Source organism: Lactuca serriola, chromosome 8 (genome assembly GCF_051521515.1).
Source record: "Lactuca serriola cultivar US96UC23 chromosome 8, Lser_US96UC23_V15, whole genome shotgun sequence".
NCBI lineage: Eukaryota > Viridiplantae > Streptophyta > Magnoliopsida > Asterales > Asteraceae > Lactuca > Lactuca serriola.
In genome coordinates this window covers 11,075,883-11,147,971 of record NC_136415.1, presented here as the reverse complement: position 1 = coordinate 11,147,971, position 72,089 = coordinate 11,075,883, and the positions used below count along the sequence as shown (strand labels likewise).

At 35.6% G+C, this 72,089-nt stretch overlaps 4 protein-coding genes and 1 pseudogene across 7 annotated transcripts; 3 read left to right on the top strand and 2 right to left on the bottom strand.

The window, feature by feature from the left end:
* Positions 1–24,144: 24,144 nt before the first annotated feature.
* LOC145065406 (putative (S)-N-methylcoclaurine 3'-hydroxylase isozyme 2) lies at positions 24,145–25,961 on the top strand. The gene is made up of 2 exons (XM_079012404.1): positions 24,145–25,147; positions 25,218–25,961. Exons 1-2 carry the CDS (start codon positions 24,251–24,253, stop codon positions 25,827–25,829), a joined length of 1,509 nt encoding a protein of 502 aa, XP_078868530.1. The 5' UTR covers positions 24,145–24,250; the 3' UTR covers positions 25,830–25,961.
* Positions 25,962–26,180: 219 nt separating this feature from the next.
* Positions 26,181–29,806, top strand: LOC145065407 (uncharacterized; annotated as a pseudogene). The gene is made up of 7 exons (XR_013688403.1): positions 26,181–26,676; positions 27,105–27,219; positions 27,345–27,404; positions 27,724–28,178; positions 28,406–28,702; positions 28,862–29,017; positions 29,170–29,806. The product of XR_013688403.1 is annotated as an uncharacterized LOC145065407 (transcript).
* A 12,014-nt stretch (positions 29,807–41,820) lies between these two features.
* Positions 41,821–42,407, bottom strand: LOC145066634 (uncharacterized). The gene is made up of 2 exons (XM_079013919.1): positions 42,015–42,407; positions 41,821–41,850 (listed from the first exon to the last, which is right to left on the bottom strand). Exons 1-2 carry the CDS (start codon positions 42,405–42,407, stop codon positions 41,821–41,823), a joined length of 423 nt encoding a protein of 140 aa, XP_078870045.1.
* Positions 42,408–59,293: 16,886 nt separating this feature from the next.
* LOC145068578 (Divalent ion symporter) lies at positions 59,294–62,751 on the top strand. 3 transcript variants are annotated; one of them, XM_079015563.1, is made up of 3 exons: positions 59,294–59,448; positions 60,651–62,066; positions 62,265–62,751. In XM_079015563.1, exons 2-3 carry the CDS (start codon positions 60,773–60,775, stop codon positions 62,528–62,530), a joined length of 1,560 nt encoding a protein of 519 aa, XP_078871689.1. In that variant the 5' UTR covers positions 59,294–59,448; positions 60,651–60,772; the 3' UTR covers positions 62,531–62,751. The 3 variants fall into 3 exon arrangements, with proteins under 3 accessions (XP_078871689.1, XP_078871688.1, XP_078871690.1); XM_079015562.1 differs by lacking the exon at positions 59,294–59,448 and adding an exon at positions 60,031–60,206; XM_079015564.1 differs by lacking the exon at positions 59,294–59,448 and adding an exon at positions 60,231–60,395.
* A 2,420-nt stretch (positions 62,752–65,171) lies between these two features.
* On the bottom strand, positions 65,172–69,865 carry YDA (Protein kinase superfamily protein). Its single transcript, XM_079012816.1, has 10 exons — positions 69,576–69,865; positions 68,417–69,113; positions 67,598–68,317; positions 67,430–67,517; positions 67,281–67,343; positions 66,952–67,188; positions 66,514–66,681; positions 66,206–66,430; positions 66,016–66,107; positions 65,172–65,939 (listed from the first exon to the last, which is right to left on the bottom strand). Exons 2-10 carry the CDS (start codon positions 68,947–68,949, stop codon positions 65,510–65,512), a joined length of 2,556 nt encoding a protein of 851 aa, XP_078868942.1. The 5' UTR covers positions 68,950–69,113; positions 69,576–69,865; the 3' UTR covers positions 65,172–65,509.
* Between the last annotated feature and the right edge of the window lie 2,224 nt (positions 69,866–72,089).

The window sequence follows — 72,089 nt, the reverse complement described above, 5'->3', positions numbered from 1 at the left end:
TATTTCCCTTCTTTTAGCCTTGGACTCGGCGAGTCATAGGTCCGACTCGCCGAGTGGATGCGGGACCCGGGACAAGTTTAATTTGGCGACTCGGCGAGTCCATATCCTGGACTCGGCGAGTCACAGCTGTTGGATGAAACCCTAAGTTTCAGGGGTTTGCACCCTATTTAAACGACTTAACTGCCCCAAGCCAGCCCCCACTCACCCTCAGAGCCCTGTATCTCTCTCTAGATTTGCTTTCTTGTGAGTTTGAAGTGTTTTGTGGTGTTATTGAAGTTTCTTTGAAGGAAAAGAAGAGGGAATCAAGAAGAGGAGAAGGAGGCCAAGCATCTCTGTGTCATTCCCATGTTTCCCCTAAGGTATAACTCGTTTCCCCTCTGTTTTTAAGCTTATAGCTCCATAAAAGTCCTTTTTGAGCCATTTCCAAGATTGTGTATGCTTGAGGGTTTGTAATAAGTTGATTGGCCTCTAGATCTAGGCAAGATTGAGCTCCAGGAGCTCAGATCTGTTAGCTTTATGGCCCCATGTTGCTTGTTCACCCTAGATCTACCCTTTTGAGGCATTTTGAGCCCTAAAATCCATATTGGTGAATATCCACACGTAAAGTTGGAAACTTTATGTGTGATTCGTGTCCTAGAAGTCCAGATCTGTGAATGGCATGGACTGGAGTCGATCAAAACTGTGTATTTAGTGGGTGCATGGCAACGACTCGGCAAGTCGTTCATGTGACTCGGCGAGTCTGTTCGCGAGTCTCCGAGTTTGTCCCCTTTTTGTAGTGTCGTGTGAGCAGTGAGTCACGGGGTGTGACTCAGTGAATCGGAAGCTGAACTCATCTTCAGAGGAACTCGGCGAGTCAATGCCCTAACTCGGCGGGTTCAAGGCAATCTCCTTAGATCAAGAACAGACTCGGCGAGTTGTTCATACAACTCGGAGAGTCGCAGCATAAGTGTTCTTCAGATGAAGATGAACTCGACGAGTTGTTCTTACAACTCGGCGAGTAGGATGAAGGACTTGAATATCATTTTAGAAGGAGAACTCGTCGAGTCGTCGCCTAACTCGACGAGTAGAAACGGGATCCAGGACAATCGTTTGGATGGTGACTCGGCGAGTCGGGTCAACTGAAAGTTGACTCTGACTTTGACTTAGGGCATGGTCAGGGGTAAAAGGGTCATCTTACCCAAAGGTCAGTGAGCAGTGTTTGATTGAGTATGTTGTGGGAATTGCAGCCGGAGGATTTTCGGAGCAGCAGCAGCAGCAGTAGGCAGTCAGTTCCTGATCAGATCAACAGCTACTTCGAGGTGAGTTACCTTCCAGTAGCGGTGGGTCTACAGCCACAATGCCGGCCCACCAGTAGGAGTTATATGTAGATGTTTGTCTCTGTGATATTCATCTAGGGATTACTACTACATGTGTTATGTTATGTGCTAGTATGATATGATGCTATGTGCTAGTGACAGTAGGGGGAGATAGTCCCCGAGGTACCCGGTCGGTAGGGCCGAAGGGGTAGTTATACCCAGTCATGATAGATAGATTCTGATCTTACGATACTTGTTATGTGGTAGTAGTAGAGGGAAGGAATAGTTTCCCAGTATCCGGTCGAGAGGACCGAAGGGGAAGCCAGCACCCAGATATGCTAGGCAGTATCCGGTCGAGAGGACCGAAGGGGAAGCCAACACCCAGATATGCTAGGCAGTATCCGGTCGAAAGGACCGAAGGGGAAGCCAGCACCCAGATATGCTAGGCAATGTCCGGTTGAGAGGACCGAAGGGGTAGGTCGGGCACCCAGATATGCCTGACAATATATGTATGTTATGAGATTATGGTATGTGGTGCGGAGGGGGAACTCACTAAGCTTTGTGCTTACGGTTTTCAGTTTTGGTTTCAGGTATCTCCTCAGCTAGGGGAAAGGAGCCGGCGCGGTAGCAGCATGTCACACACACACTCTCTGGTTTCCGCATTTACGAGCTTCACTGGGATTTGTACTCTGATATTTTGATTGGTTGTATGGTTTGGCTTTTAGACACGATTCACGTTGTGATATGGTTGATCAAACAATGTTTTTAGTTATTAATATTTTCTAAAGTAATGTTTTAAAACAAAATTTTTGGTCATGAAAATTGGGTCGTTACATAGGAACTTTAACTAAGAAGGAGTATTAAAACATGGAAGAAAACCTTTACTCTTGAGAAAATCACGACAAGGTATTTTGTTGTAAAATAAGTTTGAAAAACCTTTAGAAATCCTTTGGAAACTTTTCGTAAACTAGTTTACAATGAACTTTGATAAAACAACATAAGTAAGAGTTTTGAAACAAGTGAAAACCTTTTAGAAAACCATTTATAGTGTCCTACTTGGTAAAACAATTTACAATGTGGTAAATCCTTGTGCATGCGGGTTATCAATCATATGTGATTAATATGATAACTGGCATGTTTAACTTGTATTCCCCCTATAAAACATGTAAAAACATTTAAAAGGTTCATTCAGGGGTATGAACTCACCTGGTGTAAGTGGATCCGACGAAGGTGCCGGTTGGTGCTCGGTGTCAAGTAAAGACTTGGACACACTTAGTGATCTATTTAACATATGATAACATATGTTCACATACAATTAGTACATTTAATACTAATTAAACAAGTATACGCACTCTAAGGAGCGGAAAAACACTTTGGTTAAGTGTTTGGGGTGTCCCGTGTAACATTTAAGGGCATGAATGACTTAGGAATGGAGTTTACTCTCCAAGAGTAAACTCACCATAGGGTGTTTATGGCCGTAAACTCATGGTGAGGGTGTTCTAGGGTGTTTAAAAGCCTCATATCAATTGTGGAATTTTGCTAGACTCAAATATCAAATGTGTGAATGGGTTTAAAGCATCAAATGGCCCCTTTGAGGAGTTTACGGCCCTAAGCAAGGGAGCTTATGGCCGTAAGCTCCTATACACTCTTTCTTTTGGTGTTTTAAGGACTTAAGTGGTAGAGGGTAAATTCCTAAGCATTTTCCAAGTCAAATGGGGAGTTTAGGGCACCAATTAACCCCTTTGTAGGAGTTTACGGCCCAGGTACCCTTCCATGAGGGGTTTACGTCCGTGAACTCCTTATGGAGTTGTTTTAATTGAATTTAAGGTCCCTAGCTTGTTGTTGATCGTTTCTAGAATTTAATCCAAGCCATTGGTGTGTTTAAGGGCATTTTTAACACACAAAAATGAGTTTACTCCCCATGAAGAGGAGTTTACGGCCCAAGCATGTTCTTGGGCAGTAAACTCATGTTTACTCCCCAAAATGCTAGTTCAAGGTGTTTTATGTCCGATTCCATAAGTCTACAAGTCATATCTAAGCCTTAGGGACAATTTGGAGGGGTTTTGGGGCTTAAAAACCCCATTAAATGGTTTTCACACCCCAAGAGTGTTTTTGGGCCGTAAACTCATGATTTTGTCCCTATTTTATATTTTAAACTCGAATTTGTACACTAGATAAGTTATACAACGAGTTAGGATTGTTTACCTACTCGTTTGGGGCTCGAAACGGACGATTTTTGGCTCGGGAAAAAATTGTAGAGAGAGAGTTTAGAGAGAGAGTAAAAATATGGAAATGGAGTTTACTCTCCCTTATATAGGGGTTGGAGTTGAAGCTCAGTGGAAATCTACCCAATACTGCCGTTATACGGGGCTTTTGGTCGTATCCGATTTAGTGGTCGTAATAATAAAAACTAACTTTTTCCAATTAAATGAAAATGTATATTTATTTATTTGATGACCTCTTATTAATGGAACTTTTATACAGTGGAATATTCCGTTAACGGTAACGGGGCAATGTAATAGAATAAACTTTGGGTTGTCACATCATCCCCCCGTTAGAGGGAATTTCGTCCCAAAATTCAGGTCTAGGCAAGGTAATAGGTATGAATGACCGAGTAGAGGTAAGAGGGTACTTCCTATTCGGTTTGTCCTCGGACTCCCAAGTGAACTCTGGCATGTGTTTCTCGTTCCAACAAACCTTCACCTACGGGATGCGGATTTCGTCTCGTGTAGTTAGTGGGTTCCGACTGGTGTATCTACGAGGTTATGGTTCTTAACGGTTTCTATCAAGATGAGTGGGATACGAAGAGTGACGTCGGGTAAACACATATCGAGTCTAAGAAGTGGATTGATCGGGTGTGAAACTTGTGGAATATCCGAAAGTAGTAGTGGTCTGACGAGGGTTGGACCAAATCTCCGTGAGGATTCTCAGATGGTCCTAAGCTCTCGGAAGGGTAGAGCTTTTCAGTACTTAGAACATAGTGTACTTCTATGGCAAGATCATCACTGGCGTGATCGCCATTCCGAAGTTCCCAACGTTCTCTCGTACTGGGAGTGTAGTCCTTCAGGTTGGTTCTTAGGAAGCTCGGGTTGTCCTTGGGTTCGCGTTTCCTGTCAATTGGCTTTTAGAGGTTTTCTAGAACATCGGATGGGTTGCGTATCTACGGTTACCTGCTTGTTGTAGAGTGTCTATCTCAAGCTCGTGCAAAATGAACCTGCACTAACGAATCTTGAGATACGGAAACCCTCAGGGTCGGGGAGATAGGGTTTCACCAGACGAGTGTTGGACTATCTCGGGAGGTGGTTCTACTATTTCTGCGTGAGATAGTATTCGTGGAACACCTAATAGTCCAATGAATCTCTAAGTCTTTGGTTTATTCTAGTGCGGAAAGCGCATGCTCCTGTATAACCCCTCAACTAACACCAAGGCTGGTGTCAAGTCTATAATCTCTTCGGGATCTGGGTCATGAGGCTTAACGCAACTACTTTCGCACTTTGATCAAGTATTCATGGCTGCGGAGGTTATCCTGTGGTTCTCGGTATTCTAGTGTTTACTTCGGGGAATGAAGTCTATCGTCTACGGGGCGACGACGATTTCCTCCATAGGAGAGGGTGGAGGGTTATAGGCACTACTTGTCTGTAACAGGGTGGACGAAGTGCCTGAGTAGTGCGGGCATCTACAGCAACTACTCTTCCGAAGGTTCTGAGTTTTCTCAGTCTAGGTCAAATCTAGTGAGTATAGGTTCCCATCACTTGGAACTTTAATCTCTTTACTAACTGAGGGTGTTAGCTACTGTGCTGGCTTAACCGGAATGACAACAAATTTCGGATTTGTGGTCATTATAGTAGCTCAACGCGCAGTGGTTCTCTTGACTCCAGCTCCTATTTTATGGAATATGATGAAGGGCTTTACTAAGAGTTTCGTGGTAGAGCTCATACTTGGCTTAACCACTAATACTTGTTGTATGCAGGCCGTATATAATTGAGGTCGGCAGGATGTTCAGTTGTGCGACTCCACCCCAGACCCACAACCCAACGAGGAACAGGGAGTAGGGAGGAAGCACACATCTTAAATCTTTTTGATCTCAACTATATACCACCTTTATGCATATACTTGGTTATAGTGGTCAGTCCCATGAGTTCTATCCTCTGGGTTCACGAGCCTGATGTGCGAGGTGCGAAGGGTCTTTCTGGGGATCTACAAAGTATGCTTCGGATGGTCATTGTCTTCTGGAGTATCTTGCAGTGTCTTTCGCTTCGGTTTCCATCTGTCTAAGGATGGTTGGTTAACAGCGCGCGGTACCCCTCTCCTGGGTATTTCGGAAGGTTTGAAATAAAAGTGACGACTGACGCATCGCATTAGGTTTGGTTATTTGCATTATGTTTAGGTTCGGAAGAACCTTTTATTTGCCGACATGGCTACGGAGAAAGTTCTTTTTACACAGCACTAGGGATGAACACATGGTTGAACGAAGTCAAACCATGATCGATAGAGTCGTCGAAATTGGCATACTTCAACATGACATAAAGTGAAGATCGATAGAGTCATGCGCCGAACAGGCACACAAGTTCTAGGCGTCTCGGGTTTTGTCCTGTGTATCACTACCGCGGATACTTGGACCGATAGAGTCGACGTGGAACTATAGAGAGTCCTAAGTGTTTCTGAGTAGAGTACCTTTTTATGAATGGATTCTCACGAGGCATTTCTATAATCGCCTAACATATACTAGTCATGTATAATTAAGGTGGGGAGGACTGTTGACTGAGCGACTCCGCCCTAAATCCACAACCAAACGAGGAACAGGAAATGAGGCGGCATTCACTCACTCTAGGTCTATCCATCTTAACTATACATGGCCGTAACGTATATGTTTCGCCATTATAGTTTTACCTGATGAATTTTAAATTTTATAACAGTGCTGCGACTTTCGCCTTAACGGGGAAATAATTACATTTAGAATTAGTCTTTTTATGTTCTCGGTTAGTTATCTGGGATCGAGAGACGTACCAAAATCTACCAGGTTCCTTGATGCTTCTCCCTAAGCATTAGAGTTAGACTCCTCCTGTGTCTTTGTCTTTCCCTTCGGTTGGGCAGTCCTTCTTGAAGTGTCCTACTTCACCACATAGGTGGCAAACTGTACGGGTCGCCACATTGGTGGTTGATGTAATGAACTCAACCGGGGTTCTGCAGACGCGAGCAGTATGCCCCAACATGTGGCACCTAGCACAATAGAGCTCCCGGCAGACACCATGATGATGGTAGCTGCACTTGCTACAATGGGGAAGGTTTCCTAAGTATGGTTTCCTAGGTGTAGGGATGGGAGGGTTGGCAGGGGTGTTGACTGCCTCAGCTTGTTGCCCTACGGAAGGTCCTTGAGCCGAGGTACTTACCTCCTCGATCTTGATCTTTCTCTTCAGTGGATTTGAGTGAGGTTCTTGGGCGGCTGGGTATGCAGAGGTTGGTTGCTGTTGTCCGCTACTAGGATCGGAATTCCCGATAGGGCCCTTGCTAACATTGGCATTGTTAGCATTCAGGTGAGCCATGACAGCTGTTACGGCTGCCGAGACTATAGCTTGGAACGTAGCTTCGTCGAATAAGAGAGTAGGTTTCTTGCTTACGGGCTGGTTGCGCTTCTTCGGAGGCATGGTTTTTCCTACACGGAAAAGGAATACAAGATGATGAGAGACGATGGCTAGCCCTGGACATATCTGTCCTGACTGTATTAGGCACAAACTTTCCCGTGCCTCGGATGTTGGTTATCTGAGTGTCGACCTACATCCCTATGATGTAGTCCTAGTAATCAAGGTAGGAGTATGAGTATCGGAAAAGGCCATAAGATGGGAGTCGTTCCTACTAAGTTACCTTTATACTGGGAAAGGTTTCACTCTCCAGCATGGAAAGATTTGAGAACAGTTCGGAACGAACACCGCGGAAGGAGAGGCTCATGAAGGCTTATGGATAAATACTCTCAATAGAGGTGCGGGGATTCGCTCTAATCGTGTAATTGGCAACGGGAAACGACGATTTACCTAACACATAGCGTGAGTAATGTAACCACTAACTCACTAAATTTGTATTCTTTTAAGGGTGTATTAGCGTGACGAACACAAGGGTAAGACTCTTCTTGGGTTCCATGTACTGGCTCCCTCTGTCTGCCTCGTATCTTTGACTGGAATCGGCATTGGTTTCCTTCAGGTAGTTACCTAGGGTTCTCTCCTCGTATGGACATATTGAATCTCTACTCCGCCTTGCCTCCGAATCCGACTCTGGGTGTCATCGCTTCATGACGGATGATTGGAATCTCGGAAGCTTAGGCGAATCTCTCACCACTGTCCCTAAAAGATATAGGCACTTGGTGAATTCAATAGTCTCAACCCAGTTCATTTATTTCCGAACTGGAAATCTTCTCAATGAACCTCTTCTGGGTCTGCATCAACTCTTCTGTAAAGCACTGAAGTGGGTAGGGTTGTCTACAGGGTTCGTGCGAGAATGGAAATGTCTAAAGAATCCTAAGAGATTATTAACATTTCACTGGATGATCCATATCGAGTCCTGCTACGATTACACAGGGTATACAAATCATATATAGCTTAGATCCGATAGGCCTTCGAATATGTGATACTACTCTATATCCACATCCCAACGAGGAAAAGGAAGTAGAGCGAAACCACACATTCTTAGCCTATGGGATCCTTATTATATATAACCTTGGGAGTATACCCTCTGTAGTTGTAGGTATATCAATAAGGATCTTTTTAGTTCTTCACACAAGGTTAGTTATCGATCCTAAAATACCCCTATGGTATTTTAATTTCTTGTTTGATTCTTATCTTCTGAATATGATTCTGGGATTAGTGTGAATCTTTTAGTGTTCCAAAATACTCCTATAGTATTTTGACTTTATGTTTGGCTCTAGCATTCCTAGTTGGTAAGTTTCATACCTGTTGCAACACCACTATCACTCCCAAGCACACGTTCATCGCATCTCGAATAAATGTAGTTGATCAGGTTACATTTATTCCAACTTACGATTACATAACTGCCCAGGTTTGACGGTAATGTTCAACATCCGAAGAATTTTATTATTGTTCTTTTTGTGATACTTTTGTTCGGGCGTTTAGATTCTGGATGCTCTTATACTTTGGTAAAATATGGTTATATTTTAAAGTATAATTCTTGGTCAGAGTGTTTTGTCCCTTTGTATTTATAGGCTGTATATCTTTTATGAATTGATATACTTAGCTCACTATAAACAATGCTCTGATACCAATCTGTCACATCCCAAAACCGGAATGGCAGAAACGTTCTGGGGTGGATGACGTCATGTCAAGTATCACAACACATGCATTATAGTAATCAAAGTACAACAAGACATTGCATTAATAGTAATAGTTTTACATGGTTTACTTTACAATACATAAAGGTAATACAGTTAAATATAATAAGTACAGCATGGTACTAAGCTATCTTCATCAACAGCTCCAGAGATGTACCTGTCTAATGCTGACCTGAGAATACAAGTTATTTGAAAAGCGAGTATCAGCATTTTTACAAATGCTGGTGAGTTCATAAGCATTTAGTGACATTTTATACAAATAACTTTATATAAGTAGTAGTTTTCAAACGTACAATGAAATTGAGTCCTTTCCAGAAAATCCTATATTTTCTTTAATAAAAGCAGTCTTCTACCAAGACTGGGCGGTGTGATGTGGTAAAAAGTAGTCTTCCCTTAAACACTTTCATTTTCAAAATACGGGATTTGCTTTTTAAGAAAGTCGGAGAATATCAGGGAAAATAACATATGCCTCAGTAGTGAGGACTGCTGACTAAGGCAAAAGGAATCATAGACCCCAGGAGAGTATCGAATAAACGACACGCCTGGCTCAGTCTAACAGAAAGAGACACAGACCCCAGACGGTACCAAATGAAAGGTACAGCTAGTAAGGTCTAAAACAGTGAACACAGACCCCAAACAGTATCAACTGAATGATACGTCTAGCAAGGTCTAAAACAGTGAATATAGTGAATACATTGAATACAGTGAATACAGACCCCAGACAATATCAAATGAATGATGCGTCTAGCAAGGTCTAAAACGGTGTGACTCCGAGAGTGGGTTCCAGCATACAGTGTAAATTGTTGGTGAAAAACCATTACGTTAAGGCCATGAATTAGAAGGTAACCTGGGATACTCGTAACCATACTAACCGAACCTAGAGTACCTGACGCCCTACAAGCGTCTAGAGAATATGACATTTGTCACCCCTTGGCTTGGTAGGCCGTGGACTGTAGCTAGCAGTCAGGGTGCGAGGGTGTCAATCCCGTATAGATCTATACACACAATGTCCGCTCTCCCTACAGGAGACTCTGGTTACCAACTAGACGACGGAGAAGGCCGTGTCCCAAAGATGCATCCCAAATAGTGGGTAGTGTGTTTCCAATACAGTGTTGAATTAGAGGTAGAGACTCATAACTGAACTGACTAAAGTAAACCCATATGTCTATGCTTGTGTACATAATATATAACTAATGAATCAAACGACCTTCGGATGGACATCCGATCCCACCAGACCACATCTCAACGAAGAAAAGGAAATAGGGCGGACAAGCCTTCCTAAGTCCTTCAATCATTATTTATATGCATCTATACAAGCACAGACATACATCTAACTACGCTTGAGTGTGTAACAAGTGGAATCATATCATGAAGTATAATCCGAATCGTGATGTATAACCGAATCGTGTGGAATAACCGAATCGTGAAGTATAAGCGTACAACGTGGAATAATCGGATCGTGAAGTATAAACATACAGTGTGGAATAACCGAATCGTGAAGTATAAGCATACAACGTGGAATAACCGGATCGTGAAGTATAAACGTACAGTGTGGAATAACCGAATCGTGAAGTATAAGCATTAACTGGTATAAGTTATCACAAGTATAAGCGAAGTATAGGTAATAACAAGTATAAATGCATCACAAAGTGAAAGCGTTATCAAGTAGGAACTTTAACTAAGAAGGAGTATTAAAACATGGAAGAAAACCTTTACTCTTGAGAAAATCACGACAGGGTATTTTGTTGTAAAATAAGTTTGAAAAACCTTTAGAAATCCTTTAGAAACTTTTCATAAACCAGTTTACAATGAACTTTGATAAAACAACATAAGTAAGAGTTTTGAAACAAGTGAAAACCATTTATAGTGTCCTACTTGGTAAAATAGTTTACAGTGTGATAAATCCTTGTGGATGCGGGTTATCAATCACATGTGATTAATATGATAACTGGCATGTTTAACTTGTATTCCCCCTATAAAACATGTAAAAACATTTAAAAGGTTCATTAAGGGGTATCAACTCACCTGGTGTAAGTGGATCCGACGAACGTGCCGGTTGGTGGTCGGTGTCAGGTAAAGACTTGGAAACAATTATTGACCTATTTAACATATGATAACATATGTTCACATACAATTAGTACATTTAATACTACTTAAATAAGTATACGCACTCTAAGGAGCGGAAAAACACTTTGGTTAAGTGTTTGGGGTGTCCTGGGTAACACTTAAGGGCATGAATGACTTAGGAATGGAGTTTACTCTCCAAGAGTAAACTCACCATAGGGTGTTTACGGCCCTGGTACTATTCCCCATGATTTTACGGCCGTAAACTCATGGTGAGGGTGTTTAAAAGCCTCATATCAATTGTGGAATTTCGCTAGACTCAAATATCAAATGTGTGAATGGGTTTAAAGCATCAAATGGCCCCTTTGAGGATTTTACGGCCCTAAGCAAGGGAGCTTACGGCCGTAAGCTCCTATACACTCTTTCTTTTGGTGTTTTAAGGGCTTAAGTGGTAGAGGGTAAATTCCTAAGCATTTTCCAAGTCAAATGGGGAGTTTAGGGCACCAATTAACCCCTTTGTAGGAGTTTACGGCCCAGGTACCCTTCTATGAGGGGTTTATGGCCGTGAACTCCTTATGGAGTTGTTTTAATTGAATTTAAGGTCCCTAGCTTGTTGTTGGTCGTTTCTAGAATTTAATCCAAGGTCATTGGTGTGTTTAAGGGCATTTTTAACACACAAAAATGAGTTTACTCCCCATGAAGAGGAGTTTACGGCCCAAGCATGTTCTTGGGCAGTAAAATCATGTTTACTCCCCAAAATTCTAGTTCAAGGTGTTCTATGTCCGATTCCATAAGTCTACAAGTCATATCTAAGCCTTAGGGACAATTTGGAGGGGTTTTGGGGCTTAAAAACCCCATTAAATGGTGTTCACGGCCCAAGAGTGTTCTTGGGCCGTAAACTCATGATTTTGTCCCTATTTTATGTTTTAAAATCGAATTTGTACGCTAGATAAGTTATACAACGAGTTAGGATAGTTTACCAACTCGTTTGGGGCTTGAAACGGACGATTTTTGGCTCGGGAAAAATTTGTAGAGAGAGAGTTTAGAGAGAGAGTAAAAAGATGGAAATGGAGTTTAATCTCCCTTATATAGGGGTTGGATTTGAATCTCAGTGGAAATCTTTTTGGAATAATGTCTAAGGTTGCAACTATATTAGGCAAGTATTTGACCCGATTGTGCATGGTCCTTTTGGGTTGCCTTCACCATAGCAACTTGGCAGGATGATTTATTATGAGAGAATAAATATTATTAATATATTTTGAGAATAATATAAGGAATAATAATATTGTTATTTGATTAATATAAGTCATAAATTAATTAGAATTAATTTGGTGACCTAAAGAGATTAATTAAATAAGAGGGTATAAACTGTCAATTGTTTGATAGTTACACTTTAGGCTGTAAATCCTTATTGGATAGGGTTGGACGATTTCCAGGGCTTGGGATAAGCCATAAATCGTCCAAGGACTTATCTTGGAAAGGATTTGGATTGCTTTGAGTAAAGATTATCCAACTAGGGTTTAAGGGTGAAACCCTAGGAGCCTTACAAGTATAAATAGACCCTTAGGGCAAGTGAAATCGGCTCCTCTGCTAAAGCAAAGAAACCCTGGCCGATTTCTTCCCTCTCCTCTCTCTCAAATCATCCTCTTGCTAGTTGGTGTTTGTAAGCCATTAGAGGAGTGACATTTGTGACTCTAAAGCTCCAAGAACAAGAAGATCAAACAAGTGTTTCAAGGTAAGCTTCTAACTCTGATTTTGTATTGTTCTTATGCTCTATTAGCTATTAGAAGTCTTGGATTCAATGCATGTTTAATTAGAGAAACCTAGATCCAAGCATTAGGGTTTGCATGTGCACATAGGAATATTCATATGGCAAAAACCCATCAAATCTACCCAATACTGCCGTTATACGGGGCTTTTGGTCGCACCCGATTTAGTGGTCGTAATAATAAAAACTAACTTTTTCCAATTAAATGGAAATGTATATTATGTGTTTTTATTTACTTTATTACGACTATAACGACGTAAAACATAAATAAATAAAACATTTATTTATTTGACGACCTCTTATTAACGGAACTTTTATACAGTGGAATATTCCGTTAACGGTAACGGGGCAATGTAACGGAATAAACTTTGGGTTGTCACAATGAGCCTGAACCCTCGCCGGCACCAGAACTGTCAACAGATCTGTCTCGCAATACCACCATACTAAAAATAGACTATAAAACCATCAAAATATGCATTGAAATATATCGGGAAATCACAACCCTGCAAGCTTCCTGATCTTTTCACAACCCTCCTTGAATCGAGTATGGATCCTCTGCTTCCAATAGTACGGGCCCATACTACCTTCCACATCTATCTGTACTTTCCTCAAGAATTTCTTTGACTCAACCAGGTTACTCAAAAAAAGACATCTATCCTCCCTCGCATCTAAGGCTCTCAACACTAGATCTCATCTAGGTTTTCCTTGGGTAAACTCCATAGCACTCTCCGCCATCAGCTGTAGAAGGAACTCACACTAACTTCCTCTAACTAGCTCACGAATACAATTACATATTACAAAAACTAGATAATTCTTCGAATGAGAGGTCTAACACTACAATGGTTGGACTCAAATAAGAGCTGCACAATAGGGCTAAACCTAAACCTCTAAAATTATTTAGTTTCCATAATATGTAACTTAGCATATTCGCTTACCAATTAGCTGAAGCTAGCTAAAACTCCTAAAAGCACAAAGCATGCATCATTCGAGCATCAAGTAATCAGAACAAAGCATAATCAAATCATGCCATCCTCTTGCCGACTGATCAGTACTATCATGCAAATCTATAATCTCATAAAGCAGGCATACAAATGCATCTCTCCTAGATCCTTAGCCCTAATCTAACATGCAATTTACATATTCATAATTCAAAATATAACATAAACATGTATCGGTAATTTGGGATAACTTACTTGAGCTCGACTGATTGCATGCACCACACTCTTTTTCTCTTTTGAAAATTCTTTTGATAAAAATGTTTTTCTTTTGGAAATTTTCTACCAAGTCCTTAGTTTGAGTCCAGACACACTTGGGAGTGTGCCCGTATCCCTCAAAGCAAGGCTCTGATACCAACTTGTAACATCCCAAAAATTTGGTCCCAAATTTTCATTTTCTTATAATAGATAAAATAGTATTTTCAAATATCAATCATTCAACATAACAAAACCAATGTATGAAGTGTTATCAAAATTAGAGTGAATGTTAAATGAGGAACTCCACTGGTGTGTGCGATACAGTCAACTCGAGCTCTTCCCCTTGGAACTGGAAGTACTTGAAACATAAACTGAAAACCATAAGCACAAAGCTTAGTGAGTTCCTCCAAACTACCACATACCATACATAAAATAAACATATAGTGGGCCCCGCCCTGTCATCGAGCCCCGTTTGGCATCGAACCCTACTCGGTAATAGACCGGGCCCCGCCCAACATACATATAACATATATCAAATAAACACATGCACATGCAATAATCACATAGATACATAGCATACAAATAGTCATCGGGACCCACTCGACATTGGGCTTTAGCCCGGAAAGCATATAAACACATACACATGCAAGAGTCACAAAGATAGCTAGCATAACATAACATAAACATGGTCTGATATTGGTGCCTTCGACCTGCTAAACCCAGTGAGGAAACTCACCTCGAAAAGTTGAATCTCACAGAAGGAAATCTCTAGCTGCTGCCCGGACGACCCTCGAGCTATTAGTGCAAAATAACATCCAATCAAAATCCAATAATCCATCTTAGGGTAAAATGACCGTTTTACCCCAAGCCTAATTTGGTTGATGACTAAGGTCCAAAACCATAACATAAAATGTCCATCACTAGATAGTATTCCAAAGCCCACCACTAGCCCACTTATGGCCCAATAATCCATCGTAGGGTAAAATGACCATTTTACCCCTGACCTAAGTTGGTTCATGACTAAGTTCAAAAACCTTAACATAAAAGGTCCATCACTAGATAGTCTTCCAAAGCCCACCACTAGCCCACTTATGGCCTAATTTTCCAAATTGGGCCCAAACTCCTCTAATGGGCTTTACCCTAAAGCCCAAACATATACATAGTCCAAAAACCAGATTTCCGAAGGTTCACTAAATCCCAAAACAACAAGGTCCAAAGAAATGGCCCAAGAAAGCCCACAAATGGATCGAACGTTGGGCGTTCCCTTGTGGAGCGCTAGGCGTTCATCACAAGTCAACAGATCGCGAGCCTTAACCAGAACGTTGGGGGTTCCTCGACTAACCGCTGTGCGTTCGCACTCTGATTCCTAAAAGTGATCATTAAGCACTTAATGCTTAAATCCACACAACCAAAACATATATCCAAGTCCTATAAAACATCTATAACCATAAAGTCACTGACTTGGTGGCTTTACATGCCCCAAAAGGTCCCAACTTCAAGATATGACATTTAACTTCCATAAAAAGGGGTAATCTCATGCATGGGGCTTCTACAACTCTAAAGATGCAAACTTTATGAATCTAAATGTAACATCCAAAAACCCAAGTATACCTTGTGAACCCTAATCTTTGAGAAATTGTCCATATTGGTCCTTGATAAAGAGAAGGGCGGTGGACGGGTATGCGGGGCGTACTAGAGTGTACGCTCAGCGTACTCGTGTGCGTGTTTGATCATGGAGGGCCGCCTAGTACGCAGGGCATACCAAGGTGTACGTGGGGCCTACCAGGCCCAGATTGAAACCCTATCTTAAGCGAGTCCCCTATTTAAAGAACGTTATAACCTCCTTATGGCCACCATTTCCAGAGACTTATCCTCCCCAAAACCCTAAACCTCGTTCTTGTAGCAAGAGAGTTCCTTTGAGAGCTTATGGGTGTGTTCTTGAGCATTAGAAGTGGAAATGAAGCTTTGGAGAAGAAGGAGTTAGAGCCCAAGCTCTTGGATATAAGCTTAGCAGTGAGAGAAGCTTCATTTGGAGGTAAAAAGCTCCAAGCTTTCCTACTCTTTTGTTTGTGTTTATGTGTGGAGTGTTTTAGGGTTTTTGTCCCCAAAGTTGATGGCTTTATGAGTTTATAAGCCCCTAGAACCCGAGATCTGTCCCTTGTTAGCTTATTTTGTGTTATAGAGCCATAAAAATCTAATCTTGGTCATTAAGAGTTGACCATGCATGAGTTAAGAGTCTTTTAAGGAAGGAAGTGGAATGATTTGGGTGTTGGTGACCTTTACAGCCATGCAAAGGCTTAAAGTCACTGACTTTATGGATTAAGAGGCATTAGAGTAACCAGATCTGGGATTTGAGCTTATGTCTTAGCCGATTCAAACCAAAAACCACGAGGAGTGTGAAACTGGGACTTACGCTGGGCGTAATCCCAGTACGCGCAGCGTAGGGGTTGAGCTCCCCGTTTCTGGATAGCCAAGGGGTACGCCCCGCTTATAAAGCTGGTACACACCGCGTACTCCTTCCTGTTGACTTTTGTTGACCTTTAGGGTTTGGTCAAGATTGAGGACTATTAAGCTTTGGAGGGGTAAAATGGTCTTTTACCCTTCTGTGAGTTGTAGAAGGGTTAGTCTAGCTTCTTGAGGGCCAATACTAATTAAGGATAATTATTATGTGTTAGGCGGGAGCTAGACCCGGGGGTAGAGATCAAGATCCCGATTGCGAGATTTTCATTCATTAGCTTATGAGGTGAGTCTTCTCACTATATTTACCTTGAGTGGTAAAACTTATGTGTGACCAGAGAGGGTCTTATGTGCACGAACTATGTAATGACATATCCTGCTATTTACTTGTGTTTTGCTTTATGAGTATTATATTGTGATGCTGAGTTGAGGGACCGGAGGGTCCATATGAGTTGTGAGACCAGAGGGTCCCACTGAGACACATCGACCAGAGGGTCTAATTGAGTTATAGCCACGAGTGGCTAATGTGTTGTGTGTGGTATTTTGGGGAACTTACTAAGCTTTTATGCTTACTGTGTTATGTGTTATGTGTTTCAGGTAGTTCCGAGGATCGCGGTAAGGCACCGACATGATTGTACACACCGACACGAGATGGTTTCTATGATTCTGGGATTGTGTTTACTTGTTGACATTTGAGAAATATGTGTTTTGAGAATTACGATACAAGTTTTACTGTGTTTAAAAATGAAAAAAATTTGGTTGAGAATTTATGTTGTTACACTAAAACATCATAAACACCATGAGAAGCAACTCAAGGATTCTGGAGTGATCAAAACTACAAGATCTCAACCATGGGACCAAAAAGGGACTAAAATCCATAAAACTTAGATCTAAGCTTCTAATGAGCAAGGTTAGAGCTTTATACCTTAAATGTGTTGGAAATGGAGCAGAGAACCAAGATCTAAAAGCTCCTACTTAAACCACCACCTTACACCAAGCTTCTCTTCCTTCAATGAGCTTCAAACACACCAAAAAACACACATAATGAGCTCACGACACTCAAGGAGGCTCTAGGGTTTCGAGATTAAGGTTTAGGGATATGAAGGCTAGAAATGAGGCCAACACCTGGGACTTAATGTATCAAAATAGGTCTTAAACCCTAAAAATTAGGGTTTGAGCTCCACGTGTAAACACCCTGCGTTCGAGCTCCGCCTCCAAAAATCCAATCTTGGCAAGAATGGTCCCTCCTCACCAACAAACTTTCAAAACAAGGCCAAAAAGCAATAACTTAATATATGAGGGACCAAAATGAATAATACCTGGATCGAGCGTTACACAGTTCGTTTGGCATGATTGAAAGAAAACAGTGAAGCAAGTGGCTTTGTTTTCTTAGTCGGTGGAGATGCCTCTTTGAAGAACGATAATCGAAACAAAGGAAGAGAATGGAGAAACAACATGGTGTGAACATTATCGCAGTGGAAGTTTAAATCAGATGGCTTTGGATCTGGTCGTGGAGAGGTCGTGAATCCGGGAAAAGTCTAGATGTTAATGAACATGTCCAACGGGATGCCATGGTATATGTCACATGTGTCGTCAACAATCAAAATGGGTTGTTAGAGGACTTTGGATGTGACCGAGATGGAGGTCGGGTGTCCGAGAAAAGTCGGGATGGTTCAGGAAGACAGTGATTCGGTGTTGCTGTGAATGGTATGACTAAACCGATTAAGGGGATGATTGTTGGATTAACCGGTTAGTTAATAAGAAAAGTTTTATTATATTAGGCTAACTTTGATTCTAGAAGGTTGTTTTTCCTTGTTTTGGTAATAGAGTAGGATTCTAGTTTTATTAGTATAAATAAGGTTAATGCTTAGGATGTTAAGGTAACTTTTTCCAGCAATAAAGTTTACCAAGTAATTTGTCGTTTTGTTCTTTTCTTCTTCTTTGTTCAATTCATACCTTGGGCACCAATGTAATAACAGGTGGTATACCTACAAGAAAAATATTTGACGTGTACAGATTCTGGTCTAACGATCCTCAGCCTATTCCAAATACTTATCTCGCTGAAAATATGTAATCATATTCTTTTAGGTCTTCAATTATCAAGTTATATATATATATATATATATATATATATATATATATATATATATATATATATATATATATATATATATATATATATATATATATATATTGACGTGGATATGATATCAGAGAACTCAATTTTATAATTATGCAACGTCTTTGAACATTTACATCTTATCAATGTTATATTAGAGAAGTGTATCACCACATGGTAGGCTATCATCACATTTTCGGCATAATTAATCTTACAAAAAAGTGCAATATGTTAAAAGAAAATATATGTAAAAATAAATAGAAATAGTTGAAATGTGATGGAGGGATGTGATGGGAGGTAGCAGGAATTAATTAGAACCGCAAAAGCAAGTTTCATTTTCAAAGAATCCAAGGAATGGAAAAGATAAAAAGACATGGATTCATATGCTTTGTTTTTCACCGCCCAATGTATTTGGAGGATGGGCGGCACCTAAACAACTCACCTTAATGCCGAGACAACGCACATACACTTTCGTTTTATTTCATTTCAATGTTTCATGCACACGACACAACCCACCCACATCATATTCATTGTCATTTCAAAAGGGGCCAAATTTAAATACCATCCTCCCTACTTTCAAAAAAAAAAAAAAGAGAGAGAAAGAAAGAAAAAAGGAAACTACAGGAATTGGTTTTTTTTTTTAACGGCAAACTGCAATATCATAGATTAAAACTAGCCAGGGGCTAGAAGTACAAAATACATAAGGGAGAATTCTATGGAGATACAGACAGGACTAGAAGTAGATAATAAGGAAACTTGACTACTTAATCTTGCAATAACATTCTAGAATTTGATCAAAGCACCACTCCAGCCAATTTAGAGTCCCCTTCCGATTCCCCTGGCTAACTACAGGAATTGGTTTAGTTAAAATTATGTTTTTCGTCTTTTATCTTTTCTATTTTATATTCAAACTGTTGTAATATTTATTTTGTTGCGACTACCTTTCTTTCTAAATATAAAATGACGATTTTATTCTTTGTGGACTTTTATTTTTAATATCTAATCATATGTATATTATACATATGGATTGTCCGGGTGAAGAAAAAAGGATACGGACAAAATGCAAAATTTTAATTAAACTGCAAATACAATTAAGGGGGTGTTGGCTTAGCTTTTTAGAGGGCAAAAGTCCTTTTTGGAAAAGTTACAAAAAACTAGGTTTTCCTGACTTTTCCAAAAAGTTGATTTTCCTTCTATCCAAAATCCAAAAGTTGCTTTTAAAAGTTATTTGCCAAACATCTTTTAGCTTTGATCTTTTCCTAAAAGGACTTTTGACATATGAAAAGCTAAGCCAAACACCCCTTAAGTTCAATTTGATGGATCATATTAACTTAAATGAAGTTAACAATTAGACTAAATTTCATGATCAGTCATTGTGGTTTTAAAAATTCTCTCATCCTCAAACCATCATTATGAGTTTTTTTCTTGCATTAATGGTCTCTAACTATGAATTTTGTAACTTTACATGTCCTTATGGGTATCGGCCGTTTAAGAGGCTTGTTAACTAGCCTCTTATGCCTTGAACATGAGGGCATTTTGGTACATATGACAATGATGTCCTTTCTTTCGTCATCTTCCTAAGAAATCCTGATCAACTCATCGTCATCAAACCATGATGACTTTGATCCATTTTTTGGTACATATGACAATGATTACCAAATATAGGGGGATTTGATGGAGAGTATGTTATGAATAAATATATAAAAGAAGAAGATTTTGAGCATATGGTAATATGTATGATAACAGTGAGCATATTAGTAAGAGTGAGGATAGTGACGACATTGTAGACTTAAACAATTTAGTTGCTAATGTAGAAGTATATATGAGAGATTTTCATGTGTATGTGGACCAAGACTAGCGGGATGTCAAGCCCACCAAGAAAATTACACCATTTGTTTGCTAAATAAACGTAATATAATGGTAAAAAGGGGTATCGATCCTTGGAGAAATGGTTGAATTCAATCACCAATGCAATTCAATAGAACTAGTGAAATTAAATTAATTAACTACAATTAAACTAAAAGGGGGGTTGTTTGATTACTTGAAAACTAAAATAATTGAATAACTAAAAACCTTGCAATTAAGCAAGTTGATGAGATGCTAAAAGGTTGGAAATAATTGGTTAACTAAGGCGATTCAACACAATGAACATTTGTGTGTTTATCATTAGGATCTAATACAAAGCTTATCCTTCCTCTCAAATTGGTTATAGCAATCATGAAGCATGATATGTCAAGATTCCTCATAGGTAGTATGGAGGTTGGGGAAGCCCACAACACACCTTCTTAATTAAGATCAAGGGTCAATTGAAGCAATTGATCCCAAGAAATCAATTAGCCTTAAGAATGAAGGAACCCCCAATTCCTAGAGGATGTCAAATGCTTACACATCCATAAAGGAGATATGATTCATAAGCTAGAGATGATTTCTACCATCATAAAGCCTTTGTTCTAGATAAATTCAATGATCCAATGCAAAATCAATGAAATAAATCAACCATTGCTCAATCAAATACTAAGCTCATGATCAAAGTATCAAATAAGCATAAGAATTGCAAACTAGAATCATAAACATGGAATAAATTGATAATCAACATAAATCCTTCAAAACCCACAAACATTCATTGGTTTTCAGCCAAAGTCAACCAAATAAGAGTATTAGCCACTCATGACAACAAAGTAACAAGAACAATAATCTAATTGCATAAAGAAACTACCTAAGATTTGGAAAGATGAAAGGAAATGATTTCTAGTTCCCAAAATCGCCTCTTGCAGGTCTCCAATGGTGGAAAAACGTGAATGAGCCTCTAGATCTGATCCCCAAGAGTTATGGTGAGCCAAATGACCAAAATGCCCAAACTGGGCAGTGACGAAAATTCCACCCGCGCAAATGTTGTTGTGTTGCCATTGGTCCACCAAGCCACTACTCCACCCTTCCACTACCAAAGATTCCTTTGGTCCCCCCCTTTGGCCAGGTAATTTGAATCCACCAATCATCATTTAGCCACTAAATAGATGCTTCAAGCCCAAAATTAGAATTTTATGATCCATCTTCACAAGCCCAAATAATCCAAGCCAATAACTTTCAAAGCCCAATTCTTCTTCTTTGATTCCGCTAAGCCCAATAATGCCTCGGGAGCCCACTAAGCCCGTCTCCAATCAACCCGCAACCGCAACAAGCACCGAAAAACCTACAAAATATCTCATACAACATAACAAGCACCTGGTATGATCCATACTAAAGAAAAAATAAGTAAATTACAATGCATTAATGATAAAAAGATCTAAAAATCTAAAAATAAACTAAGAAAATAAGGAAATAAAATAAGCTATCAAAGACCTTGAGTGGCTTCCAAAAACAAAACAAGTGCAAGTGATGTTCAATAGATTATATTTAAGGTGAGGACATAGAGGCCATAGTGTTAGAAATTGGGTAAGGTTTATGGTGGAGATCTGTATACTCCTTTGATCACGTAAACACTTTCCGAACTAATATTTCTATCCTATGCCCGAGTTACAAGAAACTTAGTCTAGGATAATCCCAAGGAGACACTTACGAATCTAGGAACAAAAATCGTAAGCCAAATTACTAGAAGATTCTGAGTTTGTATGAAGAAAACCGAGAGCTAAAAGGTGATGTAAGCACCGGTAGTCCCTTGTGTTAACAAAAGGCATAAAATTTAGAAATAGCGAAGTTCGGTCCATGAAGGAAAGCTAAATTTGAATTTGGTTTTGTCTTAAACATTGTAGGTGGGAAATGATACATTCACATGCATGGAACATATGCACCATAACCACATGTAATTAAATGTATTTAGTCACATATGATTAAAGTTGCTAAAGAACAACTATTGAATCAATAACAAAAAAAAATATTGTCCACATAAATCATATGTGATTAGATATATATATATATATATATATATATATATATATATATATAATCACATGTGATGGGGTGAGGTATATGATGGTCATCTTCGACAGAAGCTTGTAGCATGAAATAATTAAGGAAAAAATATAATTTCAAAGAAAGACTTTTAAAGTTCACTAGTAAAACCTAGAAAACAAAGCAATAATGCCTTTTTTAGCATGTCAAGTTAGAGTTTAAGGACTCAAACTACTAAAATTAATATACAATGGACCCTTTAAAATAAAACCTGATAGTTTATTGGTTATTATGACATTAGGGTTATAGATGATAATAACCCAAATATACGTTCTCAACTTGTATATATAAATACTTAAAAACCAAGTTTAATTTACTAAAAAAATTAAAAAGTTTCAAAGTCGGGGTTTAATTTAGTATGATCAGAAGTTCAAGTCTAATAAGAATGTCAAGTAGTTAGGTGAACCAACTTCGAGAGGTTTTAAGGTGAAAAATGAACCAAAACTCAAACTTTAGGTCTTTAGATCTTTATGTAGTAAACCAAGTTAAATTTGAGCATTCAAAATAAGTTAAACTCCTGAAAAAAGATGTAATTATTAATACATTTTTGGATAAGTGTGGCAAGAAGCCGACATCAATTTAAGATGAAACTTTCGATGTTGTGACCTGACTATTGAATATAAAAAACACTTTAAGTATTTTCATCGTATTTTTTTCATATTTTTTTGTAGCTCTTAGTCCTAGCTTCTTACTAGTTTAATTTTAATGAAATTTGCATTTTGCTTAAAAAAAGACTATGTATAAATTTCAACACATTTATAATTTATTTATTAATGAGTCTTTTAATTATTTTATATTTAAGATTCAAGCGATAAAAGTCAAATGCTTTTTTAAAATATAAAAAGAAATTTCCCCGTTCCTGCTTTGTGGAGGAAGCAACTGGGAATCTACTTATATTCGTTTTGCGGTTGACGTAATCTGTAAACTTTCTATTATGTATAGATAGTTTCTTTAAACTTTTTAAATACATGAAGTAAAGATTATACTATGTAAACACATGAGTCATTTCGATAAAAAAATATATATAGGGACCTTTTCCGTAAATTACAGGGAGAGTTTTTGTAATTTATTTTCTATACATATACCAAATTTGCCAACATACGAAAGTATTATGGCTAAAGTTTAAAACTTAGACATAATATATATATATATATATATATATATATATATATATATATATATATATATATATATATATATATATATATATATATATATATATATATATATATCTTTTCTGTAAATTAAAGTGACACTTATTTATAATTTACTTTTCAAACCTATTAATATATGAAACTGCTGTACCCAAAGTTTAAAACCCAAAAAATATACTATTCATAGGCTAATTGTTTTTTTTTTTTTTTTGAGCTGGTCTGTACACAATAATTTTCTCCATAGACAATAAATGGTGTTTTAAAATATTGTATTGTACAACTATATAATACATGAATTGTTGTGTGTTGCAAAAATTTATTATATAGGAATCACTTCCCTTTTTTTTATATTGGATAACTTTTATAATTTATTTTCTATCGTAAAAGACAAAACTTATCAACATGTGAAACTATTATAACCAAAATCTAAAACCTAAAAATATATTATTTATTTCATAGGCTAATTGTTTTTTATTATATTGGATAATTTTTATAATTTGTTTTTTTATATGAAGAACAAACTTACCAACGTATGAAACTATTATTATTAGGACAAAAATCTAAAAACTAAAATTATACTATACTCATATCTTTACTATTACTATAATAATTATAGCAAACTTCTACTTGTTATATTTAATACTTAAATTATTATTATACTATATAACTTCCATAATCACAATAAAGATATTGATCATTTATTACATCTTTAAAATCAAGACCCCATCACCTATAGCTGGTGTATGAAACAAAATTTTGATATAAATATTTCATTTGCTATATTAAATGTCAATGTCAGATTATATTAAATCGATTCAGACCACCAATCACAAGTGGCGTTCACACGTAGTTTTATCGAACACTCCATTTAACCTCTATCTTTCCTCAGTGGTACAAGCGGTTAATATCCTCATGCATGACGTTTCCGATGGTTATAATCCTCCTCCTCCTCCTATTGCCGCCGCTCTTGGCTCTGATCATCGCCGTGCGTATAACAACCAAGGCGGTGGATGTTCAACAGGGGAATCAAAAGCTTCCACCAGGTCCATATTCATGGCCGATCATAGGAAACCTTCCTCACATGCTTAAAGGCCCTCATATCTACCTCACCCAGTTAGCCCGTTCTTATGGTCCTTTATGCTCGGTGAAGCTTGGCACCCATTTGTTTGTCATCGGATCTTCTCCCATGGCTGCAACGGAGATCATGAGAGCTCATGATAAACTGCCTACCTACAGATGGGTGCCTAAAGCTGGTCAAGATGGTCTACAAGACTACTCTCTTATTTGGGCCACTCAATGCACCGATCATTGGAAGCTTTTGAGGTCTTTATGCCGGACTGAATTGTTCTCGGCGAAAGGTTTGGATTTACAGTCTTCGTTGAGGGAGAAAAACGTGGATAAAATGGTTGGATTCTTGAAAAGCAAACAAGGAAGCCTTGTGAATGTTCGTGAACTTGTGTTCGCTTCGACTGTTAACATACTTGGTAACATTTGTTTCTCCAAAGACTTTATTGATTTGGACGATGATCATAAGGAAAGAAGAGGATTGAAACGAGCTCTTTATAGGTTGATGAAGCTGGGAACTACTCCAAATATAGCCGATTTTTATCCTAGATTTGAAGACCCTCAAGGTCTAAAGAGGAAGACATCAGAGGCTATGAATGAAGCCTTCGGCGCATGGGAACATATAATCAAGGAAAGAAGAGCTACCAGAGAAGCCCAAAAAGATACAGATTCTTCTGATGAACAAGATTTCTTGGACACCATGCTCGGATCTGGGTTTTCAGATCTCCAGATTAACCAACTAACCGTGGTAAGTGGTTTTTAATGATCATCTAACTAGTTTTCAAATCCGGATTTGTGTATTCAGATTTTTGTTATAGGAATTATTCTCAGGGGGAACACACAGTACAGCATCAACGATCGAGTGGGCATTAGCCGAGTTGATCAAGAACAAAGAAGCCATGTTCGCACTCCGAGAAGAGCTCAAAAGAGAAATCGGTTTCACAAATTACATCAAGGAATCACAGGTCTCCCATCTTCCTTATCTACATGCTTGTGTTAAAGAGACACTGAGATTACACCCACCTGCACCACTGTTACATCCACAAGCCATCCTAGAAGGGTGTGAAATTATGAAGTACACAGTTCCCAAGAACTCTCAGCTAATAATTAATGTTTGGGCAATGGGTCGAGACCCGAATCTTTGGGAAGACCCGTTGACGTTTAAACCCGAAAGATTTTGCGACTCTAATGTGGATTTCAAAGGTCAAGATTTCAAGTTCTTGCCTTTTGGTGTAGGAAAGAGGATGTGTCCAGGGTATCCCTATGCGATTAAGCAAATCCACCTTATGTTGGCTTCTTTGGTCCAAAACTTTGATTGGTTTCTTCCAAACAACATTGAAGATCTTTCCAAACTAGACATGAGTGAAAACTTTGGGATAATCTCACAAAGGAAAAAGCCTTTAATGGTGATCCCAAAATGCAAATGTTGACCAGAAAGCTTATTAGTATATTTACCTACCTGCGCCACTTGATTATTTAAAGGTTCAAGACACTCAGGCTTCCTTCGTGTTTCTTCATGTTCTAATATGTTTATTGAATAAAAAGCTTCAATGTTCGGTTTATAGTCTTAAATTAGAATTTTAGGGAATGAATTTAAAATCCACGATTGTCGTCCTTTCTTCCCTAAGTGTAGACCCTGTGATTGCATTGTCTGAATAATGCGTGTTCATTAGTATCGGTATATTTATCTCTTTGTTCTTTATTATCATCTTGGGGTAAACAGGCCAGTTTGAATATTGGATTATTAATAATCCAGTTATCCTAGTTCGAGATTGTTGTTAATGGCAGATCAACCATCTGATAAAGGTAATGTCGTTGGTGAAAGTTCCGACAAATTAGGCCTAGCAGATCATCGCTCTGAAGAACATGTGAATGCAAAACTAATGTTGCTGTTAAATCAACATTCCGATAAAGGTTTGAGTACAACTAGTGATCCAGTTAAAAGTCTGAAATCGAAAGGTTTGGCAGATCAACATTCTGATGAAGGTGTGAGTGATAAACATTGAGATGATGAAGGTGCAACCACAAGTAATGTTAATGTTGAAAATTCTGGATCAACGGTGGAGATTAATATCAAGACGCTAGATTCACAGTTACACAACTTTCATGTCTGCAGAAATGTATCTCTTTCCCTTATCTACCTCTCTGTGTTTTTGTCAATTTTATTAATTACGCAATTGATTGTTTCATTTGTTTGCCTGGATTTAAATGTATCTTTTTTCCAACAAAATTTAGAGGCAAAGGTGTTGAAAGATGAGGATCTTCTTTCTGAATGTCGTATCCTATTCTTTTTTTTTTTTTTTTAATTATTTTTTTAAATCATCCCTTTTACCCAATATTGAACCTTGTAACAATATGAATTTTTTTCAAGATCTTATTAGGTCAAATAATCTCTTAAAATTCGAAAAAGCTATTGTGAGAGCTTATTCATCTCAAGTCTTTTTCAAATAGTTTGTAAATAACAAATAACAACAAAGCTTTTGCCATGAGCTTTTTCAATGATTGTGGTAGGCTTATAGATATTGTAATTAGATGGCTTATACAGACAACAATAAACTGATATAGATAAAACTGGTGGGTCCCATAGATAAGTTGATGAAAAAGCTCTCCTACTGTATAGATTTTTTTGAGCTTTTTAGTGGCTTCATGTATGTGTGTGTAAAATCATATGTTCTTAATTAAGTACAACCTTTGACTATTTATAGACGTTGAAAGTGGACATACACTGCATCTAATTAATGTCTAGACAACCATCTGATATTCAAGTCTCATCTGGCTCCCATGATGCAGATGACACATCTGCAACTAACAACAATACAAGTTTGTTTGCACTTCATTTTTCCAATCCATGATTTCAGGAAAATCTTATGATTATATAGTGTAAACGTATAAAATCAAGTCAAAAACTAAACTAAATGGTGCCTTTTTTGTTTCACACAATGTAGTCCTTGGAACATGGTGGTGGTGGGGATCAGAATGAAGGTGGCAATCCAGATATAACTCAGGTGTGTTTCTCTTTTGTCCAAGAAGTCAGAATTGATTTTTTTTTTTTGTTTTTTTCTTCACTTGTTAAAGCTGACGAATCTTGTAATATTTGGTCGTTTGAGTGTAAGGGTAAAATGGTCATTACTCACATTCAGATAGTTTATTCGGCCCAAAAAAGAAACAAACTTGCCTACACAAAACTTTATCCAGACAAACATCGTTATCCATACAAGACATAATGAAAAAAGAAAAAAGAAACAACCCCTTAGTGGGATTTTTAAAGGCCATAATAGTTAAAAATCTTTTTTTTTTTTTTTTTTTTTTTTTTTTTTTTTCTAGGTGATTGGTGCAGTTCTAAATTCCTTTGGAATAGCGGGCCAAACCTCCATAGGTGGTATTGGCGTATCACAACCAAATATCCATGTGACTCTTGTTTTTTCATCCTTTTTGTTTGATTTTGTTACACTCCTCATGTATTTCTAATTTTTTTTTTTTTCAATTTCAGTTAGAATCTTCCATAATGATTTGTCTACTTGTTCTTTCATCCTCTTTATTTAGGTGTTCTTTTGCTATAGCTTGGTCGTACAATGCTGACATTACGTATTGGACAGTCTCCTGTAGTTTTTTTTTTTTTTTTTCACTTTTCACTACATACAATGATCATAATAATATCATATAATTATTGTGATTTACAATTGAATTGACTAGGGTTAACATTTCAGGCTGAATCTTGTGTAAATGCTGGGTAAGCTGTTTATATATCTCCACCGGGTCCTAATCCTATAATGGTTCAGGTTTGTGGTCAATTCTCACTATATACAGATTTTGAAAGGGATTAATGATTGGAGAAGGTTTATGATGATTGGTTTTTGTTAAATAAAGTTAGTGGAATGCTGATGTGTGAACAATAATAATAAGTCGTTATATAGATTAACAATTATGGATTCTCTAAAAATCTTTTAACACAAATAACAATCTGTCTACTTCTATAATGAATAATGAATTCACGATCTCCTTGCAGCTCTTTCCTCTACAAACTAATCCTGTATTTGATGATCATGCAAATCCTATGGTGAATCCTGGGGATTTTAGTCCTATTGGATTTGGAGGTATCCCAAGGCACCTTAACATACATATTCATGCTGATAAGTTACTACAACTCAATCCCATTTTGACTCCTTGCTTAGCCTATATCCTCACAGTCTTCACTCACATATATATTTATTAATACGAGTAGGTCCAAGAGCAACTAATGTTGAATCAAATCAAGCAAATGTTGGTCTTCCAGAGGTTCAAACAGTATGCTACTATCATTGAGGTTTGTTGGATAATATGAAATAAGAAATTTTGTCCCACATTGGTAGGGTGTACAAACGTGGAGTGGGCTCAATGCCTGCTTGATTGCTTGCAAAAGCACAATCAAATACACTTTATGTATCGGATAGTGATGGAATCTCACTAAGATAATATTGAACAGGATACACAAGGTGATGGAAATGATGTTTCCAGTAGCACGAGAATGAAATCTTTAGGTGAAACAGAAGGTGCTTCGTCATCTAGTGGGACGACTGGTACCCCTGGAAATGCTTGTTCCATTCCTGTTGGACTTGGCTCAAGAAATTTACAACCTAAGGTATGCCTTTGCTCTAAATATATATATATATATATATATATATATATATATATATATATATATATATATATATATATCTTTGACACTTGAGTATTATAGAGGTCATGTAACATCTTCTAATCCTATTATAATTCTTTAATTGTTTACACAAGTGTTATATACTAAAATTATCTACAAGTCTGATCTTCGAGGCAACAACGTGGTACTAGTGGCACTTGCACAATTATCGGTGGCCAATCGGAATTGGATCCAGCTACAATAATGAATCAAGTTATGTAAGATCATGCTTTATCTAGTCTACTATCAAGACTTTCAAATCAAAATGGGAATGATAATCTCAAGATTTCTTAAAAAATCTAATGATTCAAGTATCTCAAAACAGTGTAATGATGAACATGATTAATCAACTTGCTCAACAGATGGATGGTAATCAAGATCTAACTGGCATGTTTAGTGGGTCCAGTGGTGGCAATCTTGATATATGAAGTATTGTTCAACAAATGAACAAATGTGTCTCTCAAGATCTTAATTGTGGGAGTGGGAGTGGGATTGGGACTTCAACTTCAAATTTTATCCAATCAACACCCTCCAAGAAAGCTGCTCTTCATAGACGTTACAACAGTGTGAGAAATTCCAAAGATAATGAAAAATGAAGTGATTTTAAGGTTTGTTCTGACCAACTTTATTTATTATCCATAATAGCAATGTAGTTTGATTTTGCTACCAGTACGAGAATATACTTTATCTTTGATCCATAATAGCAACATACTTACATTTCTGTATGAATAATATCAATGTACTTTGTTTTTACATAAGACAACAATGTACTTACATGTTGCTATATAAGTATGTTATTATGAGTAATGAAATATGCGTACGTATGTTACTTTATTTTATTGACATTTCATTTTGTGTGTAATATTTATAGATGAATCTAGAACATGTAGCTCAGAAAATTGTGGAACATAACCACTTTTAGAAATCTTCTCATCACTAGTCGAAATTGATTATGCTTCTGCTTTGGGTTTTTGCAACAACAATTTGTATGATGAGTTATGCTCAAAAGAGGAGTTGGCTCACGTTAGCAACTTCATTCTCTTTTATCTAATTTATGCCACCACTTCATTTAATTTACAACAACATACATGTTTAATTTTCAAAAGTTTCTTTAATTGAAGATGATATGTACAAAATCATAAAAAAAAATGATTTCCCAACATGAACAATCTATTTTATTAATAGATCAGAACGTTTTCATTTACTTGCAATAGAAACCTCACTACAAATGCCTACTCTACTCTCAAAAGATTATACTCAACATATCAAGAACAAATTAAAAATGTGAACAATCACTCAAGACTATACAACCCTAACTTTACAGGGTGAGGTATGAAGAATCGAGAGAGAATGGAAAGATATTTTCACAACGTCTGAATGACCTATCCACAAAATTTAACATTTTAAATACCTGACCCAACTTTGAATACCCACGGAGCATCCAAACCCGTAATTTGAACTAAGAGCACAAAACTAATATATACCTACATTCCTTAGAAATAATTGAACATACACAAACAACCCAAAATAATAAAAGACTTATAAAAACGAAGTCAACTATAAGTCAATATTAAAACATACATTTTAACACCTCCACTCAAACTGATAGTTGACAAACTTAACTAACTTTAAAAGGATCAAACAAACCAAGAAGGTTAACAAGAAACTCATGATGAGATACATTAAGACCCTTAGTTAATATGCCAACTATATTTTTACCTGAATCGATATTAACCAATGTAATTATATTGTTTGAAATTTTCTCCTTTACGAAGTGCACATCAACTTCAAAGTGCTTGGTTCTTTCATGGAAAACATGATTTAAAGCTAACTTGATAGCCGAATCATTATCACAATACATATTACAAGAATTTGAAACATTAATACCAAGATCAAAAAGCACTTTAATTATCTAAATTATCTCACACGTGACTGAACCTAATGCCCTATACTCAGATTTTGTAGAACTTCTAGAAACTATGTTTTGGTTTTTAGTTTTCCAAGAAACAAGAGATTTCCCAAAATAAAAACAAGGAATTTCCTAAAATAAACACAATAACCAGTTACAGATCTCCTAGTTGACAGACATTTGGCCCAGTCAACATCAACAAAACTAAAAATATCATAAGAACTATTTTTAAGAATAGAAATACTTGTTCCTGGACTAAACTTTATGTATCTTAATAATCTTAAAGCAATTTCTAGATGAGACTTTCTTGGACTGTGCATAAACTGACTCAAAGCCAGCACAGTATAAGACATATTTGGCCTGGTAACAGTTAAATATATCAAATTTCCAATTAACTTCCGATATTCAGTAATATTATTCAATAAAACATCATTTTTAACCAACCCTTCTTTATTAACCTTTTGACTAGGATCAAGATGAATTTTTACGGGTTTACAGCCAAGCATGTGATAATTATGTAATAACTTTGAAGTATATTTTCTTTTGAGACAAACAAACGCCACTTTCTATATCAATCACTTATATTCCTAAAAAATATTTCAATTTCCCCAAATCTTTGATAAAAATAGAGATTTTAAAAAAGGTTTGACACTTTCAATTTCAGCTAACCAATCACCGGTAAGTATTATATCATCCACATAGACTAACAAAATAACAGTAGAACCATTTTTAACTCTAACAAATAAGGAAAAAAATAATTTATACTCTGTTTAAAACCAAAATCAGACAAAGAATTGCATAACTTTTCATTCCACTTTCGTGGAGCTTGTTTCAAGCCATATAAAGATTTTTTTAACTTGTAAACACGACTGTCCCCCTTTATATAATAGCCTTGAGTTAATGTCACATAGACATCCTCATCAAGACTACCATACAAAAAAGCATTGTTAATATCTAATTGAAACAAACCCCAATTGCTATTAATACCAATAGAAATAATAAGTCTAACAGTAACTAACTTAGCTACAGGAGAAAAAGTTTCAGCATAATCTAAACCCTTTCTCTGGTTATACCCCTTAGCAACAAGTCTTGCTTTATACCTATCAATTTCTCCATCAAATTTATACTTTATCTTATAAATCCACCTATAACCTATTGGTTTTCTATCTTTAGGCAAATCAGTTATATCTCAAGTATTATTTCTGTAAAGGGCCTCCATCTCATCATTAATTGCTTTGATCCAATTAGGATCAAAACAAGCTTCAAGATAAGATTGAGGTTCTACAGTTTTGTTAAGATTAGAAATAAAACATTTGTTTTCTTTGTTTAAAAAAGAGTAATTAACAGTTTTCTCAATACCATATTTGTATTTTCCTTTAGTGACCTAATCATTAAATTTTTACAGGAATTTTTGGAGTCCTATGAGGACTGGAGGTCGGATCAGAGTAACTAGAAGAAGAGGCCATTAAATAAGACAGACTACTTTATTCAGTCTGATTAGAGGAATTGAGGTCATCATCATCAAACCAAGGCACAGATAAAGGATCATCCTAAGTAATATCTGTGGGAGTAGTATCTATGATAGGGACAAAATGACCAGTACGAGAGCCATTAATTTGATGGGTTACACCCAAATCATCAGGAGTAGAAGCATCAACTAAAGATTCAGACATACTAGACTCATTATAGGAAAAGGGATCAAGGGACATGGACTTAATTTAACGAGAAATCAAATTTTCAGTAAAACTTTGCTTCTTCATTTTAAAAGGAAAAACACTTTCATAAAACTTCACATCCCTGTAAAAGAAAGTAAAGCCAGAATCAAGACTCAAAAGTTTATAACCCTTTTTCTCTTGAGAATAACCAATCAACACGCATTTTTCATATCTTGAGGAAAACTTATCTAAAACATTCAATTTTGTAGCAAAACACAAACAACAAGACTCTCAAATTATCAAAATTTGGACTATGTTTATATATATATATATATATATATATATATATATATATATATATATATATATATATATATATATATATATTTCTTTCAAAAGGTGACATTCCACCCAAACAGAAGATGGAGTTCGATTGATTAGAAAAACAACATTTAAAACTCCATCACCCTAGAACTTTAAATGCAAACGAGATTTAAATTATAGAGATCTAGAAACATTCAGAATGTGTCTGTTGTAACATTCATAAAATTCTTGAAAATTTTAAACTTTTAAAATAACTCCAAACAATCATTGTTTTCAAAATAAGTTTCACATCAGAGAAATCCCAAAATCATAACACAAAATATAAGGAGGTACACGATCAGACATTTGCCTTCCCATGATCCTCTGAAGTACTTGGAACATAATCCAAAACATTAAGCCCAAAGCTTAGTGAGTTCCCCTAAAATACCGATACATACCAAATAGCACAAATATAATAACAACATGTAATGGGTCCACAACTTAACAGCCTGGATTACCCCTAAGCCCACAACATAAGTCTGGCTTGCCCTCGGCCCACAGCTTATGTCTGGCTTGCTCCCCGGCCCGATCAGTCCTTGGACTAAATACCGCTAAGCCCTCAGTACGAGTCTGGCATGCCCTTCTCAACCCTCAGCTCGTATCTGGAATGCCCTCCCTGGCCCTCAGCTTATATCTGGCATACTCCAGGGATTTTTTGCTACAACACGGAACAGTACAACCTCAACCCAACCCACACAATATATTGACATATAACATATAATATCATATACAGATAAACAGACAGTATCACAGGTCCGTCCTACATATCTACCAAACTAGCATATCAAGACTAACATATATATCCATACCATACTAAGCATATCAACAATGTCTGGTTATCAAACCAATAGGCCGGCCTTGGTTCCTTCCAATATTTTGAAAACCGGACCGGTCATCGAACCGGCCATCTTACCAGTTCGATGGTTCAATTGGTTCGACTGGTCGAACCGGTCCCAAAAACCGGATGAACCGGATAATGTTACATATATATATATATATATATATATATATATATATATATATATATATATATATAATATACACACACGATTTAAAATAAAACAACACATTTAAGTTTTAATATATGTTCTAATATATTAACTAATAAAACATCGCGATTTATGTTCTAGTAATTTTATACATCCTTCTAAAAAAATAATAATAAGTTATATGTTAATGTGGAAGAGGAATATTCATGGAGTATTAGTGATTGTTTTATGTTGAAGACAGCCATCTCACATATCCCACATCGGCCAAAACACAAAAGTAAGAGGGATTGGAAGTTCTATAAAAGGAGTGGGTCACCAAGAAATTGAAAAAAAGCCAAGCGTGGACTTTAGTATAAAATCGTGGGTCCTTTGGATTTTTTTTAGTACAATTTTTTTTTTATTAAAAACACCGGTTTTTCCGGTTTGACCAAGCCGGTTTTCACCGGTTTTTGGTTGAACCGCCGGTTTTTTCCGGTTTGATTCACAAGCGGTTTTTAAGCTTTAAAAAACCGGAACCATGGCCGGTTCCCGGTTGGACCGGCCGGTCCGGTCCGGTTTTCAAAACCATGGTGCCTTCGATCTAAAACTACAGTGAGAAAAACTCACCTCACAAGTAGCTGAACTGATAAGATCTAACTCCGAATCTCATCTCCCGACTCAAAGCTTACAACCATCATGACCAACCCATCAAAATCTCAAAATACCCAAAACGCCCTCAAAAGTCCAACTTGGTCAACCATGGTCAAAGTCAATGTCAACGGTCAATGTCAACAGTCCATATTGACCCAGCTTGTCGAGTGCACCTTATGATCTCGTCGAGTTTTACAGTACTTAGAAAGTCGGGTCAGACCCTAGCCAACTCGCCGATTTGGCTGGACAACTCGTCGAGTTTTCCCCAGCTTAACTCATTCAGATAATTCTTCGATTCCAGGGACTCTAAGGCTCAGATATGAACTCCAAATGTGTCTAAAAGGATAAAGTTTCCAACGTTATCCTTTGGGGATGCTCCAAATGCTCAAAAACCCTTCCACAAGGCTTGAAAACTCAAAGGCTTAACCATTAAGCACCAAAATCCTTGATATTTGGAACCCAACTTTTCCATAAGAGATTCTAGCCTCAAAAACGTCCCAAAGGTTGGTGCTTTATAGACATGCATGTCTTAAACCCAAAATGGGCCAAAAAGGGGAAAGATGACCTAAACTCCATGCATGGCATCAAAGCTTGGCTAAAGACCAGATCTAACCCACTTTAAGGTCACATTGACCTGGAGATTCATAAAGTTGCAAACTTTATGGCGTCCATCCATTGCAACATCCAAGAATAAGGAGAAAAAGGGCCAAAACTCAAGATCTAGCTACATAGATAGATAAAAATCTTATTTTGAATACTTACAACGGTCCAAAAGAGTGCCAAACTGAAGATGAGAGCTTAACTTGCTAGATCCATTCCATCATTCTCTCAATCTTCTCCTTATTTTGCTCCAAAATGCCACACTAACTCACAATATGAGATGAAATGAAGATTAGGGTTCACAAATCCGATAATAGGGTTTGGAGGCTGATAAAAGATCAACCTCAAGGACTTAAGGAGGTTATATAGGGTGCAAACCCTAAAAGTTAGGGTTTCTCAATCAGCCGCCAACTCGTCGAGTTTTCCTCACCAACTATTCGAGTTGGTCCAAAAATATGTGTGGTCCAAAAGCCTTCAACACGTCAAGTTGAGGCCATCAACTCGCTGAGTTCCAAGGGAAAGTTGCCTTTTAAGGAATAAATCACATACATGGAAATCGGGATGTTACATTTATGTTTTCTCTCCACAACACCATTTTGTTGTGGAGTGTACACACAAGATGTTTGATGAATAATGCCCTTGGTTTCAAAAAATTCTTTAACGTTGTGATTAACAAACTTAGTACCATTGTCAGACCTTACTATTTTAACTTTAATAGAAAACTGATTTTCAACCAGATTTAGAAAAGACAAAATACATGAAAACACTTCATCTTTTGACTTAAGAAGATAAACCCATGCCCCTTAGAAAAATCATCCACAATAGTCAGAAAAAATCTAAAACCCCTAACTGAAGCTATTTTGTATGGACCCCAGACACCACGATGAATTAAGTCACCAATGTTTTTAGAATTATGAAGACTAGTAGTGAAAGATTCTCTAGTTTGTTTATCCTTGTGACATATTTCACAAGGTGGAAGGGACTTCTTGTTAAAATTAAGTTTATCTTGTAACAAAATTAAGGCTTGCTCAGCTGGACGACCAAGCCTACTATGTCAAGTTAATTTTGAGACATAGCATTTAATAGTACTGGAATTGCAAGAGTGCCTGCCTAAGGGAGTACTGGAAAGATAGTAGAGTCACCCTCCCTCATTACCAGTCTCCATGGACTGTGAATCCTGCACCATACAATTATATTTATCAAATAAAACTTTGTATTTACTGTCTTTGCAAAGTTTAAAGATAGAAAAAAGATTTACATCAAATTCATGTATAACAAACACATCAAATAAAGTAAGTTTGTTTAAAAGACTCATATTTCTAATTTTTTGAACTTTAGCAGTCGATCCATTTGGGTGATCAACTCTCAGGTTAAGATTGGACACATTAGCCACATCACTAAGATTGTATTTAGATGAAGTCATGTGTTGATTAGCCCCAGAGTCATCAACCCATTTATTAGTTTGAAAAGATTTATTAAGGACATAACTACATGAAGTACATGTCATATTGGCACTAGCAGTTACTTTATCCACAAATTTTTTTTATCACTGATAAGTTGAAGAAGCTTAGAAAATTGATCCTCAGAGAGAGACCTAAGATCATAAGAGATAGAACTAGAAGTAGAAGAGTCACTATTACTATTATTAGATGTAACATTGTTCCCAGAGAAAGACCTTTTGGAGTTATTATTAGAAAAGTTGTTACCAGAAGAGTTGTTAAAACCTTTATTGAAACCATTTCTTGATTTGAAATCCTTAGGATATCCAACCAATTTAAAGCATTTTTCAATGGTATGACCCTTTAGACCACAGTTCTAGTATTGAAGATTTTGATTAGGACCTCTATTTCTCCTATTATCACTAAACTCACTGTTGAACACAGAGGTGGTTTGAGACTTATTAGAAGAATTGGACACAAAAACATTTTTTTTGAAATGATTCTTCTCTAGTTATAACAGAGAAAACAGTTCTAACATTGGGTAAGGGATCAGTTAAGAGAATGTGACTTTTTACTTGATTATAACAGTCATCAAGCCCACTTAAGAACTGTATTAGTTTCATAAGTTTTGAATAGTTATTAAATTAGGTAGATGCTAGACAAAAACATTCAGTTAAATTTGTTAAACCATCAAATTCATTCCATAATGAATCAAGTTTATTGTAATAGTCAGAAACAGATAACCCATTCTATGTCAAATCAAAGAAGTAATTTGCCGTATAAAGTCCCCTGTAGGGTTATACATTATATATAAACTTGTTACACAGTAAGAGATAAATACAAGATCCTAAACATATGGATCTGATAGGTACAACAATACATTTGAATAATCTTATCTCTTAACTTATCCTTTTACATTCCCCCTCAATCTAAACCGTGACAAGGTTTAGATTGTGTCTTAAATTGTGCAACATGTGCTTGGTCATCGACTTAGTAAATCCGTCTGCTAGTTGATCTCTAGACGATATGAATCGAACATCAAGAGCACCCATAGCAACTTTTTCTCTAACGAAATGAAAATCCACTTCTATATGCTTAGTGCGAGCATGAAAAATGGGATTGGCTGTCAAATAAGTTGCTCCTAAATTATTACACCACAACACAGGTGGTCTTGGCTGATGAACACCTAGATCCTTGAGCAAAGATTGTATCCACGTTGCTTCTGCTGTCCCGTTAGCAAGAGCCTTATACTCAGCCTCAGTACTTGAGCGAGCGACAGTGGGTTGCTTGCGAGAGCTCCATGATATTAAGTTTGGACCATGAAATATTGAAAATCCTCCTGTAGATCTTCTATAATCCACACATCCTGCCCAATTTGCATCAGTAAAACACTTAGAAGTGTTGATTTTGAGGGTCTAAAACAAAGTCCTGTGTTCACCGTTCCCTTCACATATCTTAAGATCCTTTTAACAGCCTCCCAATGAGTATCCATAGGTTGAGATAAAAATTGACACACTCTATTTACAACAAATGAAATGTCGGGTCTAGTTAGCATGAGATACTGCAATCCTCCAACCATGCTACGATACTTAAATGCATCTTCACCATTAAGAGGCTTCCCATGATTACGAGACAATTTATCCATTACCGACATTGGGGTTGAAACACTTTTGCAATTCTCCATGTTAACACGATGTAATAGATCTATGGCATACTTTTGTTGCATAAGAGTGATTCCCCCTGAATTGTGAAGTACTTCAAGCCCAAGAAAATAATTTAGTTTGCCAAGATCTTTAATAGGGAACGAACCAGAGAGAGCACGTACTAGGTTATCAATGAGTTGTTGAGAAGATCCGGTAATAACATTATCATCAACGTAGATTAACATGTAAAGAATGGTGGTACCCTAATGAAAAATGAACAGGGATGTGTCAGCTTTAGACGAATGAAAGCCCAGTTGATGAAGCTTATCACTCAAACGAGAAAACCAAGCTCTAGGAGATTGCTTGAGCCCATATATTGCTTTATGTAACTTACAAACATAGTGAGGATGAGTAGGATCCTCAAACCCCGGTGGTTGTTGCATATAGACCTCTTCATTGAGAAAACCATGGAGAAAAGCGTTATTAACATCAATCTGTCGTAGGGGCCATTTGCGAGAGACCGCCAAGGAGAGAATTAACCGAATCGTGGCTGGTTTGACAACAGGGCTAAAAGTGTCGTGATAGTCCACTCCATGTTGTTGAGTAAAACCATGCGCCACAAGCCGAGCCTTATGCTTATCAAGAGAACCATCAGCATGTTGTTTGAGCTTGAAAATCCATTTGCATCCCACTATATTGACACCTGGTGGACGAGGCACAAGTGACCATGTGTTATTGTGTAGAAGTGCCAAGAATTCCGCTTCCATGGCTTTGCGCCAAGCCGGGTGAGTAGAGGCGATGCGATGCATGGAGGGAACAACCATGAAGGCACGCTTAGTAGCATCATAAAGAACAATCCCATTAGTAAATTGTCGAGGCTAAGTAATACCAACACGTCCTCTAGTAACAACCCCTTGAGGAAGGGGTGAGGGGCTAGGTTGATCACTCAAGTCAGAAGATGAGACTGTTGGTGACGTCGGGGTGGAGGAAACCGGAGCCTCGGTGGTGGTTGTTGGTGAAGACGTGGTCGAGAGAACTGGAGAGGATGGATTTGGCGGTGACAGTGGTTGTGGAGGACCACTAAGATTTGGTAGCCCCTGACCTGGAGGTGAAGCTACAGCTGCATTAGAATTATTAGATAGCAACGATAGGTCATAACTCTTCATATGATCATTAGTAATTTCTGGTTCAACTTGAGGAAATGACACAACTTCAGAAGAAGAAGGTGATGTGTGACTGTTTGTGGAAGCAGCGAATGGAAATCTAGATTCATCAAAAATAACATCACGGGATATATAAACTCGACCGGTACTATTGTCAAGGCATTTATACCCTTTATGCATGGAACTGTATCTAATGAAAACACATAATTTAGATCGAAAATCAAGCTTATGTGAGTTGTATTTGTGCAGGCTTGGCCAACATGCACACCCAAAATTGCGAAGGAAAGAATAATCAGGTGTTATATTAAGCAGTTTTGTAATGGGGGTTGAGTTATGTATAGTGGGACTAGGCATGCGATTTATAAGATAACAAGCAGTAAGGAATGCTTCATCCCAGAAACGAAGTGGGAGTGAAGAATGAGCTAATAAGGCCAAACCTGTTTTGACTATATGTCGATGTTTACGTTCCGCAATACCATTTTATTGAGAGGTATGTGGACAAGTGACACGATGAGAAATTCCTGTTTGTTGAAAGTATTTATGGAGCTTTTAGTACTCACCTCCCCAATCAGATTGTATGGTGCGAATTTTGGCATTCAAGAGGCGTTCAACATGATGTTGGAAATTATAAAAAATTTGTTCAACATCATACTTATGTTTAACAAGATAAATCCAAGTGTAACGACTAAAATCATCAATAAAACTAACATAATATTTGTAACCACCGCTAGACACTTGAGCCGGTCCCCAAACATCCGTGTGAACCAACTCAAGTGGAAAAGATGACACATGAACAAAGTTTTTATAAGATAATTGATGACTTTTAGACCGTTGACATGCATCACACACCAAGTGTTCATTATCTAAAGACACACCTAACTTATTTGATTTTAAAATAGAATTGACTACTGCTGAATTTGGATGACCCAATTGTTGATGCCATTGAGACTTAGATACTCGAGAGCTTGTGAACGCCTGGTGGGAAGATCGAACATATGAGCGACAAATTGGCACCTGATAGAGACCGCCCTTGCTTCTACCTATGAGTAGGATTTTCTTTGTGACCTTGTCCTTAACAAAGAAAACATCAGGGTGAATTTCAACAAACACATTATTATCAGATACAAGTTTATAAGCAGACAAGAGATGTTTATTGATTTTAGGAACACGAAGAACGTTTGTGAGAGTGAATGGTTTGCCTGAACCAGAAATTTTAGAATGACGAATATGAGAGATTTGCCACTTGGACTTGATCTTTTCCTTGATAATGTTCCTGCACCGTGAGGCGATCAAGATCATTTGTTAGATGATCTGTAGCTCCATTATCGAGATACCGGTGAGGATCGTTGATGTAGGTTCCGGTGGTGACACTATTTCCTCCACGGTATTCCTCAGCCTGGTATGCATGATTGAATCTGTTCCTACAGCTTAAAGGGGTGTGACCTGGAATTCCACATACCTGACACCGCGGGCCATTATTTCCCCTGCCTCGTCCTCTTCCACGCCCACGATTTCTTCCTCCGCGATAGTTCCCTTGTTGGTTATTGTAGGAGTTGTTGTTGGAGTTCCGGCGTGGGGTGCTTTGGTCTTGACGAGTTACATTGTTGACAGAGGTCAAGAATTCTGTTGCATTATTCATGGTGCTAGCTTGTGCTTCATGAGCAATTAGATATGAATAAAAGTCAGGTAGGGTTACTGTATGTTGATTGCTTAGCACTGTAATTGCAATGAAGAGGTCACAATGACCTGGCCCTAGTCCGGCAAGAATGTATCCAATGACCTCTTCATCAGTCATTGGGTGACCAATATTAGCCATAGTATTTGCAAGGCTAGTCATTTTGTGATAATATTCAGAGGCCGTCATATCTCCTTTCTTAGTTGTGGAGAGTTGGGCGCGAATTTGAATAGAGTTGCCACGATGTTGAGCTGAAAACATAGTGTGGAGGGACGTCCAGAGTTCGTAGGATGTATTTGAACATCTTTTGATTTGGGCAAGCACTTCTTCTGTCATGGAGGACAGAAGAGCACCGATAATCGCTTGGTCTTGGACAACCCATTCAGCGTATTGGGGGTTGTATATTTGCCTGGCATCTGCACCTGTTCCTGAGGTTATTTTGGCAGTGGGTTTCGGTGTGGTACCATAAAGGTACCCGAACAGTTGGACACCTCGCAATATAGGGACGACTTGGGCTTTCCACAGGAGAAAATTGGTTCGAGTAAGTTTGCATGAGATGGCAGTGGCAATCTTGGAGGAGTTTATTGGAGGCATGGTGAAGGAGAATCTGATAAAGAGTATCATAGAGCCGGAAGATGGAGAGAAAATTACCAAGCCCTAGGAATGGCTCTGATACCAAATCAAAGAAGTAATTTGCCGTGTAAAGTCCCCTGTAGGGTTATACATTATATATAAACATGTTACACAGTAAGAGATAAATACAAGATCCTAAACATATGGATCTAATAGGTACAACAATACATTTGAATAATCTTATCTCTTAACTTATCCTTTTACATGTCAATGATTTAATTTTATGATGAATGTTAAATACAACAAATCCATCTAATTTTAAATAGGTTTCATTCAGTTCATTCCAAATGTCAACAACTTTTTCAGAGCAAGCATGTCCTGCGTAAATGGTTTCAGAGATAGATCTAAGAAGCCAAAAACACACAAAAACATTTGCTCCTTCCCATTTAAGAGATTTAACAAGACCATTAACAATTTTAGTTACAGTTCCATCCATAAATCCAAGTTTGTTTTTAGCTTTTAGAGCTCTAGTCATAGAGCTTTTCCAAACTTTGAAATTTTCGGTTCCAAGAAGCTTAAAAGAAATAATAGTTCCAGTTATAGTGTCGGTAGGATGAATATACAAAGGATCATCAACATCTGGTGTTTCAGTGGACTTAGTCCCTGATCCACCAAGAATCTCACCAGTAGTCATATAGAATAACAATCAGAACATAAAACACAGAGGAACTGATTTACTTAATGATCAGGATATTAAGCCAATAAGATGGTGAACCAAGCTCAATAATCAGACCTCAAAGAAAATACTAGACAATGTAAATGAAAAATAGCAAACAAAAAAGAAAAAACAAAGAGCAAACAGATAATGCAATCAGCAGACCTGAACATAGGAAACCAAGACGAAGATCCTGAACAGAAAAGAGTGAATAAGACTTACAGTAAGAGTTATTAGTGATGGGTTTTGAGAAAAAGAACATTCTTATGTGCACATGCAAAACCCTAAACCTTTGGATCTAGGTTTCTCTATTATACATGCAAGTTATCCAAAGCCTGCAAACCCTAATCTAGCATACTATAAAATCAAAATCTACAACTAATAAAAGTTTAGATGATTACCTTTTGATAGTAGCAAGAATCTTCAATCTTCAAGAGATTAGTATCACAATTGTAATACCTCTAATGGCTCACAAACACCAAGGTAAGAAGATAATCTAGAAGAGATGGAGATGAGGCACAATTTCGGCTATAGGAACTCTAGGGTTTCTTCTGGTAGCCGAAATTTGTAGCCCTAGGGGTCCTTAAATAGCTGAGCTGCTAGGGTTTCAGTCAAAACCCTAATTGGATAGCTTAGGCCTTAAGTAGTCCAAGGAACATTATGAAATAGGGCCCTTGGACGAAATCATAGTGGACTTCTACTCTAATTTTGTCCCCTTCATTTCCATAAGGATCCACAGCCCAAATCCAATTATCTTATAATTGGCAATACCAGTCCCCTTAGTTTAATTAATCTCTTTTAATCACATAATTAATTTCCTAACTAATTCTTGATTAATATTAACTAACTAATATAATTTCTCTTTTAATATATTATTCACATAATATATTGGTAAACCATAATATCCTCTCTCTCCATAAATTATCCTGTCAAGTTGCTTTGGTGAAGGTAACCCAAAAGGACCATTCAATAAAATAATGGAAAAAGGAAAAAGGAAGTGTATTACATATCTCTTAACCTTAGAAGAAGCTGTAACACCCCGGGTATTAAATAAATAAATAAATTAATTAATGAACGAATAGTAGCCCTAAAATTAATAATTATATATCAAGGGTTGTCTCGAGGAGTTATTTGTCACAGTTTTAGAAGTTGGGGGTTAAAAGTGTAAGTCTCGGGATTTATTTTGTAAAGATTTGTAGAAGACAGGGGGTGTTTGGTAAGTATGGAACTTAATATGAAAGAATTTATGGAAGCGGGGGCTAAAGAGTAAATTTTGGACCTAATTTGAAAAGGATTTGTAGAGGGAGGAGCTGTTTGGTAAAATTCGGACTTAATTTGTAAAGGGTTTTAGAAGGTGGGGTTTAAAGGGTAAATATGGGATCTGATTCGAAATGATTTTTGGAGGGAGGGACCATAGTTGTCATTATGGCAATAAGTTGGAATGGAGACTGGCTATATAAACCCTCAGGAACCCTAACCCTAGGGAGGATGTCTTCTGCCGCCACCTTCAACATTGTCGTCCAGTCGCCGCTGCCGATTGCGTCGCCACCATGGGTCACCGGACGTCCGTCCTTCTACTCATTCTCCTTCTCCAGTCGTCGTCATGTGAGGCTTCATCCAACACCCGCTACTTCGCAAATCGGAGCGGCACCACTGTTGCATCTTCCTCAGCCATCGGTGTGTGCTTCATGTGGGAGTTGTGTCTGTTATGAGGTCGGGAATAGGCGAGCGGAGCTGACGCCGTTGTTGGAGCCTTAAGACCACCGAGAAGCCTCCAGCGCCGCTGTAGCACTGTCGATAACACCACTGCCGCCGCTATTTTGTGCTACTACCACTCCACTGCCAATGACGTTGGAGCTCGCCGACTGTCGTTGAGTGGTGGACCATCATGGCCACCATTCTTCTCCCCCAGTTGAAGCACCTCACCCTCTTCATTTTCTTCCATTGTTACTTTGCCAAATGCCAAGACCACCGTTGTTGTAGCTTTCTTCGCCGCTTGTGTTGTTATTGCCACCGCGTACACCACTAGGTGGGTGGTTATGTTACTGTTCCAGGCATAGAATGTTGGTGTGTGTGTTATTTCAGTAAAGTAGGGTTGGTTTTGTGTGGTTGGAAAACCAAGAAGGACAACATCACCATCGTGAGGTGGGGGCTACCACCACGTGCCACCGCTGGCCACCACTAAGGTGGTTGTGTGTGTTTATCTAGTTGTGTGTGTGTGTTTATTTGGGTTAAAGCATTGTAAATTGTAACTAGTGGCTAGAATAATGAAAAGAAAACTCTTAACCACCACCGTGAGGTGGTGGCGGCAGGAGGCGTGTTGGGTGGCGGTGTGCTTGCATGTGTTTGGATTACTTTTGGGATGCTTGGACTCAATTGGACTAGAACCCTAACCACCACCATGAGGTGGTGGCCGCCGCCGTGAGCCGCTGTTGACCACCACTACCCGAGGTGGTAGTGAGTGGTGCTCGACTAGCGAAACCCTAATGGGCCTAATGAAACCCTAGTGGGCCTAATAAAACCCTAATTAATCTAAAGATTTAGTTTTGGGCCTATTGGGCTATGATTGGGTTGGAAACCCTAATTAGGGTTTAGAAAACCCTAATCTTGGATATATTAGTTTGGACTTATCGGGACCTGCATTTTGGGCCACTGGAATGGAATTGTGAATTACACCCAATCACACCATATGACTTATCTAGTAGAGTGATGGACTTAATGGATTAAGTCCTTAATGGGTTAAGTAAGAAACACTTAACCCTAATCGTCATTTTATGTGAAAACCCTAATTTCACTTGGGCTTTGAGTTGGACCTTTCTATTGGGCTTTGATGATTGGGATATTTATGGGCCATTCAAGAACAATCATATGGACTAGAATAATTTAATAGGCTTTAGGGTAAGGCCCATGTGAGGGGTTTGGGCCCAATTTAGAAATTTGGGCCATAGATGGGCCATAATTGGGCCTTTATGATTATGAGATATTGGGCCATTAGAAATGCCAAATGTTTGGACTGGACTAAATAGTTGGGCCTTAGTATAAGACCATGTAAAGGTTTGGGCCCAATTTAGAAAATTGGGCCATATGTTGGGCTTTGATTCATAGTTTGACTTTTAGGCCTTTGGATTGGGCCTTGAGTTGGAATCAAGCTAAGGTGGGGGTAAAATAGTCTTTTACCCCAAACATGGACTTATGGATATATGTTGGAACCCAATTATTAGATGGGTGTTATTTTGATGATTAACAGTTCGAGAACATGTCATCCAGCAGCTAGAGTTTTGTTTACGGGACTTCAACAATGTGAGGTGAGTTACCTTCTAGAAGAAGTGGGTCTAAGGCCGCAATGTCGTCCCACTAGTAGGAGTTGTTTGTTAGATGATTGTCTTTGTGATAATTATCTGGTATGCCCTTATCTATTATGTTTGTGTGCTAGGATGCTTTATGATACATGTTAGTAGTAGTAGGGGTGAAATAGTCCTCGGATACCGGTTGAAAGATACCGAAGGGGTCGTCATAACCCATGCATGCCTAGTAGTATGTTTATGTTATGTTATTATGTGGTAGTGGTAGGGGATGAAATAGTCCCCGGTTACCGGTGGAAAGATATCGAAGGGGAGGTTAGCTCTCGGCTACCGGTTGAAAGATACCGAAAGGGAGGCCAGCACCCAAATATGCTAGGCAATTACCGGTTGAAAGAGACCGAAGTGGTAGGCCAACACCTAGATATGCTAGGCAATATGTGTATTGTATGGTATCTGGTATGATGGGGGAACTCACTAAGCTTCGTGCTTACGGTTTTTAGTTTTGGTTTCAGGTACTTCATTTTCAAAGGAAATGAATTGGCGATCGCAACACATCACACTATGTTTTCCGCACAGGAGATCTTTGGGGTTACACTCTGATATGTTTTATGATGACATGCTTGATTATTGACACTTATGTTTTGACATGGGATGTTTTTATAGATGTTTTATATTGTTGTTTTTATAATAACCTAATTAAAATTGAAATTTTTGGTCTTGAATTTTGGGATGTTACAGAAGTAAAACGGGATGTAAAAGGGAGAAAATATAGAGAATTTCTTCGCGTCACATGTTCATGCATAAAATCGATGGTGAATACCTTCAAAACTAAATCTGATTGTTATGCACATAACACTCACATTTCTCTGTCGATTATAGTAAAGGGAGTATAAACAGAGAAAGCGCCGACGGCTCAAGTTCGAACTGTAATCGATGGTGAAAACATTCAAAATTTGGGATTCCACATTTAAAATGTATAAATCTTTCTTACATTAGCCACTCATACATTTAATTTCGTAGGTGAGAGTGATCATAAATCTGAACAATGTTTAATTTTTCTTCGTTATAATCATTGAAATTAAAAAGTAGGATTGATAATTAACTATTTGAAGGCCAAAACTTTATCAACTAAATGAAAAGATGTTCGTTGCAACTGGACGACAAAGCAATAGGGGAGAATCTCAGGGACGAAGTCAGGGTTTTATACCAGAGAATGAAATAGTCTGGTGAGAAAATTATATCGTGAACCTGAATGGGTTTAAAATTTTGATAATTTTTTTGAATAAAAGTTTGATTATGTTTTTTTTCAAAGAAAATTCATTCAGAAGTTAATGTTTTCTATTACGGGTGTCATCTAACTAATTATTTTCCTCAAAATAACCATGTTATCCTGTTTTGGTATTGAGGGGTCACGAAAGTTATGGATTTGGTTTATCAAGGAGTAAATTCAAATATGGTTTATTATTGACCGGCTCTTGTGGAAGATGTAGCATGGAGTATGAGATTCATCTAGTGATTTAACTCTATTAAACCTCATGTACGAGTAACACACTTTTTGTTACAATTGGTGACATAAGACCCGACTGAGTGAAATGGTTCCCCAACCTTTTGAAAAGAGTAAAGGAAATAATACTTAATTTTTGATGATTTTTTTTCTAATTAAGGATGCCCTCAATGACAAGCTGCCATGAAAAGGCCTTAAATGACACCAAAAAAAACACACACACACAATGGTAAAAAACAAACCACCATCTCATAGATTTTTTTTAGTTTCTTTCTTCTATTTTTAGACACAACGTGACACAAGAAAAAAAGGTCTTCTATTCGTTTATCTTCTCCAAAAAGATAAGTAAAAATTTTTTAAACTAATTTTCTGTTTTTAAAAACCAAATAAAAAGTATGTTGCTATATTCAACTGAATATAGTAGTTTGTTAATAAGTAATCTTACATTTCTATAAACCAAATCGATTGTTTGTATTTGGGTAGCTAATAATTTAAAGTACGTTGCTAATAAAACAACTAATTAGAAACTACAATGCTAATAAGTAATCATATTTTTGTATTTTGTTCCTCTTGATCTTAATAGCATTGTAATAATACAATATAGCAGAAATGGTCCATGTAAACTACAATTTTATTTAAAGGTCCCTTTAATCATATTAATTACATAAAGTATATTGCAATTAAAACTTAGAAATGATGTGAATCTCAGTTAGAAAAACTCAAATGAAACTTAAAAATTGTAATTAAAACATTATAGATTAAAGTCAAAGTACATTATTATAAACCAAATCTATTAAAAACGAAATAGTAAATACATATGGTATAATCAGCTGAATACACAATGACAAAAATGGTCATTGTAAAAAAATAAAACAGAAATGCACAAATTTAAAAAAGAAATTATACATTCAATTTTTTCCTAAAACAGTATACTACTTTCAATTAACTATATTGTCTGTATTTAGGTATTTAATAATAATATAAAGTATATTGCTATAATCAGCCAATTAATTAGAAACTACGATGCTAATAATTAAATCTAACATTGTTATAAACCAAATCTGTTAAAAACCAAATAGAAAGTTGCTATTATTCATTTAAAAATAGTAAAAAAGGCATCAAATAATTTAAAAGCAAACCAAATTCATGTAAAGTAACAACCTCGAAATAAAATATTTTAAAGCATGAATGTTCATAGTGCCAAACTCTAACCATAAATAATGAATATTGTTTTTAAAGAATATTCTCAAAATATGCTTATATTTGTTGTTTTCAATGTGTATGCATATTCTTTTCATGACAAATCTTAGAAATTGTCTATAAATCCGGATCTAATGGTTGACCCGATTCAAAGACATTCATTCTTGATTTTACAGATGAATTCGTGAAAAATAAAAAATAAAAAACATGTGGGCACTACATGCCATCTCGATTCCTCATACACCAAAGGTTTTGATGGTGATTCCATTCCAGTCGAATTCACATTCCACATGAAAGAACCATCAAACAATATTTGAAATATCATCTCATACACTTACAATAATTTTGTTACAACATGTTGGCATTCACTTAGCATTCCTGAAAATCTATCCAATTTATAGCAGATTGAATCTGAAGTAGGTGAAGAGAAGGTTGATATTCAGGATTGAAAGTGTATAAACTCAAGGTTTTTTTCGAGTTTAAGTTTTGCAGGTTTAATTAGAGTTTATATTTTTTTGTCATAAAAGATTAACTAAAAGACGAAATAAGTACCTGATGGAGAATGAACCATCAAGCCTATGCGGAAACCGAATGGAAGCACACATATGCAGAAAGCGAATTCAGTTTTGGAGTCTGGTACGTTGAAGAAAAAAGTGAAGCAAATAGGTATCAATTTCAATTTATTGAGATTACTATATTAGCAGATTTATTGGCCAATATAACAACATGATTTCTTTTTCCTGATTTGATAAGATAATTGAATACTTTCCATTTGAATTTTGTATTTTCTAGTCATGTAATTTTTAAAAAGATTTTGATAAGCCAAAAATAAAATGATGATAAAAGTTGAAAGTTGTAAACTCAATAATGCAATCAATATTTGAATTTTTTTTATTGGAAACGATATGGTAATTTTTTGAATGAATACCGATTTTGGTGGAAATTCTCATAATAATTGTTATTAATTACATTTAATGATTATCGGATTTGCTGTTATTGAATTTAAATGAAACCTGAAATTGTTTGAAAAGTCTCTTATGATGACAAGTGGCATTTACTGACTTGGCAGACTATGGAGATGACATGTGTCTTTAGGAACTATTGTTTTATTAGAAAGGATAGATTATTATTATTATTAGTTTTTTTAATACTTTTCGACGATGCATATTTGATTCGATCATTTGCATTTGGGACTTGTAGGAATTTATGGAGATGGTGAAACATAGGGCTGTCAAAATTATACCACAGAAAACCAACCAACATGTTATCAACTGAACCAATAAAATTGATAGCCAATATATTCGGTAGCCAATATGTTTGATTGGTAGTACCATACCAATTAAGCAATATTAGTATGTTAATAGTACAAAAGTTTGAATATCATGGTAATATCGAACCAACCAATTCATTATATATATATATATATATATATATATATATATATATATATATATATATATAGGCTTAGGTTATTATATTCAAAGTAATTATTGTGTTATTGTATGCATAAATATGGGTCAATCACTTTACTTATTTTAAGAAAGTGATTAATACATATTATTGAATTAAATATAATTGAAAAATACCATCTAATTTAACTAAAAGGGTATTTTAGTCAATTAATATAGATTTAATAAAGGAAATTTGCATATTTTAAGGAATCATAGATTCTATTAATTTTAAAAATCCGATTTTTCGAATTATAAGGTTTTTAATTCGGACATTCTGATAGAATATGTTTGAGTATGTTCAAAAATAAAAATATTCTTGAACCATAAAATAATAAAAATATTCTTGAACATATTTGTTGATCATGACTTTGAAAATTTCTTGTAGAATAACAATTTCTCGAACCATCAATTGAAGAATTAAAACAAACATTACATTAATTTTTATAGAATACATGTAACAATTGCTAAGAATTAAATTTATTGTTAAAGAATAAAACTACAAAAAAACTTTCAAATCTGATAAAAAACATCAAAATCTAACAAAGACACTAATACATTCTAAAAGAATAATGTTGCTAAGAAGCATCATTCAAATTTCGTGGTCCGTTCTTCAAGCATCAACTTTTGTGGAAACAAATCCAATGAATAAATTAGTGAGAAAATATCCGTATTCCATTCCAACATAATTGGAATTCGTGATTACATTCTGATGGAATTGGAATTCATTTACCAATAGTTGTATCAATTCGGGGCATTCTAACAAAATATGTTCATGATTATCATAAAAAACATTCTTTTCTGATAGAATACTATAAACGAAGAAATATCATTCAGTTGAAGCATTTTAGCGAGCGTTTAGTGTGCATCAAAACAACTTTCAATTTCCCGTAAAAATTAGACAATCAGAATAAGTTCCTAATGAGTTGTAATATTGCAGTTAAAATAAAATTTTGAATAAGATTAAAAAAGAAATTATGGATTTGAATATATGAAAATGAGATGAACATAAAACCTGAGCATAAAAATTGGAAGGCAGTGCCTTTTTATCCTTCACGCAAGTGGAAGACTAAGTATTAGAACATGAGGTGATATTCAACATCCTATTTTTCACACTATTTGGTCTAAATACGCATGAAATTGCAAATGCGTCTAGGTTAAAAAGGCTTAAGGATTGAAATCCAAATGGAAGATTTATAAAACCAGCCACTTAAAATCCAAATGCGAGATATGTATTTTGTTATTAGTTTATTAATCGTTAATTTTTAGTTATTAAAAAGGACAAAATAAAGATTGAGGAATCGAACAAACCTGATTAGCAAAACCAACACCACAACCAAGCAGAATCCTGCCAACAACGAGCATGGCAAGGTTTTGAGCAGCTGCATTGAAAATAACTCTGAAGATGAAGAAAACTCCGGCAATTAACATAGTCAGCCTTCTTTCAAGTTTCCTCGTCGTGTAAGACGCGAAGAAAGTTGTTGTCAATCTAACGAGATACAAGGAAGAAGTGAATAGTTGTAAGCCTTGATTGTCATACTTGCAGTAATTACAATCAAGGTCACCTTTGCTCGTCTTCCTATACACCACCGAAAAAAACTTCTTCAAAAAATCCGGCATCTACATCACTCCGCCTGTGTAGATCACATTCAATTTTTGTGTTATTAAAAAATAACGAGAATCGTTACGATCTAACTAAGGATTGAAATCGTTAATTTGGGGGCGACGATGAATAGAAGAGAAGAGAAGAGGGAAGAGGCGGACGTGAGGATATATATACTACATATTGGGTTTTAAAACTGATATTTCTAAATTAAAAAGGATATTAATTGATTTATATATTTACCATAATTAATTAAATGTAAGATTACATATTTACCCTTTGAAAAGATTGACCTATATTTATTCATACAATAACATAATAATTAGTTTAAATACTTGAACCTAGCTCTCTCTCTCTCTCTCTCTCTCTATATATATATATATATATATATATATATATATATATATATATATATATATATATATATATATATATACTAGTTGTGAGACTCATGTATTATATGGGTTAATTTAAAAAAAAAGTTAATATATGAGGTCTAAACAATTAAAAACTATGAATTTATAAGAAAATAAGAAAAATAATAAATTATTAAATTTGAAATGCTTTTTATATTTTAAATTTAAACAAATAATTTAAATAAATAAACAAAAGAAACTAATAAACTTTAATTAAAAATTTTGAAATTAGAAAGTAAGTTCATTAATGAAATTGATATCCATTTATTACTATATTTATTGCAATTATTACATTAAAATATTATATGAAATTTAATAAAATAGAAAAACCCATAAAATCACATGTGGAAAGAAAATTAATTCAAAATTACCACAAATTGACATTTGTCAAATTGAAGGAGAGCATGCCATGTGGCAAAAAAGTTCTTTATTTATTAGGGAGGATATATAAGTTCAAATGTTTCTCACATCTATCGTGTGCTATAATGCACCAGTAAGAATTAAGTATTAATTATATGTATATTAAATGTTATCCATATTTATAATTCATTTTTATGGAAACTAATTAAATTCGTCATTACTGTCAACAATAATATTCTGTCAGAATGAATTCATATCTAGAAGAATGAGAGTGCATTCCAGCAGAATGAGAGTGTATTCTAGTAGAATACACTCTCGTTCTTCATCATGCAACTTTATTGTATTTTAAGTGAGTGAATTCTGAAACAAAATATGAATTCATATATAAAAAACTTAGATGTGAATTCATTCTGAAAGAATGTTATTGCTGACATTAATGATGAATTTAATTAGTTTCCATAAAAAGAGATTTATAATTATAGATATCATTTAATATACATATAATTATGGAAATCACTTAATATCTATATTTATTTAATTAAATAACTATTTAATTTACTAAATTCTATTGGTGCATTTTAGCACACAATAAATGTAAGAAACAAAATAACATAGCCATATATATATATATATATATATATATATATATATATATATATATATATATATATATATATATATATAAATGAAATCGTATATTTTATTGTTAATTGTGCTTAATGTTTACAATTTTAAAATATCATGTTAGTCATTTGGTCGTATTTTTCAATAGATATTACGATGATAAATACAAAATTAAAACTTTATTCATACAATAACAAGATAATTACTTTAAATACCTGATCCTAGTTCTCTCTCTCTCTCTCTCTCTCTCTCTCTCTCTATATATATATATATATATATATATATATATATATATATATATATATATATATATATATATATATATATATATATATATATATATATATATAAACGAAGTCGTATATTTTATTGCTAATTGTGTTTAATGTTTACAATTTTAAGAATATTATATTAGTCATTTGGTCGTATTTTTCAATAGTTATTACAACGATAAAATACAAAATTAAAACTTTATTCTTTTCTAAGTTAAAAGAACTGCATAACTAATTTTCTTTAGTAAACGTCAAAATTACCCAATTTATTTTCTTATTTTTAAATTTGACAATCGAAAATTAAAAAAAGTTGAAATATATTATTACCAATTTGTACCAACCAAATTTGTCGGTTACCAAACATATTGGTACCAAATTTACTTGACACGATACTGATAACAAATTTTTTATACCAACTATAACTGATACGGTACATGATTCAGAAAAAAAAAAAGAATCGATACCGAATCAATTCCACCCTTAATAAATAAAACGTGATGTTTCTAGAAGACTTCAATGAGATTAAAGATGATTGGTTTTTGGTGCAACACTTTTTTTTTGTTACTTTTTACCATTATATAGTGGCAATGGTTTTTTTTGGCTGTTCGTTTCTTTATTCTTTTCTATTAAATTATATAAAGCTAAACTTATGCTCCACTTGTAATAAAAGGAGTTGGTGGTTTTCAAAAGGAAAATAAAGAGCATGTAGTTTAAAATTTTCTAATGGATTACATATCAACATCATGGGATAATAAGGTTACTAGGATACCTTAAATGTAGACTTATTCCTAACTAGGATAAAGAGCATGTGGTTTAAAATTTTCTAATTGATTACATATCAACGTCATGGGATAATAAGGTTAGTAGGATGCCTTAAATGTAGACTTATTCCTAACTAGGATAGAGTTTTTATGAAACATGAGTTGAGGGGTTAAATGGATTAGAATGGGAAACATTTAGAGAAGCTTAGATCTAGGGCTTGAACCCCACTTGGGAAACTTAGATCAAGATCTTCCATCAATTTCACTCTAGCAATCAAATAAGTACATCTTCTTCATCTCCAAGTTGTTATTTCCAACTTTGGGGGTGTTTTGGTGACGATCACCATTGAAATCACTTTAAAACAAATTATTTGATTAACTGGTACGTAAATGGTGTTAGAACTCATTCCTAATAAACGTCTTCATTTAATTGAGGAAAGTCCAAAGTGATCGATCACTTGTGTGAGTTAAGCTTAATTGAAGCTTTAATCATGAATTAGATTTGAAATTGAGATCATTAAAGGAGTAGTATTTCTTTAAACCTTATGTATAACATTTTATATTTATTGGTGATCATTAAAAATCGTTGCCTAAGAAGTAATGGATTGTGCTACCAATTTTTTTAAAAGTTACACAAATGGCTACTTCCTATGGTCTTAAAATATATGATTTATGAGTATTAATAAGACGAATGGTGTTGATTAGGTGTAGCTAACCTTAATTAGAGATTTGTGGATTGGATAACTGATAATATCGTGATTAATTGTCATGTTCGATAACCTTTCTGAAGTGAAGGACACAACTATGTTATGGATCTGCATATTTACGTGAGTAATATAAGTAGATGAATTCATATTTTCTATTATCTTTATGTTCTAACCTTTTTTTCCACCGCAACCGTCTTTTAGGCGATGGGTTACATGAAAACTTAATTAACACACATAAAAGTAAAACATATACAGATCCTTACTGCAAAAAACTCACAAAATTCCAAATCAATATTCAGAACAAAAGAAAAAAAAACATGTTCCTAAATCATTAAAGCTCATCAAACTAAATATATAGACCGAAAGATCAAAAACATCAATGCAAACTCTAACTCCAAGCATCAGTAAACTCAAGACCATTTTAAACTTTTTTTTAAGTCGTAATTACATGTTTCTATCATGTGGGTCTAGTTTTAGTAATTTACTCTAAAACATATTAACAAAATACATAATATTAATTGAAATAAATATGTATTACATTAACAAATAAATTAATGTGGAACTAGCCCACTCAGTAGAGACTTTGTCTCTTAGATTGAAGGTTTCGAGTTTTAATCCGAACTTTGTCGAATTCTAGTAATTTCTAACCATTAACTAAGTGTTCAAAATAAAATAATCATTAATTTACATATAATCATAATCATTAGTTTAACATACAATAAATAATTTGGTGGCCTAATATATTATCCTAAATTAAAAGACTTAACAGTACCGATCATATCTTTTTTTTTCCATCGTGCGTCTTAATTTTTATTTACTCGCATGTCTTATTTGGTTGCTCGTATGGTGGGAAAGCAAACCAACACCCGAGGGATTTAAATATTGTCTCAATAGGAATGTCAAGCTGTAAAATCGATCTCACCTAACAACTTGCAAATTCTAGTTCCAGTTTTTGTTTCTTCTACGCATTGAAATAGAAATCGTTATAAATAATTGACAAATAATAAATAAATAAATAAATAAATAAACAAAACTACTAAATTTTGGATCATATATGAATGATGAATCATCATTTTCCTACAGGCCCAACCCTATTTTCCTATAGGCCCAACCCTGAAAGAACTGGATAAGACAAGGGCCCGTAAAAGTCTAATTCTCGTGACAGCCCATAACCAAAAATCCTCTCTACTAAATAAAAATAATTTCACCACTTGTCGATCTCTCGTTAGTTTCCAATTTCAAAATTAAAATCATATACTTATATATGTAAAGTATTAAATATAATAAATATTAAATTAAATTGCAATGAATACGTTGCTTTATTTTTATTTTAAAATTTTACATTAAAAAATATTTATTGCTTACATTTTAATGTTTATTTTTTTTTTAAAAACATTAACCCATATAATATACGAGTCTCAAACCTAGTTGGTTATATATAAAAAGTTGTGGTCAGTTAGGCACTTAAAAAGCCATTTACTCTGATGGGTTAATCTCTTTGCTTTTAATGTGTAAGTCACTAATTCTATTTCTGTTTTTAACAATGTGTTTAATTTCAACTCAAAAAAGAGGCTTTAGATATCGTGTTTTAGCTCAACATAGTCCTAAAAACAAGACAGCCATTCTTTTCCTACAAGCTTCGTTGATAAAGATAGATGAAGAGATGATGATATTTAGGAGAGAGAGTTATTTCGCTCTGATACCATCTTATTTGGTAAAAGTAATCCTGTGTATTTTCTCATTCATAAAACAATATATAGGGTACATAATACAAAAAGGGCGTAATACAAACAATGGGGCCAAAGGCAGAATACACATAGACACGTATACATGAGTACTTATTAACAAATATAACACGTGGAAACCAATTATGCATTACGAATTCATATTCATACTTCTCAATATATTTAGAAATAAAGTAGAAAACGTAAATAAACTATTATGTTAATATTGGTTGATAACGTGAATGCTAAAATGTTTGTATACAAAGTTTTTGTGAATATAAATTTTGTATATTTTATTGATGTTAGGAAAAAATTCGAAAACTTTTATCGTAAGAATAATAATAAGCAAAAGTTCATGCTGTAAGCACCTGAATGGTTAAGCAAGCAAAAATCCAAATAATAATGTAGTTATGTGGATTTTGTAAGATTTTTAAACGTCAAACCATCCACTTCCACCCTAATTAATGTTAATTTCGTTACTTGTGTTTGTTAGTTGATAGTTAAAAACAATTTATTAGATAATGAGAATATGAGTAGGAAGTCATTTATTTTATCTTTTCTTTTTCATTTCTTTTAATACACCTAGCTTTCGGGAACTATTGTATATATATTCCTTCAATCTTGCTATCAAACTATAACTTTTTCAAATCCAACGTGCTTTGAAATTCTCTCCGGGTATGCATTTTTTTATAAGTCTATCGTTCTTAGACCTTTTTTTTTTCTATAATCTCGTTCACAGTTATTTATAACATAATAGAAGTTAATTTCTCATTGGAAGATCTAAAACTATTATATTGTTACAATAATTCCAAAAGATGTTGCTTACAAGTTACAATGCCATAAGTTTTGTAGATATGTATGATTCATGTAAATTAATAACATACATCAATCAACAAAGTTCTTTTACATATGTATTTTGAATGATTTATGTTTTTTGTATGCTTTAAGATATAGAATGCTCATACTTTTCAAGTTTCACTTGGTGCTTAAATAAATTTCTCTTTTTCTCTTTTTTTTGTTGAGACAACAACTTTATTAACATATTAATAAAATTTTAGAAAGAACAATAATATATTACAAAGAGAAGAGAAGATAAGACTCATATTGTAAAGCCAACCAACTCAATTTGTTTTACACTTATTACTCCTATTAAACATCCAAAAATAAAATTGAGAGACGGTCTTGTCAAATAAGGCTGGAGAGAGTGGTGTCATACTCCCTCCTTTTACCGTAGTTTTTTACAACACCCAAGGGGTGGATAGCAGTGGAAGAGAGATAGAGAGATAAAGGAAGAGAGAGAGAAAGAGAGCGCTCCCAATTCTTACCACACTCTCCAAATTGCACTCTGAAACCGCAGGGAGGGGGCGGTGTTTCAGTGTCACATCAGTTGAAACTGCACCCCACACCCTTCAGTCTAACTTTGTTTTCCTCGTTTTGATAGTTCTAAAAAAACATATTGTTCAGCAAGTTTCAGAAACCCCAAAAAGCTCTAATAATAACCAAATCAAAATACCAATAGACCTTTGGTCTAGAATTATGGTAAGATTTCATCACTTCAATAAGTTAAAGGTTTAAGTCTCATTTAAAACATAGATAGATCATGTAGATTAGAATGTGTACAAATTGGTGTTCTAAAAAAATAGCCAGATTAAAATATATTTTTTTTGGAAAGAATTTCAGTGAGTTGCTAGCTATCAAGTGAGTGTAGCACTGATTTGTCAAATGGAGTTTTACATAATTGCACGTGTATTCATTTTTAGTTAGAAATTATTTAGCACAAAAATGAGGTACAGATAAGGAGATGTGCAGCAAGGATCCTTGTTGTATTGCTTAATATCAGTATCAATCAGAGTTTGGAAGTACAAAGGGCATATCATCTAGCTGTATAAAGTGTATTCAAAAGATGCTCCTAATCTAAATGGTCGAGGCTCAAGTCTTATGGTGGACAAAAGATATAGAATTAAAAGGAGGATTAGGGGGTGTATGTATTTGCCGTTTTAAAAAAATAACATAAAATAATAAGTATTATGTGAATCTATAAATGATTCTAAAAATCGGATTAAAAATAAAAGCTTCCTTATTTTTATGTATATTTCAGTATAAGTTCAAGTTTCTTTACATTTCGACATAAATTTTGTATACATTTTTATGTTTATTTTTATTTACGTATAACTAATTTTTATCAATACAGTCGTTAAAATTCAACTCAGTTTGTTTAAAAAGGAGAACTACATGCTTTAAATAGTTGAATACTTATACAAATGTATCAAATAATAATTTGTAGTAAATTACAGTTTCTAGTCCAGTTTTTTTATGAATTTGGTCCAGTTTTTTTAATTTTAACTTTTATCGTCTTTGAATTTGATCCCGTTTTTTTTCAATTTTAACTTTTATCGTCCTTATATCTGGTCCAGTTTTTTGAATTTTAACTTTTATTGAATTTTACTTGCAATGCATTTGGTCATTATGATGAATGACATCAATGGAGGCGGTTAAACCTATGCGAAAATACAATTATGCCCTTACCTTCTTTTAGTCACTTTATTATGTCTTCATCATTTTGAGTCTTATTTGTCTTATTTGTGGTGGGAATAAGTAATAAGTAAGAAGGGAAATGTTTATTCAAATTAGTTTATTTAGCTTATTTCTAACACAATAAGGTGATTTTAAGGATTTTATACAAAACCTTAAACTTAGCTTAGTGCGGTGAGAATAAACAATAAACAATAAACACATTTTTTTCCTATCCAAACACCCCCTAAATTGAAATAGAATCAAACTTCAAATCACCTTCCTGCCAATTTCTTCCTCGAGTAAAAAAAAGAATCAGACTTCAAATCACCCCTCCTTCCACCAATCTACAAGTAAATTTACTCCATCATATTTTATTCGTCCCTTTTAACTCCACTTTCTTGATTTCTTTTGTGATCTACATTTGTATTCATCAATTAACCTACCACCCATTAATGTTGGTGATTTCATAGATAGGTGAACAAAATTCAATTCCCACAAAAACGATGCTCAAATTTTGATATTTGATTCATCTTGATCCAAGGAAGAGATAGGTAATTGTTTTTCACCACCAAGATCGTCTATCAGGTAATTCCACTTCTGCAGATGAATTCTTTGTTAATCAAGTTAAGAAATTAGAAATTTTCTATTCTAGAATTCACTTTGGTTGATGCTAGAGCTTTGGTAAATCATCCATCAATGTTGCTTCGTTTCAATGAAAAGATGAATTAAAGCATAGTCTTCCAAGTTTTTTTTTTTTTTTTCCTTTCCAATATCATGATACTAGAGAAGATGAAAAAGATAGGCGTTGATGATGAAGGGATAAAATGATCATTTTCTTTTAGATTTAACCGTTGGACTGTTAAGTTAGCCTGGCATAAGGACTAAAAGCATGACAAATAAACATTTCATGGACGATAATCATTAAAAATGAAAAAACTAGACCGTTTCCATAAAAACGGCCTAACCACAGGGACGAAAATTGCAACTTTGTCAATAATGTAATTTGATTTTTTGTTCGGGTTTTGACTATGGAGGAGTAAAACATTAATAATGGTTGTAACGTTGTTCATAGATTTTGTTCGTTTTTTCTTTCAATGACGTAGTCAAGTCATGAAAAGCTGTCAATCTCTTTGCTTTGCCAATTGCTGTCTATCCATCTGTCTCTCTCTCTCTCACCTACATTCACATAATGACAAGCCTTCTCGATTTCACCCTTTTCAAATCCCAACATTTTTTATATTTTTCTTACGCAGAAGAAGTTCAATTCATGATTTGGCTCTTTTATAAAATCATCAACTTCGGATCTCCTTGTTTGATTGAGATTCAGTTTCTTACTACATCACGTAAGCTTATCCAATCTCATTGCCTGTCCTTTTGTAAATCGAGTTTACTAGAGTGATCTAGTTGCTGTTTTTTTAATTGATAAAATTCGAGCGCGATTTTGAATATGAGTTTCCGGTTTTTAGTCTATATCATCTCACAGTCGTATTTTCTTTGAATTACGACGAATCGAGCGAGAAAATTTGAGTTAGGTATGATGTCATGCTGATTAAATTTTCTCCCTAACTTTCATGGATCATCATTATCGTCTTCTGTTCTAGTTTATCCTCTAGTTTTCTGTGCATTGATCGACTCTGTTCTAGTACTTGCGCTTTGCACTCATGGTGTTAGATGAAAATCGTCTATTTAGTACATTTGAACTAACTGATGCTTGTAAAATTTTCTAATTATCTAGTAAGTTTAACAGTCTACTAACGATCTGATAACGATTCTCTTGTTTATTTCAGGGTGATTCTTCTGTCATGTAAAACACCAACTGCTATGGATCATTCATGAAATGCTTGAGCTTACTTGTAAGAGACTTGAGTGTTAACTAATTGGTGAGAATCTAAGCTTTCTTTCAAAAAAAATGGCTATGGCTCCTCCCATCAAAGTGTTTCTAGGCTCTTTTGCCTTCGCTGTATTTTGGGTATTAGCGGTTTTTCCTGCTGTCCCTTTTATGCCAATCGGAAGAACAGCAGGGTCTCTCCTTGGTGCCATGCTCATGGTTCTTTTTCAAGTAATAACTCCAGATCAAGCTTACGCTTCCATTGATCTTCCAATCCTTGGCCTCCTCTTTGGTACAATGGTTGTAAGTGTTTATCTGGAAAGAGCAGATATGTTCAAATATCTAGGTAAGTTACTCGCATGGAAAAGTCAAGGATCCAAAGACTTACTCTGTAGAATCTGCTTAATATCCGCTGTTTCCAGTGCTTTTTTCACTAACGACACATCATGTGTTGTGTTAACTGAATTCGTACTCAAAATAGCAAGACAACAAAACCTTCCACCACATCCGTTTCTACTAGCACTTGCTTCAAGTGCAAATATCGGGTCATCCGCTACACCAATAGGCAACCCGCAAAACCTTGTAATAGCAGTTCAAAGCAAGATACCATTTGGGGAATTTTTGTTTGGGATTGTGATGGCGATGTTGGTGGGCGTTTTCGTAAATGCGCTGATTCTGTTATGTATGTTTTGGAAGGTGTTATCTGTTCAAAAAGATGAAGAAGAACCTCCTGTTGAAGTATCAACTCAAGAAGACATGAATTCCCATCGATTTTCACCAGCTACAATGTCACATCTTTCATCTCAAACTTCTCACGAACTTGCTGCTAGTTTGGACGCGATGAGTCATCATCTTCACAACTCGCCAGGTGTCAACGGAACATTGGATAATCTCACTCTCAGGAACCGTATAACTTTAAGTGATGAAATCCACACCCCAAAAGACATTACAGGTACAGAAAACGGAAACGGAATCGGGAATGGCGATTCCGGTTTGGGTTTGGAGGAAAAGGATGAAAAGTCTGCGAAATGGAAGATAATGTTATGGAAAACAGGGGTTTATGTGATTACGATCGGAATGTTGGTTTCCTTTCTATTGGGATTAAACATGTCATGGACTGCAATTACAGCTGCTTTGGCTCTTGTGGTTCTTGATTTTAAGGATGCAAGGCCATGTTTGGAGAAGGTTTCTTATTCGCTTTTGGTTTTCTTTTGTGGGATGTTTGTGACTGTTGATGGGTTTAATAGGACAGGAATCCCAAGTGCAGTGTGGGATTTCATGGAGCCTTATGCACAAATCGATCATATTTCTGGTGTAGCAATTCTTGCACTTGTTATTGTTGTTCTATCAAATCTTGCTTCAAATGTGCCAACAGGTACACTATTTATCTGTCTCTTTCCATCTAATCTTTTTTTATCATTACCTTGGATTTGCTTTAATCTTTTAAAAAGTCATTTTTAGTTTTATTGTAAGTGAGTTTACTTTTTTGGTCCCTGAGTATGGTTAATTTTTGCAAATTTAGCAAACGACAAGGACTATTCTTGTAATTTACTCACGGATCTTAATTTTGCAGTGCTGTTGTTGGGGGCAAGGGTGGCGGCGGCGGCGGCTAGTATATCGCCGGAGAAGGAGAAGAAAGCGTGGCTAATATTGGCGTGGGTTAGTACGGTTGCCGGAAACCTATCTCTACTGGGATCGGCGGCGAATTTGATTGTATGTGAACAAGCTCGTCGTGCTCAAAATTTTGGGTATAATCTTACGTTTTGGGCTCATCTCAAATTTGGTGTTCCTTCCACAATTATCGTTACAGCTATTGGTTTGACATTGATAAGGGCATAATAATCTTCCTTCATCTTTTCGACATTTCCTTTTAGGTTTACTTAAAGAAAAATTCAGAAAAGAATGCTAGAGTTTTCACTCGATATATATGTAGCTATTGTTTTTAATTAGAATAAGATTGCCACAATCAAGTAATTTGTGCAGCCATGGGAATATGTATGTCTTGTGAAGCCAATATTGGATGTGAGAATGATTTGAATATAAACCCAACTCTCCTTGTATGTGTTTCTTCTTGTAAATGAAGTTAGTCTTTTTTGTATTATACTAAGAAATGATTACGTTAGACACTGTTCTTAAACAAGATTTTCACCCTTGTTGCTCGGGTATCACGAACTTTGTTTGGGGATTTATCCAACAAAGATTGCAACCTAAAGTTTGGGCAATCATATAGGAAGTCTTTGTCTGAATGTGTGTATATTGTCTATTCAATTTGCTGTAAAATCAGGAATCAAACTTAGTATTCATAGTATTAGTTTCATCACAAACAATAAGCATCATGAATGATAGTTTTATGTTTTTTGAAAACAATTGTGGAAGATTATCAATGAATTTCAATGGAAGAACATAAAAAGCTAGTCATTGTTGCCCTTAACCCTCCAAGGGGGTATGTGTTTAAGATCAAACTAGTTCATACTTCATACATATTTTGGACCACCTCATACATACTTTAGCATAATTTAAAATCTCATGTAGTAAATTTCAATCACCTAAAATGTTTTAGAAATATGGTTTAGTGGCACTTGAAAATCTAAGAATCGTGATAATCACTTTCAAATCAAAGTATTTGGGTGGTACTCCCAAATCCTCAATTGGATAAGACTCAGAGAAAATTAGAGAGAAAGAAAGAGAGAATAAGATTGTGTAATTTCGTGAGTACCAGAAAAATGACTGAAATTGGTTATAAATCTTCCTTGTCTGAAAAACTGTCAAAACTGTCATATAACAGTTTTTCTCAACAGTCAAAACTGTTATAAATTCGGGTTTTGTATAAGAATTAATGCAAAGTCAAACCCAGCCAGGGGCTCTACCCCTTGGACCCCGCTCCCAGGGGCGCTGCCCCCAGACCCCGTTCGTTCAGGGGCTTCACCCCTAAATGACAGTATACTTTGATACTTGATCAAACTTAAACAAATGTGTACTCCACACCTTCCTTGTTTAATATTTATCAAGATCATTTTTAGTCAACAAAGTAATCCCATTACACTTAAATAACATTGATGATAACAAATCACCAACAACATGTTGACGATGACAATAAAATCACAACATTTTTCACAATCCCTGTTCACAAAATAAACAAACAGACAAAATCTTGTACATAAGTAAAAATGCCAAAATGATTGAATTTTTACATATAAGTTTCCAGGTACTAGTCTAGTACTAAAACTTAACACTACTATAAGTTGTCTATCCTTCCTTATCCATCATTTTGGAGCAAATGCAAAGTCAAGTCTAGCTTCTTGAAGCAACTAATCTTCATACACTCATATAGCAGGTGAAACTTCAACCTAATATCGCTGGCATGTTCGAATAAATGCATGTGAAGATTTTTTACATGTGTTCCAATATTTAAATGTGAGATTTTTTCCACTTTTAATTCATCTTCTTTTAATATGACTGTATTAAAATGGAATTAGGTATCTCACTATAGTCTTTAATTTCACCCCAATGAACGACTTGTGTATCAACTCCTTTTCCACAAACATTACATTATTCATCAAGCTCGGTCCTAAGGAGGCGCAGGGTGTGCAACTGCATAAAGCTCAAAAAAGATAGGGCACGAATCTAAACCTTATTATCTAGTTAATATGTATGTTAATATATACCGTCTTATTCAAGCATATACACAAAATTTGTGTGGTTCAACTGGCCTAAGCGCCTTTTCTTTTGCCAACTTATTCGATTTCCATTAATCAATATTTGTTACTTCACGGAACACAACTCATTGAGTTGGTTTTCATGGATCGTGATCGTTGCCACGTAAATCATGAAAGGATCCATGGTATGTACTCTAAATGGCCTAACTTGAACATAGGTTAAAAATCTCGCTTGCTACCCGTGTAGATTCCAATAACCTAAAATGTTTGATGGTACTAAAATTACCAATGATTTGAATTTCAATTCCTTGCAATAAAATTTGAACCTACATGTAAATATTTTCTTGGTGGTGACCGGTAAGGGCGGATTATTATTTCGGTCTCTTGTTTGTTATATTGTTAGAGCATCTTCAATTTTATTTTTTTTTAAATGTTCAAAAGCTGTCACGTTGTGCTATAGCTCTACAAAATATTAACATATCTCCATTACCAGTAAACTATATAAAATTTATAAACGTGTTGGTCTCACTTAACTGTGTTTCTTTGTGGAGAGAATTTCACAAGCAAGATCAGCAAACAACACGTTGTTAGTTGAGTTGAGTTGAGTTTCGTGCGTCGTGCTGAATTTATTCACTTGTATATCCTTCCAACCCCCAAAGTTTTACTCAGTTTTATTGGAAAAACAGACAAATTTAAATTCGAATTATGCAAAAATAAAATAGAATGAATACAAGACATCCAAAATAAAATAAATACATCTCAATTCTTTGAATCATAATATTAATAGATAGATAGATACACACTCACGACTGATGACTCAAAGATAATATAATATAATATTTAATATAATAAATACAGTTTGCCAAGTAAATTAAAGGAAACACAAATTCAATTCAATACTGACTCTGCATTTTATGTACAGCAGTTTCAGTTTTTTTTTCAACAAAAATAAAAAAGAAAAAACTAAGCCTCTATTTATTTATTCAGTCTAATTTCCTACTCTTGTGTTTGATTGATGATATAACATGCGAGATCCTGTTTTATATGCAAAACCCACCTTAAAATGGTGGGTACCGTGCACATCTCTCTGAATCTCAACTGAAAATGACATTTCTACCCCTGGCCCTGGACCCTCACAAAGAATGACATCTTGTAGCCTAGTTCACAAAGGGTTTAGATCCAAAGAGGGTTTGAAATGAACTCTGTCCCTGAGCAGTAGATGGGAGACAGAGTCTGCCAGCACCGCGTGTCCCCCGTGAAGTAGTTCGTGGGTCAGCCCACCGAAGTGCCTCCCGGGGGACTGTGACTGTTTTGACCGGAACATATCCGGGATGTTGTTGACTGGTTTTGAGATTTCGTGAAGGTAAACCGACTGGTTCACATGATGAAACGGGATTTTACCACCACCACCCCCCATTGGAGGAGTGGAGGCACCGGAGGTGGTTCGTGGGCTGGATATGGGTGATGGTGACATCCTTCCGTTTACATGTTGGTGTTGGTGTTGGTGTTGGTGTTGTGGTGATCTTGAATGTAAAAGTGGGCTCCCGATTGGTGACACCGGGCATGATATGTTCCTTGGTATTTGAACATCACTGTAAATTCAAAAATAATTTATTATTATTAATAATTTAATTAATTAATTAATATGATAATGTTTAACAAACATACCTGGAACCAAAACCTGGTCTTGAAGCTCTAAATGAATGAGTAACGAGTCTATCGGAATCAAGTAGTTGTCGGTTTCTTGGATGTCCGATTCCCTGTTAAATTAGTTTTTTAGTCCGAAACCAACACAAACAAGGGCAGTAATGTAAATAAATAGAGGAAAGATTTGATTTTTATTTTTTATTTTACGTACCCCATTGGGATCGGAGGAAGGTTCCGGATAGGGATAGGGTAGTAGTGGTCTTTCCAAAGGAGCAGCATTTTTAACAAAGCTGTGATCCAAGAGTTGGGCTGCTGTTGGCCGATGTTGTGGATTCCTTTGTAGACATTGTCTTACAAAATCTTTTCCTTCATCCGATAAATGATCAGGAATTACAGGGAGTTCTTTACTGTTTCCAATCTTAAATAAGGCTGCAACCTGTTAATTACAATTTTAAATTAAATAAATAAATAAAGAAAACATATTAAGGTCTTTTTTTTTTTTACAATGTTAGTACTGACCCCTTCATATTGGCTCCAAGGTGGTTTAGTTGTTGCCATTTCTAGAACTGTACATCCGAGACTCCAGATGTCAACAGCAAGGTTTGACCCGTTGCTGTTCTTGATGATCTCAGGTGCCATCCAGTAAGGACTTCCTTTGAATGACAATGGACATGTTTGCCCTGTGATCTGTGTAATCAAGTTTTTTTAATCTTTTACTTTTTTTTACCCTCCTCATACTTTATTCCCTGAATTACATCTTTGGTCCCTTATCCAAGTAAAATGACGATTTTTGGACCAAATGTGCAAAAAACATCTATACTCAAGGACCAAAAAGTTTACAAGAACCTCATATAAAGGACTAAAGATGCAAGAGAACTTTTTGGGACCAAGATTGCATATACTCAGGGACCAAAAATGTAATTTGGTCTGAGAAGAAAAAATAAAATGTAAGCTTACATGTTTTGCCATTCCAAAATCAGCAAGTTTGACTCGGCCATTTGGGTCAACAAGGATATTTGCTCCTTTTATATCCCTATGGATGGTATGCTTAGCATGTAAATATGCAAGCCCTGATAAAATCTGTTGTGTGTAACTTCGGATCGCCAGCTCACCAAATTGTCCGTATTCTTGAAGAAGTTTATAAATTGAACCACCCGACACGTACTCCAGATATATATAAAGTTTGTCATCAACCTGTTCATTCATATACACAACCACCATTTCTAACATTATAAAATTACCATTTTTTTTAAAGATAAACTTCTACAAAAACAAAACAAACTTGCCATTTCAGAACCATAATACTGCACAATATTTGGATGGCTTAACCGGCTCAGTAAAGAAACTTCCTGAAAAAAAAAATCAATAAATGAAAATTGGAAAAGGAAAAAAGTATTAAAAAATTATGTAGTTTTCCCAAACTGCTAATACATACTTGTCCCAACTGTCTTGCACTTTCCTTTGACTTTGCATCATCAGAGAACAATGTAACTTCCTTCATAGCACACATTTCGCCACTTTCACTACACCAACAACATGATAAGTCCAAATAAGAGAAGTGAACAAACTAAAAAGATAATGAAATGAAAAATAAAAATCATACCTATTGAAACCAACATAAACATGACCAAATGAGCCTCTACCCAGAAGCTTCCCTTTCTTCCATCTTGACCCTGGGCTAGGTAAATTATCAGGCCTCCCTGGACTTCTTGGAACAGAAGGTGAAGTGGCTGCTGAATTTGACTGAGAGAAGGGTAAAGAATTGGAAATTGTAACCACCGGAGGAAGCGGTAAGCGGTGACTTTTCTGTTTCACATCTTCTGACCGATCTGCCCCTCCACCTGCCCTTGGATGAAGTGGTGTCACTGCCCCACTATGGATTCTAGAGCTAGGACCTGGACTTGTCATTTTAGGACTAGGAAGTGGAGAACACTCTGGGCTACCTCTACTTGGTTGCCAAAACAACCCTGCCATGTCACCTCCCATGGAATTATGACCCGAGTTTTGACCCGACCCAGGGCTAGAACAGTGACCCGATCCGGATCCAAGAAAAGGGAAATCTGGATTAGGTTTTGAGGTGTAGAAAGCTGAATTTATAACTTGCTCTGTTCCAAATGCACGTAAGGGGCTTCTAGAAGGACTTGATATGGAAGAATCCGGAGCACTGAAGAACGCACCATGAGAGGGGACCTGAAGATTCGGGACATGACTTCTTAAAGGCTTTCTTCTAGGTGGTGAAGAGGAGATGTGATTATCAAAAAGATGATCATGTGGTTTTGGTACCTCCCTTTTAGTTACAGGCAACTGATCCTTAACAATCATACTTCATAAACAAAAAGAGAAAAACATACAATGAATCAGTCATATACAAGATTTAATGCATTCTTTTTTTTTTTAATTTCAAATTTATAAATATGCTTACTTGGAAGGGCTGCCTGCAGTTGTTCGACTCCCGGTATCATAATCAGATGCCAAGGGGCTAAGCTGGCTTGAATCAGGTGGATCATCACTATCACTATAACATTCACTAAAAACAGAATCTGCTCCATCAAAATCTCCTGCATCTGGTCTGGTTCGCATATGGGGGAGTGGAAGAAAGGGAGGCGTTTTGGAGCCCTTTTCTTGTTTTTGTTTTCCGGATACACTGAGTCCAGACTCGGTACGAGTCATACGGGAAGGGTGAAGAACTGGAAGAGGGAGTGGTTGAGCCTGAGGTCGTTCTTGAAAACTTTGACATCTTGCCACAAGTTTGGATTCTTTGGAAGGTGACACGGATCTGGACTGAATCCTAGATAGAGACCCAATCTCTGAAACTGTGTCACTGCAACCTCTCCGGGAACCACCTGATTTTTTGTCAGAAGAGATCCTAAACTTGCGAATTGTGTCAATGATACTATCCTTGCTTGTTTTCTTCTTTGCGTCTTTTGATGATGACACTCTCCACCATGAAGGCATGTTTCTCGATGTTATATAGAAGAAAAGGAACCCGAAGTAAAATCTAATCCGCCACCAATTGGCCAATCCCTAAATTTCACATGAGATGAGATGATCCACTATCTTAGTATGTAGAGTTCTCCAAGAAATTTGCTACCAAGTGTGAGAAAGTTAAATCATTTGTCCTGGTATAGAGAGAAGACAAACAACTTTAAGAAACTTTACTAAGAAAGGAAAATTTAAATTACTTAAATCATGTCAAGCAGCATGGCTATTTCAATCTACTTCTGTATAAATCCTATGGTTCAAGCTTCAATGGAATTAATTCTTCATGAAAACCGAAATCGAGCAAAATGAAATCTCTCCGACGTCCCTAAATAAACGAATTCGTGTTATTAGAAACAAAATTTCCACCATCCACAATGTTCTCCTGCTAAATAGAGGATTTGATCTTCGACATTTCATCCGCTTCGGAGAACAAAGAGACATAGCATCTAAGAATTCTGATTAGGGCAGTAACCAATTCGATCTATACCGGTCCATAATTACAGCATTTGACCATAGATCTACACACCGCTGCATCGAGAATCAAAGGAACAGACCGGAAAAGCTTAACACGAAAGGTAATGAAAGTTTATACAACTTACAAGGTGGAGCATCTGATATATGCTTGAGCAGCGGTTGAGAAATGCAACGAACGAGCAGCACCGAAAGTTGGACGTCTGAATTAAGCTACAAGAAGAAGAAGAAAAGGAGAAAAACAAACAAAATCTAGTAAAAAGATATGGAATTGTGAGGTTTCCAAGTGATGTTCTGTGAGAATAAACTGGGAAAAGGAGAGCAAGAGAGAGAGATCGGAGAAAGTATAGAGAGAGGAGGAGGAGGGGTTGGGTTCTCTTTTTTGCTTTCACTTTAGATTTGTTTAATGGAGGAGAAGAGAGTGGACTTGTACTGGTGGGGTAAGTCGTTAGTATCCCCTCCTTAAATATATAAGTAAAAAAAAAAAAAATAGACCAAGTGATTATCAAATTTTTTATCTTTTTTGTTTATATGTTTTGAAAATTACTATATAGTATAAGATATAAAATTTTCTATTGAGATAAAAATAATGAATGTCAACTTATAATCATAATAATAATTATCTGTTAGTTCAATTACTTCGAGTTTTCATACTATAGTCATCGTAGTGATTTCATTATTTTCTAACTATTTCACATCATTATGTATTAAACCTAATTTGTTAGTTTTTACGGCATCACTTAAATTGTTATTGACATGAAAACTGTTACATAATTCCACAAGAATTATATTTTCTAGCAAACTTTTGAATCATTTTATAAAATATCATAATAGTCTTTATTTCAGTGTGAAGTTATAATTATGATTTTTACATGCTTCATAACATACCATATGGTTAAATTACGGTGGTGATGTAGCTCAATTTGTTTAGAAATAAATTGTCCGGAATTTGAACCAATATATTATAATAATCGATAAATTTTACTTTTATACAAATTAATATTATTTAGTTTGGTATTGTCATCAATTCTTATTGTATTTTATAAATCTATAATATTTAATATAGATCTATCAAAAGTTAAATGGATATCATTACTAAAGATGTAAGAATACTTATCATAAAATATTAATTTATATTGTTTTTAAGATCAAAAAAATCAGTCGTTTAAAGTTCAAACTAAAATTATGATATATTTAACGTAATTATTTTAATTTTCAAAAGTTAATGTGAAAATATATTATTTACTATATAATTGGGGATGATAAATTATTTCTCTTAGATGAACTACTATGCATATTCATTAAAATATTAAATTACTCTACTTTTAGATTATTATAAATTAATAGTCATAATTAGACTTATCGCCTGTCATTTTGTGTTGGGTCGTTTTCACAAAATCCTATTTTGTGGAGAAAAAAAGTCTCATACGGTTTACCAATAATGTCTTCAATAAATCAAACGTCAAATCTATGTATTTATTCAATCATTAAAGGTCTCTGGGATCTTTATTTAATTCAACTTATTGCAAAAATGTTTATTAATTTATGATTCTGTTGTGTATTTGCGTAAGCATACAATAATTAAAAACAAAAACAAATTAGAACTAACAAAGGTTGAACAATAGCTTCTATCTTTGATAGAACAAGAATGCAAACCTTTTACGTTTTTCTAATTTTCTCTCTATGGTTAAAACTCAAAAGTCTTTTGATTTTACAAAGTTTACATGTTAGGACCCTAGACTTATCTCTTATTTACAAACTAACCCTTCAGCTAGTTTAATAACGTATTTACAGTTTACACAACAATCTCCACTTTGACATTCAAGTAAGTCCACCCGCTGCTTTCGGTTATGATTGACAAATATGTATCCTGGAAAATCAACTAATGTTATCAACCGAACCAAAAATATCGGTAACCAATATGTTTGGTTGGTAGTATCATACCAATTGTGAAATTGTGGTACGGTGGTGGTACAAAGTTTTCAATACCACGGTATATATATATATATATATATATATATATATATATATATATATATATATATATTTGGTGTTTATGATTTACAAGCTTAGATATTAGCATTTAGCGAATTAGTAAAGTTTAAAGTATTAAACTTATATTGGCGTGTTCAATATTCTTCCACTGCTTTAACTTATAAACTCATGATAGAAATTAATAATATCATTTTGGAATGAATTTTCAATCTTAACCATTAGAAAACTTTTATTCACAACCCCCCCCCCCCCCCAATTGAAATTTCACAATGTTAAAGAACACAAGAATCATCATTCACAAAACCCTCATATATATTAGTATATACCGTTACCAAAGATGTAGCAACCAAACTTATTGGTAGCCAAACAAATTGGTACCAACTATACTTGGTACGGTACTGGTAGAAATTTTTTTGTACCAACTATAATTGGTACGGTACACGATTTAGTGATAAAATGAATTGGTACCTACCAATTCCAGCCCTACTTTCAGCACATAAATTGTCTCTATGAAAGTGCAACCGTCCTTACGAAATAGAAATCGACACTTAGATAACCAACTTGTATCCAATGAAACATTCTCAAAGCCTTTAAGCCTTTCTTATCAACCAAATCTACCAAAACATTTGTCACCATTATCACGCCTC

Coding starts and splice junctions, on each gene's coding strand:
- LOC145068578 (XM_079015563.1), top strand. CDS start 60,773: ATGGCTATGGCTCCTCCCATCAAAGTGTTTCTAGGCTCTTTTGCCTTC. Junction 62,067..62,264: donor TGCTTCAAATGTGCCAACAG/GTACACTATTTA, acceptor TTAATTTTGCAG/TGCTGTTGTTGGGGGCAAGG.
- LOC145066634 (XM_079013919.1), bottom strand. CDS start 42,407: ATGACTACTGGTGAGATTCTTGGTGGATCAGGGACTAAGTCCACTGAA. Junction 41,851..42,014: donor TAAAATTAGATGGATTTGTT/GTATTTAACATT, acceptor ATAACCCTACAG/GGGACTTTACACGGCAAATT.
- YDA (XM_079012816.1), bottom strand. CDS start 68,949: ATGCCTTCATGGTGGAGAGTGTCATCATCAAAAGACGCAAAGAAGAAA. Junction 67,518..67,597: donor GTTTATGTTGGTTTCAATAG/GTATGATTTTTA, acceptor TTGTTGGTGTAG/TGAAAGTGGCGAAATGTGTG. Junction 66,108..66,205: donor CTTCCTCCGATCCCAATGGG/GTACGTAAAATA, acceptor CTAATTTAACAG/GGAATCGGACATCCAAGAAA.
- LOC145065406 (XM_079012404.1), top strand. CDS start 24,251: ATGACGTTTCCGATGGTTATAATCCTCCTCCTCCTCCTATTGCCGCCG. Junction 25,148..25,217: donor AGATTAACCAACTAACCGTG/GTAAGTGGTTTT, acceptor TTTTTGTTATAG/GAATTATTCTCAGGGGGAAC.